The 72,089-nt window shown below is 45.2% G+C and overlaps 1 long non-coding RNA gene across 1 annotated transcript; it reads right to left on the bottom strand.

Moving 5' to 3' along the window:
• Positions 1–16,044: 16,044 nt before the first annotated feature.
• On the bottom strand, positions 16,045–41,236 carry LOC142564518 (uncharacterized). Its single transcript, XR_012824583.1, has 4 exons — positions 41,148–41,236; positions 35,827–35,968; positions 22,085–22,260; positions 16,045–16,624 (listed from the first exon to the last, which is right to left on the bottom strand). It is a non-coding gene; the product is annotated as an uncharacterized LOC142564518 (long non-coding RNA).
• Between the last annotated feature and the right edge of the window lie 30,853 nt (positions 41,237–72,089).

Raw genomic sequence — 72,089 nt, 5'->3', positions numbered from 1 at the left:
CGGGTGGCGGTACTGTGCCTATCATCGGCATGCGTACGGCACGTGTCAGCATCGCCGGCCGCCAGACTCCTGTTTTCTTCACCCTAATTGCTCATTGGCCCCACGGCCTCATTCTCGGCCTCGATTTTCTCTCCGCTAATTCTGCTCTTATTGACTGCTCTTCCAGTACCCTTCGCCTTGAGTTGCCGATGCTCGCAGAACCTCCTGATGCACCCCACTGCCGCTTACACTCCACCGGCTTTCTTCGTCTGCCGTCAAAGTCCATAGCGTACATTGAACTGTTGTCTTTCCCACCATTTCCTGATGGCGAGTACCGCATTACTCATTTGCCCGGGATCCCAATACAGTATGACGTCACCGTGCCTCACAGTATACTTACTATTACAGCGAACTACACTCGCATGCCTGCCTGCAACTTTGGATTGGCAAAGCAAATTCTACCGCAAGGTATTTGCCTTGCCACCATTGATTGTCTCGGCGACCAATACGTGGCAGCTTTATCGACCGTTGGTTCTCGGGAGCTTAGCATGCCTCTCGCGCCAGCCTCGGGCATTGATCCCAACATAAAGAAAATAGTGGCGACGGACCTGTCCTCTATGCAGGCTGAAGACCTTTGCGAAGTATTATCGTCCTACCGCGATATTTTCGAGTTCGACGATCGCCCTTTAGGCCACACGCTCGCGGTCAAGCATCGGATTTTTACTGGCGATGCTGCGCCTATTCACCGACGACCGTATCCAGTTTTGGAGTCGGAACGCCGAGTAATTCAAGATGAAGTGAACAAAATGCTTGAAAAAAACATAATTGAGCCTTCATCGAGTCCCCGGGTGTCTCCTGTGGTGTTGGTTAAGAAGAAGGACGGCACGTGGCACTTCTGTGTAGACTAGCGTCATCTGAACAGCATTACAAAAAAGGACGTCTACCCGCTCCCACGTATAGACGACGCCCTTGACTGCCTGCACGGTTTCAGCTATTTCTCGTCCATTGATCTTCGTTCGGGATATTGGCAGATTGCTGTTGACGATATGGACAGAGAAATAACCGCGTTCATCACACCTGATGACCTATAGCAATTTAAAGTAATGCCGTTTGATTTATGCATTGCCTCTGCCACCTTTCAGCGCTTGATGGACTCCTTGCTCCAAGGTTTCAAATGGTCCACATTCCTCTGCTTCCTCGACGACGTCATCGTCTTATCACCAACGTTCGACACTCACCTTGAGCGTCTCACAACTATACTTGATATATTTTGAAAGGCGAAGCTGCAACTCATCCAAATGTTGATTTGGCCACCGACAAATTACTTTTCTGGGCCATCTCGTTGACGCTTCCGGAGTACAGCTTGATCACGACAAAACTCGCGCTGTCCGAGAGTTCCGATTCGTAAGAGAGCCGCAGACGTTCGAAGTTTTGTAGGGCTGTGCTCGTACGTTCGTCGTTTTGTTCGAGATTTTGCGACAATTGCTAGTTCCCTAACTAATCTTTTGAAGAAAGGCGTACAATTCTCGTGGGGTGCTGCAGAAGCCGCCGCCTTTTCTCGTCTCGTCACACTTCTAACCTCACCTCCCATTCTCGCCCACTTCGACCCTGATGCCCCTACAGAATTACGTACAGATGCTAGTGGTCATGGCGTAGGTGCCGTGTTATCCCAGCGTCAGCGTGGCAAGGATCGCGTTATTGCTTACGCGAGCCGCCTCCTAGCACCATCGGAGCGCAACTATTCCATTACGGAACGCGAATGCCTTGCTGTTGTCTGGGCGGTTGCGAAGTTCAATCCTTGCCTTTACGGTCGCCCTTTTTCCGCAGTCACTGACCATCAGGCTCTCTGCTCGCTCTCATCGCTAAAGGATCGTATAGGCCGGCATGGTCGATGGGCTTTGAGGCTACAGGAATTTTCATATTCCGAGGTGTACAAGTCTGGCCGCCTGCATCACGACGCTGATAGTTTGTCGCGTTACCCTGTTGACGACTCTGACTCCTCGAATACTGCCAGTGCTTTTTGCGTATTCTCTGTATCTCAGCTGCTTCATTTCGCCGACGAGCAACCCCGTGACGCCTTCCTCAGAGCACTCATCTACCGTTTTGAACACTCTCCGGCCGATGCTGCTCTACGCCTCTTCATCCTCCGCGACGTGCTCTGTACCGTCGTAACCTTCATCCGGACGGCTCTGAGCTCCTGCTTGTAATACCTAAACACCTCCGCTGCACCGTTCTAGAAGAGCTTCACAACGCACCAACGGCAGCACACCTCGGCGTATCTCGAACCTATGAGCGTCTACGTCGCTGTTTTTTTCTGGCCGGGCCTTGCCCGTTCCGTACGACGTTACGTCACTGCTTGTGAACTTTGCCAACGACTCAAGAAGCCTTTCCAGCTCCCCACTGATTACCTGCAGCCACTCGACATCCCTGCCGAGCCCTTCCATCGTGTTGGCTTGGAACTTCTCGGCCAATTTCCGGAATTCACATCAGGAAACAAGTGGGTTGCAGTCGCGGCGGACTATGGGACCCGCTACGCGATAACCCGTTCTCTTCCGAGCAGTTGCGCAACTGATATCCGGACTTCCTCCTACATGATATCATTTTGATGCATGGCGCTCCACGTCAATTGCTTACAGACCGCGGCAGCAACTTTTTGGCCGAAGTTATTGACGACACCATGCGTGCCTGCTCAATACAGCATAAATTTACCACCTCCTACCACCCCCAAACGAACGCCTCACTGAGCATTTGAACCGCGCCCTTATAGACATGCTACCCAAATACGTTTCAGACGACCACCGTGACTGGGATCTAGCTCTACCTTGCATTACCTTTGCATAAAACAGTTCGTCTCGAAACTGCTGGCTTTTCTCCGTTTTACCTCTTGTATGGCCGCGAACCGACGCTACCACTGGACACTGTGCTTCCGTCCGCCACAGCTTCAACTAGCGCTTATGCCCGTGATGCAATCGCCCATGCAGACCATGCTCGCCAATTTGCGCGTGCTCGTCTACAAGTGTCTCAAGACAAGCAGAAACAACGCTACGATCTCCGTCACCGTGATGTTCCTTTTGTGCCGGGCGCCCTCGTGTTGCTTCGGTCACCATCGCGTAAAGTCGGCGTTTGAGAAAAACTGCTTTGCTGTTAAGCAAGCCCATATCGCGTGATACGCAAAGTGACCGATGTCGCCTACGAAATCGTTCTACCCACGCCCACCACGTCCTCCGCTACGACAACCAGTGACATTGTCCACGTTGCCTGACTCAAGCCCTACAACTCTCCGTGCACCTTGGATATTTAACAGTACCGTGACGGTGCTTTTGCCGCCGGGGGCTAATATTACGGTATCATGGAGCGATGCCCAAGAGACGAGCCGCCGCGAGAATGACGAAGAAGTTGTTCGGTGCCCTTGGCACGAGCGAGTGTCAGCCTGGCTGTCTGGCTCCAGTGTAAATAACCTCTTTCGTCTGTGTCTTTCCCCACGTAACAATATTATTGGTCTGCCCCTACAAACCTTATTTAAAATACGCCTTTTTACTGGCGATTCCGTTTGATATCATGCAAGATCTCCTACTGATCATCTCGTCCTTAGCAATTATTTTGCTGACTTCTGCACCTGAACCAAAGCATGGCAAATGAATATCAACTTTTCAAAAATGTCTGCATGTCCTTTACACGACGCTCATCGCTTACCGTCTTTGCCCATGCCTTTAACAATAATAAATTAAATAGGGTCTTTCAATTCAAATATTTATGTATCCTACTAACGCACAATTTCTCATGGTCGAAACACATTGATGTCCCCTGTAACAAGACCCTTAAATGACTAGGTTACTTAAATCTTAAGCTTCCGTCTTCCGCCTCAAGAAACTAAACTTATTACACATACAAACCTAATTTGCCCCATCCCTGAATATGGCTGCGTTGCATAGAAACCATACAACCACGGACGTCAAAAAACCGGAATCAATGCAAAAAAAGGCAGTGCGTTCTGTTTGTAGGAGATATGACAAGGAATTTTCGATGTCTAACTCTCTTCCTCTACTTGGTGTCACTCTTCATTCAGAGCATCGCAAACTTGAATGCCTAAAGTTTCTTCACGCGTTAATCAATCCTCCTCGCCTCTCCTCTTTATATAACTACTTGACTTTTTCCAAACTCTCATGTATGAGTCACTATGCTCAAATTATCTCAACCTTTTTTGTCCACACTGATTCCTTTAAACATACTTTTGTCCAACAACATTTGGAATCTGGAATTCATTACCGGGCAACATTAGTTCACTTCCACTGAAACAATTCACGCAAGCTTGTTTATAAATGTTGTATGTTATTTTTCATTCCATTCCTGCAATAGTCTCATTGAGGCTGAAGTATGTATAAATAAAACAAAAGAAATATATAAGCTATTGAACGACTTGAAAGATATCTAACTACAGTTCTAACAGGTTTTTTGTTCCTAGTGCGTCACGGTCAATATGCCGTTATCATGCTGTAGGTAACACTCCGGGCGAACGGGACACACTGGGGGATCAAAATTAACCTTTAGTCAATTTTTAAGATTACAATGATAAGAAAAGTTCAAACACGAGCTATGCTGTCAAGATACAGGCGCGATCGTAGCTGTCTTGCATGAGTAGTGCATACGGAATGAAAATTCGCTCTCGGATATCTCGGAACCCGGACATACGAGAAGAACTGCAATAAGTATGATTGTGCGTAAATAAAACTGCCCCGTAGTCTGCAATACAAACATGCCCTCTTTCTGCAATAACTAAAAATGTTTACTGTTTCATTTTAGTAGTTCAGGTGTTTGGAGGCCTTCTCATTTGTGCCATCATGGCCCCATAACTTATGCAGGCTTGGGTAGATTTTACGTACTCCTCAGCTCCAAACTTTAAAAACATCGGGGAAATTAGGTTTTCATCATCTGACACAGAAGTGACAGTGGTGGCCTCACCTTTTTTGTGTAGAGTGAGAATAACTGCACGCCTATTCTTGACTAGTGAAGTGCCATTGAAAGAGCACGATATAAGCTAACACGCCATTTCACGCAGTTCACCTTCAAAATTAGGCAGACTGGTGAGGGAGCGCCATTTTGAGATGATTCCAGGACCTAGATGACTTGCGGAAGAACTCAATATAGGCAAACATACAGACACATCCAAGTCTCTCAAAATAAGCAGTTATAAGATACTTCCCCGTGTTGTCGTGTTACGTTTGCGCTCGTCTTTTTAGCAACATTCTGGATGAAGTTTCGATCCACGTTTGCTATTTATTTCAAACTGTTTTCATGCTAGCCTTTACTTTTACACTATGAAATTTTGTTCAATGGCAGGTTTTGCTTTCCTAATGTTCTATGTTTTCTTTGGTACATTCAGTTATCCTGACGAAACGTACTGACTATATGCTTATTTTTGAAAATACAGTTAGGCTGTCCTTAAATAAAAATATATGCAGTTAAAATTTTACTGCAGGTTTCTCTGTCAGTTTTCGAGTCCACTCAGCCAACTCGGATAGGCAATCCAACTTATGTGTTCGAAACGTGCTACTACCCCTTACGGACGCTTCTTTCATTGTGAGGTTATAGAATGCGACAATATTATATTGCATAGTATTGTTTACTTTAGAAAAAAGACGCTTCTGGAACTACTTTTAGTTAGAGATCTTTAGTATCGCTCAGCATGGCTAAATTATGTTACTTTCGAAGTTTCTGTAAATGTTTGCCTAAATATTTATCTCTTCTTAAGATCCGATAGCATTTAAATGCGCGTTCGTGAAATATCAGTAACAATGCTATGGATGCGTATTTTTTCCGCAAGTAGCCAACACCGGGCGGCCACAAGAAATAATTCGGTAGAGAGAACGATAATGACTGAGGGTCAAACCGCAAGAAAAATTTATGAAATGCTGAATCTCGCTGCTAAGCGCACGCCATAATTAGGGTTACTTGAATACCTAGTGGAAGCTTCGTGCACATGAGTGGACCTAAATAACTAACCAGCATTACCATTTAATGACAGAAGGAAAAAGCAAATTAATGATTTTACCCCTGGATAGGGGTTTGAAATTCTGATCTTGATGTTCGTGATCCTGTCGTAGGCCCTGTTTGTTTTGTCACAAGCTCGACCATCATCACAAGGTAGTAGTCGAGGAAGAATCAGGCAGAGAAATAAGGCCATCCAAATCTCTATCAAGGTGGCAAACTAGGGCTTATTCGTCAAAATATGTGTAAACTGGGTGCGTTGGTATTCAATACTCATGAAAATAGGCCAAAAGAAGAAAATTAATAACGAAAACGAAGCCTTCATCCAGTCCTGCCTTTTTCATTCTTTGTTGCATTGGCCTGTTTTCAGAAAGATTAATTGTTCGTCAGCCTATTCCTAAAGTTTATGTACTATGTGACGCCCTTCGTCAGACTGATGTTCCACAGTCAGTGCCATGCTGATGACTGCTACTGGCTAACGCTCCTCTGACTGTAACTCGTACCCATAAACAGATATCCTGTTATGTAAATGTGTCAACAGCTGTCGCCCCAGCTCAATTATTCGAGCAGCGCATGCGTTGTGCAGAGTGTGGGTTTAACCGCCATCAGCGGGTGAATTGCATTTTTGTCCTGTTTTAATTACTTTGGTCTTATCGTTTGTATATTTCAATTATAAAACATGCTATCAATATGCTTTCTTTGATATCAGTAGCGTTTGGCTTCGTACGATCGCAATCAGAAGGAAGCCCCAGGGGAATTTTCGCCGTCACCGTGATGCTACTTGTAAAGTCTACGTGTGAAAGGGCTCTATCCAGCCCAGCATGCCGTATACGGTGGGTGCGAGGTAAAGCTGAGCTAGGAAGTCTGAGCTAGGAAGGCTGATGTCTTGATGGACGTCATCTTCCCGCGCAAGTATTTTTGGAGGTCATGTGACCAAGCTTGTACCGGGTGAGAGGGTGCAAGGGGGAGGTGAGGGCGCGGTATAGATTTCAAGCTCGAAATGGGTGAGAGGAGAAAGTGTAAGCGCCACGTGTTTCTTCCTCTAGCACGGCCGATGCTGCCCGTGGCTTTCCTTGTGGCTGAGAGCATGCGTTTTTGACGCGCCATATTTGGGAAGTAATCTCAACGAGCTGCAAATAATGGTTGAGCCGATATGCCTCTTGGGTCAAGATCACGGTCCCCATGCACGCTTAGCGCTAGAGATTGCGTATTTTCAAGTTCAGGAGTCACGAATCTAGTTCTTCAATTCGTCATTTACGCTTACCGGTTTCGCCACGGGTAAGCGTAAGCCGCTACCTGTTTCTCCCCCTTCTATCTTCTTTATGGCCGTCATCCTTCTCATACAATCGATACCATTCTGCCCTAAAACCCAGATCCATCAGAATGCCGGTCAATCTTGGACAAGGCAAGATGAGCAAAAGAATGTCGTCTGTTGGCCCGCCAGTACATTTTGGATGATCAGAATCGCCAAAAATCAAAACACGATGCTTGCAACTCGACTCCAATTTTTCTACCAGCAACCCTCATTTGGCTGTCCGTGCCACACCGCACACCAGGGCTCGCTTCAAAATTTCTTCCTAAATGCGGCGTACCATACCGCGTTCTGCAGCTAGCTTATCCCTTGAACTACCTCATAAAGCCACTCGCACGGCCGTTTGACATGCGTCGTCGTAACCGCGAAGTCGTCCACGTCCAGCGGTTGCAGCTGTATCATGATTCTGCGGCCCAATCTTCTGACGAAGTCGCCAAGATGGCTCCTTTTTCTGATTGAGGATTGTAATGAAGAATAACTCCTGGATGTAGGCAGCCCGATTGCCAAGAGCATGGCGTGCCACAGATGCTCGAGCTTAGAAACTGTTTGGTGAAGCGCTCTACCCGTCATCGGCCCGTCGTGTCATACTTCATGTATAATATATATATATATATATATATATATATATATATATATATATATATACATATATAATATGGCACAGCAAGTATAAAAGGAAGCGCAATAGAGCAACAGGGGCGCTGTACGCGCCTCATCATGACGCGTTTCGGCGATAGCAATAATTCAGGGAAAGGTGTGTCGACGTTCATGGCATTATTGTGGTCAGCAACCCTGTGCTCGTGCTCGCGTAATATGTGACGTTCCTTTTGCAGAGCTACCCTGCTTGAACTAAAAAGAAGGAGGTCGTTACTGTTCAGCTGAAGTTTCTTAACGTGCGACGGGTATAAGATGCATGGGCATAGAAGTCGAAAATTTTCTGAATAATATCCCTTTCGCACATGCGCCTATCCTACAAGAAAGCTCACTGCATTTTTATCGCTGATTTCGTGAATGAATATAGCGAAAGTGGATCTTAACTTGTAATTTCCGCAAGATATCCGCGATTTCGTGAATTCATTGTTTCCTTTGTAAAAATAATTATGTTCGTTATGCTAAGAACGCGTGTGTGCGTCTTTGTGTGTTTCTTTTTTTACAGAAATGTGGTGGAGATCTTAAATGCCCTGTCCACTGCCATGGCTGTAGCGATACAATAATTTATGTTAAAAGGGATTCCTATTGTTACTAATGAACATTGATACTGCCATGCTTGGACTAAAATAAAGTTCATTGAAACAGTTTCATTGTGGTTGTTCCTATCAGTTTGCTACCACGTATTTGGAAAGCAATAGCTTGTAATATGCCATGTTACAAAGTTATATACATCTGAAAATGTTAATAGAAAAGTGCGCGCTGCGATACCACTTGTGGTCGCTAACTTACCTTTTCAGCCCTCTGCTATGGCCAAACGCGTACCTTGAGTTTCTTGACTTGAGGCTTGTAATTTACAAAACTGGTGAAATTAAAACACACTGAAATTGAAAAATGGGCTGGAATCTCTAAAGCGAAATTCGTGGTTTATTTTTGGTGGATTAACGCGTTTTTTAAACAGTACAATGTGTCTAACGGGCAAACGAGATTAGCAACTTTCACAGTTAAAATGAAGGAACGTCACGTAATCACTAGCAAATCAGAAAATTCTCGCTTATTGAGAGCACAATTCTCTGAAAACTTTGCTATATAAGGTTGCAAAATGTGCATACTCCAACCGTGGATTGAGGCATAGAGCGCTGCAGACACCTCTTTTTTGAAAGCATTTAGCCATTCGAGGTTGTAAACGTAGACTGCAAGTAACACAACAAAAAGTTAAAGAATTCCTGAACAATGAGAAATGACATATCTCGAAATGCTACACAAGCAAATAAATATATGACATCTTCCACATAGCTCCCCCCAGGGGGAGAACACTTCTTTTTTTATTATTCATTGGAAATGCCTTAAACAAGGCACAAGCATGCAGTTTAGGATGTTCGGTCGCTTGACTGAAGTTAGTGAATAGAAAAGTGTCGTTTACTGTTACCAACCTCACTGTCTTGGACAGTTAAATGTACTACTCTCTGCCATATTCCCCTTTTCATCTCAATTTCAATTCAATTTCAATTCACTTTATTTTCAACACCACAATGTTGAGGACCGCGAACAAAAAGCCTTTTATGGCTTGACAAGGTCCGCAGCCCCTTTTAACAAGCAGAGACAGAGCATAGGGTTAGGTATTACATATTAAGCTAGAATCACCTAAGTCCCAATAACACGAGTGTCAGGCATAATGCATATGTATAATATGTACATACATATATGTGTAAAATGAATTCAAGTGAAACAGAATGTATATGCAGTACATATAGCACTCACGTACAATTGAAACCAAAAGAATTAACGTTAATTACTAATGCAGATTATACATATATGAAATCAACAAATGTGTCACACAATACATACTGCAATGCAAAATTCGGCAAATACACTGTTACAAAAACAATTTATTCCATTTTTGCGGAAACAAAGAAAAAAAAGCATAATATTGAAACTTATACAGTGTTGATTTTATTTAGACAAGATGGTAATGTAAAGCGCAACATTTGGTATGTGTAATTAGTCCTTGCCCGTGGCATCTCCCAGAGTTCGCAACTGCGCGTATTTAGCTTCACATCTCTACGTTTTAAGTTCGATATAGTATTTAACGTGTTATTATTTCTTTTAATACCTGTCTTATATCGGTGAATTAGTGTTTGCTCATAAATATCAGGCATAGGAAGTAAATTCAGTTTTTTGAAAAGTGGGCGCGTGTGTGCGTCGTGGGGAACGTCCAGAATACTACGGACGGCCTTTTTTGTATTCTGTGTAAAGTGGTGATATTAGAAAGTGTCGTAGTACCCGAAACAAGATGGCAATAATGAATTTGGCTGAGAAGCAAGGATTTGTATAGGAGAAGTTTGATGCTTTTAGGGAGAAAATATCTTAACCTGCGTAAAATTCCACTCACACGGGATATTTTCGCAGCGACTAAATCCACATGCAAATTCCACGACATATGTTGTTCGAATACAACCCCAAGGCATTTAACAGTAGGCACAATCGGAATAATAGAATTATTAAGTTGCAATGTTAGGTCTGTAGCGACATTACGATTTCTCGGTCTGAACAGAACAGCTGTTGTTTTCTTAGTACTTATACAACGTGAATTTGCGGTAGACCACGAGGACACTTTTGTTAGTGCTTCATTTGCGATACCAATAGCCTCTGTCGAATTGGGTGCGGTAACCAGAATAGTTGTGTCGTCCGCGTACATAATAAATTTCACATTATTATCTATAGTAACTAAGTCATTGATATAAATACAAAAAAGCAGGGGCCCCAGAATACTTCCTTGTGGCACTCACGCGTGAACTGGCTTTAAATTCGACACATATCGTTCTATGATCACTTGTTGCATACGGTGTTCCAGATACGACTCTATTAATTCATGAAATACGCCACGAAATCCATAATGTTCAAGTTTGTTGAGTAGTGTGGAATGATTTATACAATCAAACGCTTTCGAATAATCAACAAAGATGCCCAGAGTACATAATTGCTGCTCAAACGACTGCAATATAATTTCCTTTTGAGTAAGTAAGGCAGTTTCTGTCGACTGCCCTTTCACAAAGCCATACTGCCTACTTGTTATAAGGTCGTGTTTGATCAGAAACGATGTCATGCGGGCATGTACTAGTTTTTCTATACCTTTAGAAAAAATGGGCAACACAGATATTGGACGGTAGTTTGTCAGCTCGTTTTTATCACCACCTTTGTACAAAACTACTACCTTCGCAACCTGAAGTCTTTTGGGGAACGAGCCCCTGGAAAATATCAAGTTGATTATGCGTACTAATGCAGGTAGAATCAAGTAAAGGGCATGCTTAATTGGCATGATCGAGAATCCTTCGACGTCACAACATGTGCTGTTTTTGATAGACATAAAAGTAGTAAATACCTAATTTTCCGTATTAGGCGCTAAAAATGCTGATTGTTTAGTTCTGCAGCGAAGATAACTCAAAGAATTAGGATCATGAGTACTGTTTACTAAGGTTGTGAAATAGTTATTAAATGTATTTGCAAGCGTCTCATTTGATAAAACTTTATCACCGAGGGTAATTTCTGTTATAGTCGTGTTCTTATCTCCTCGCCAAAGAAAACCATTAATACGCTTCCAGATAACATGAGATTTCTTTATTACGTCATTATTGAACAAATTATTCAAATACTGTCTCTTCTCTCTACGAAAAAGACTATTTGCTTTGTTCCTTTGCACCTTAAATTCATGCAAAGCTTTTTCATTCCGGGTCTCAATAAAAGTCTTATAGAGCCGGTTTTTGGCACAAATTTCACGGATACAGTTTTTATTTATCCATGGTTTTTTGGCTTTACGTGCTGGTTTAACTACTTTGTATTTGAAGCATTTATCATAGGTATCCTTAAACCTAGCGCAAAAGTATTCATAAGCAGTTTCTGGATCACTGGCACGCATCAGTTCTGACCAATCTATTAGCGATATTGCCTCACGAAAATACTTCAGGCTTTGCACATTGACATCACGAAGCATTTGTGAACGGTGTTTGGATGTTGAAGGTGAACACTGGGTCATCAAAAGAAATATTGGAAGGTGATCACTTATATGAGCACTCACAACATCAGATAAAATGTTAGAATGGTGGATGCTGGTTATGAAGACGTCAATTAATGTCGATGTGTCTGTTGAAATACGAGTCGGACTATTTATAACATTTTCAAAACCATTTGATTCGATTGTCTTACTAAGTTCTTCTCGAGAAGTAGAAGCCTTTAAGAAATCAATGTTTAGGTCCCCTGCCAGAATGAACTTGTAACCATTATGAGTCACCCAGCAGAAGCATTTTTCCATAAAAGAAAGAAAGTTCTGCGTGCTCGATCCTGGTGGTCGATATAGGACGCAGAAAACATTATCATTGCACTGAACAGTAAGCGCTTCATAATCCAACGTAACAAGAGAAAAAGATGCAACAATGTTGCAACGGAGTGTGCTTTTTGCCATTAACAGAACGCCACCTCCTCTTCGACATGATCGATTCATAAAAAATGTTGTGTAGCCGGGTAACTTAATAACTTCCGATTCACATTGATACCATGCTTCTGTCACCATTAATATGTCAGGAGCAAAGCCAAACGCAGCGATAAGTGCAAGAATCTGCTCCTCTTTATTTCGGGCAGACTGCGCATTAAGATGGATAAAAGATAGGCAGTTCTTATTTTCGGCATACAGGCTGCCAACTTCATGCGGCGCAAAATATGCGTGCGCAGCGCTTCCAGATATGACGTCATCATTAGTAGCCATGAAACCTTGGTTAGTCAATTTTTTCTAGATCAGAGACATGCATTATTTGCAGTGATCGGGAGGATTCACTTTTCCTAGCGAAAATCTTGCCGTCCCGCTTCCAAGCGAAACACCAATTCTTTTCCCTTCTTCGCGCGATCGTCATGCCCAAAAGTTTTTTTTAAAATCAGAGCACAGGTGTTCATTGACAAACACAGTACAAGACTGTGTGTAGCCAAGATCAGTGGCTGATAGTCGTTTCTTTCGAGTTTTGTTGAGGACAGCGTCGCGTTTTGATCGGCTGCGGAACTGTACCACAATGGTAGACTGCCCAGAATTCCTTGTTGGAACTCTGTGACAGATCTCAACATCATTTTCACTAATAGGCTCACCTACAACTTCTCCGACTTTTTTCAGAATGGAAGAAAGGTTCTCGCCCTGTGAAGTTGGAACACCTTTGATTTCCAGATTCTTATATCTGGAATAACCGGACAGGCCGCCATTGGAATATGAACCTGGCAACGTTTAACGCTAGAACGTTATCTAGTGAGGCGAGTCTAGCAGTGCTAATGGAGGAATTAGAGGGCAGTAAATGGGATATAATAGGGCTCAGTGAAGTTAGGAAGCCAAAAGAAGCATATACAGTGCTAAATAGCGGGCACGTCCTGTGCTACCGGGGCTTAGCGGATAGAAGAGAACTAGGAGTCGGATTCCAGGTTATTAAGAATATAGCTGGTAACATACAGGAATTCTATAGCATTAACGAGAGGGTGGCAGGTCTTGTTGTGAAACTTAATAAGAGGTACAAAATGAAGGTTGTACAGGTCTACGCCCCTACATCCAGTCATGATGACCAGGAAGTCGAAAGCTTCTATGAAGACGTGGAATCGGCGGTGGGTAGAGTGAAAACTAAATACACTACACTAATGGGCGATTTTAATGCCAAGGTAGGCAAGAAGCAGGCTGGAGACAAGGCAGTGGGGGAATATGTCATAGGCACTAGGAATAGCAGGGGAGAGCTATTAGTAGAGTTTGCGGAACAGAATAATATGAGGATAATGAATACCTTCTTCCGCAAGCGGGATAGCCGAAAGTGGACACGGAGGAGCCCGAACGGCGAGACTAGAAATGAAATAGACTTCATACTCTGCGCTAACCCTGGCATCATACGAGATGTGGACGTGCTCGGCAAGGTGCGCTGCAGTGACCACAGGATGGTAAGAACTCGAATTAGCCTAGACCTGAGGAGGGAACGGAAGAAACTGGTACATAAGAAGCCGATCAATGAGTTAGCGGTAAGAGGGAAAATAGAGGAATTCCAGATCAAGTTACAGAACAGGTATTCAGCTATAACTCAGGAAGAGGACCTTAGTGTTGAAGCAATGAACGACAATCTTGTGGGCATCATTAAGGAGTGTGCAATGGAAGTCGGTGGTAACTCCGCTAGGCAGGATACCAGCAAACTATCGCAGGAGACGAAAGATCTGATCAAGAAACGCCAATGTATGACAGCATCTAACCCTACAGCTAGAATAGAACTGGCAGAACTTTCGAAGTTAATCAACAAGCTCAAGACAGCTGACACAAGGAAGTATAATGTGGATAGAATTGAAAATGCTCTCAGGAGCGGAGGAAGCCTAAAAACAGTGAAGAAGAAACTAGGAATTGGCAAGAATCAGATGTATGCGTTAAGAGACAAAGCCGGCAATATCATTACTAATATGGATGAGATAGTTCAAGTGGCTGAGGAGTTCTATAGAGATTTATACAGTACCAGTGGCACCCACGACGATAATGGAAGAGAAAATAGTCTAGAGGAATTCGAAATCCCGAAGGTAACGCCGGAAGAAGTAAAGAAAGCCTTAGGAGATATGCAAAGGGGGAAGGCAGCTGGGGAGGATCAGGTAACAGCAGATTTGTTGAAGGATGGTGGACAGATTGTTCTAGAGAAACTGGCTACCCTGTATACGCAATGCCTCATGACCTCGAGCGTACCGGAATCTTGGAAGAACGGTAACATAATCCTAATCCATAAGAAAGGGGACGCCAAAGACTTGAAAAATTATAGACCCATCAGCTTACTGTCCGTTGCCTACAAAGTATTTACTAAGGTAATTGCAAATAGAATCAGGAACACCTTAGAATTCTGTCAACCAAAGGACCAGGCAGGATTCCGTAAAGGCTACTCAACGATAGACCATATTCACACTATCAATCAAGTGATAGAGAAATGTGCAGAATATAACCAACCCTTATATATAGCTTTCATTGATTACGAGAAAGCGTTTGATTCAGTCGAAACCTCAGCAGTCATGGAGGCATTACGGAATCAGGGTGTAGATGAGCCATATGTAAAAATACTGGAAGATATCTATAGCGGCTCCACAGCCACCGTAGTCCTCCATAAAGCAAGCAACAAAATCCATATAAAGAAAGGCGTCAGGCAGGGAGATACGATATCTCCAATGCTATTCACAGCGTGTTTACAGGAGGTATTCAGAGACCTGGATTGGGAAGAATTGGGGATAAAAGTTAATGGAGAATTCCTTAGTAACTTGCGGTTCGCTGATGATATTGCCTTGCTTAGTAACTCAGGGGACCAATTGCAATGCATGCTCACTGACCTGGAGAGGCAAAGCAGAAGACTGGGTCTAAAAATTAATATGCAGAAAACTAAAGTAATGCTCAACAGTCTCGGGAGAGAACAGCAAGTTACAATAGGCAGCGAGGCACTGGAAGTCGTAAGGGAATACATCTACTTAGGGCAGGTAGTGACGGCGGATCCGGATCATGAGACGGAAATAATCAGAAGAATAAGATTGGGCTGGAGTGCGTTTGGCAGGCAGTCCCAAATCATGAACAGCAGGTTGCCGTTATCCCTCAAGAGAAAAGTATATAATAGCTGTGTCTTACCAGTACTCACCTACGGGGCAGAAACCTGGAGGCTTACGAAAAGGGTTCTGCTGAAATTGAGGACGGCGCAACGAGCTATGGAAAGAAGAATGATGGGTGTGACGTTAAGGGATAAGAAAAGAGCAGATTGGGTGAGGGAACAAACGCGATTTAATGACATCTTAGTTGAAATCAAGAAAAAGAAATGGGCATGGGCAGGACATGTAATGAGGAGGGAAGATAACAGATGGTCATTAAGGGTTACGGACTGGATCCCAAGGGAAGGGAAGCGTAGCAGGGGGCGGCAGAAAGTTAGGTGGGCGGATGAGATTAAGAAGTTTGCAGGGACGGCATGGCCACAATTAGTACATGACCGGGGTTGTTGGAGAAGTATGGGAGAGGTCTTTGCCCTGCAGTGGGCGTAACCAGGCTGATGATGATGATGATGATGATGATGATGATGATGATATCTGGAATATTGGTCTATTTGTACAATTCTGAGCTCAGCTTCCAGTACGCGCTTCTTCAGTAGTGTGCACTCTGAAGTGAGGCAAGCGTTCGCAGCCTTAATTTCAGCGTTTTCTTTCTGAATATCTTTCATGGTGGTACACATTTCCTCAAAACATTTGTTCATATTATCCAGGCTATTCTTAATCTCTCTATTTTCCTTCGTAAATTCTCTCTCCAGAGATGCGCGCATATCACGAATTTCTTGTTTCAAATCTTTCAACATTTTTTGTGCCTCAGGGGACATTGCAGCAAAATCGGACACAGTAAAAAATGACTTTGGCAGTAGCAACAGCAGTAAAAAAGCAACGTGAATAATTCAGTCGCACGTAGTGCCTAACCTGCGAGGCATAGAAGAAGAGACACAGCGTAAGCCGTGCTGTACCGCTGCTGCCGCGCTGCCAAGTGAAGCGTCCCAGTGCTTGCGTCGGCTTTATGTAGAGCTGGCACTGCGGTATGGTGATGACGTAGATCGTGACGTAAAAGCGGGCTCGTGGCTTGTCACGGGATGATCATAGGCGGCCCCATCGATACATCGATGGGGCCGGCTGACGATAGACAATCTGCGAGGCATAGAAGAAGAGACACAGCGTAAGCCGTGCTGTCCCGTTGCTGCTGCCGCTGCCAAGTCCCTTGCACTTTCCCTTGCGCTCGAATAAAAAGAAGTACGCATGAAAAACAGCCTTTTCTTACCGGAAACCTTAGCCAGCCAGTTGAGCCTAATTTTGCCTGAAACGCAGATCCTTTGGTTTCGCCTAAAATCCAGAGCCAATCTTCGCCCTTGCTTGTGAATGAATGGTCATGAAGGTGCCTTTCTTTTCCGATGCATGAAAGCGCAGGCAATTTTGAGGAAACAAGGGCGCCTTCTTAATTACGCGGGCCACATGAGCACACGCATAGGGCCACATGGGATTTTTCTCTCTCTTAGTTGTGGCACGAGCCTGAAATAAAAGCCCTTTCAAGCTAAGCGACCATATGCGTACGGTATAAAGAGATATTTAACAAAGAATGCTAATGTTGCTGGGCTGCAAGCGCAGAAAGCCAAATATGCAGAAGAATATAATTATTCAATGGGGTGATTCTATCGGAATGTTTTCAAAGATCAGCCTTGTTCTTACTGGTTTTATGCGTTATAAATTTCCTGCAAGGCAGTTGCCTTTTCTAATTACGTCATGTCGTAGCTCGAACGGAGCTTGGCGATAGTTAGCATGATTCGATCGGAACTAATGTATTGCACACATAGGATTACATAGTCGGCAGCTATAAGGCAAGGTATAGGTCTCTGGCGTGCCCAATAAGAGGCAGTGAAATAGTACCTTGCGGAACCACGCTGTGTTACGAATTACTTCATGCCACACTGTTTGAAGTTTTCCCATTTGTGAGTAATCAAAAAGGCAATGGTTTAGCAGAAATAGTAAAAACGGTTTAGGATACACGTCAAAGCATAATTTGTGAAAAAGTATAAAATAATTTACTCAATCCAATGATTTCAACCTCTAAGTAAGGCCAAATAATATTTTGTTTCAGTCCATAACAGAGAGTAGTGCTGGCAAACCAGTGCAAGCTAAGAAACTGTACTGATAGTTGCCTGCAGTAAACGACCGTAGCTACGTAATTATCTGCTGGAGAGTGCTCTGGTTGAACTCTGCAATGAGATTTCCAGTATATGCACAGTTTAATGTTTTTCAAACGTGATGGACACATTTGTAGCATGATTATTACACCATGACTAGAGTAAGATCATGAAGCAGCAGTGAAGACAATCAAACGACCACGATGACATTGCTATGTCTGCGTGACAACGACGGCATGAAGGCTGTGTGACGGCGATGGTGTTAAGAGTACGACTGTCGGATGACGAAGCTAAAATGACGGCAACACAACAACCACGTCGTTGCGTTGCCAACGACGTTGTATTGGCTTCGGTCGCAAGCCAATAGGCTGTGGCCCAAGCTATTAGGCACTGTTGAAGCTTGAGCAAGTTGGTGTGGCATTCTTTTACAAAAGCGCACCACGACAGGCTTCTCGGAAAACAAATCGATGATAGCGTGGCTCGTGTTTTTAGATTTGTTAATGATTGTCTTTAGTTTTTAGGACATGTGCAGCCATGGACACAGAGGCCTCGTTCTCGAAAAATTTATCAATTTTTACACTAGTCTTGATCCGCTTGTCTTGACGCATGGAATACCTTCGAAAGGAAATATACCTTTTTTAGACCTTTCCATACGCCTCGGCTATAGCCATCTCTGCTAGATATACGAGGGAAGATGCCAAAGCCCTCACGCCTTTCGCTTCTGCACATTCCAAGCTTGTCACGCGAGGTGTTGTAAAGTTATGTATTCGAAACACCCTAGTAAAATTGTGCCATCATTTGATGCAAGACAGTTATGAAAATCAGGTGGAGCGTCTCCAGGAAGAAGGCTACCCAACCGATCTCCTCATTGCTGTACCAGACAACCTGTTAAGCGACATCATAAGTTCAGGCCGCAGTGAAGCCACTAAAAGGCCAAGGAAGAAAAAAACGCTGCGGTTATCTCTTACCTGCATCGCATTTCAGGTTACCTCAAACGGGTGGGTTCTCGTGCTAATGTGAATGTTGTTTTTTCCGCTCCCGATAAACTATGAAAATTCTGCCACATTGTAACCTCCAGCAACACAAGGAAGGAGGGATGTGCCAAAAAGCACCAAAAACATTTGGCACCGTATAGCAGCAATATTGTGTACAGGTTTCCGCTAACTTGTGTAAAGTACTACACGGGGCAAACAGGTCGATGCCTTAACGACCGGCTACGGGAACATAACAACAGCGTGAGCAACACCACATCCGGCCATCTGAGCACTCATTGCGGAGAGTGCACGGAAGAAAGAAAAAAGACTAAGGAACCACCTTTTCATCGCATTTTAAATCAGTGCAGCGTGTTGTCAGATAATCGCACAAAAATTACTAGAGAGATTATTTAATCCCACGAAATATTCAAATTCAAAGACAAATGCATAAGCGCAGCCTCAATGGCTCTGTCAGAAAAAGAAATGCGTTTTATTGAAGATAAATAGGAAAGACCTGCACAGCTCTTCGTGTGTCACTGTAGCCCTGTGCTCTGGTACTGTCATTCCCGCAAATGTTGTGTGCCTTCGTGTATTTGCATTTCAGATTGGTTGCCACCATATTTAAGCAGTGCAAATGGCCTCAATAAAACCAGTTGTAAGTTCAGCGCTGTGTATATGCACTCGTCCCGTCCTTATCCTTTGCACTACTGTAAAAGGAAGCAATTAGACAACTTGAGTAACTGGGCCGAGACATGAGCGCCAACGACAATGACATCACGAAAGTAAAGCACCATGAAACTTGAATGACGAGAAGGGAACGCCCAGGACTACATCAGAACCAGGAGCACATATGCAGTGGCTAAATTGGCTAAACAGCTTGTGCCACTGGGTAGGCGTAAGGTGTTTGACAGTAGATAGATGGATAGATGTCTAGATAGACAGATACCTTCAATGCAGGTCAAGTAACCAAAGAATGCTATTCGCGGTAATAATTAGACAGCTATAGGAGGTAGCGATAGTTGTTCTATAGGCCGTATAGGCTTGTAAAAATTCGCTTACTAAGTAAATTACCAACAAGGTATCACGGGCGCACAGATAAGCATAAGCGCATCTCACTGGACGACTACGGACACTTGCTATCAGAACGCTGGCGTACAACAAATGGGCAGCAGTAGTGCGTGAATTGACCTCTGTGCTGCGTCTCGCTTTGAACTGCGAACTAAGCATTTCGTAGTTCGCTTCGCTGCGAACCAAGCAGCGGCAAGGCAGCGCACACGGAGTATCGGGCCTCGTTGCACCTAGACTCTGCGTCCATCGCAGATCGCTTTCGAGATGGGGTCCACGCAGCCGCACTCAGCCGCGACATATACAGCCGCCATCGTTGTTATCGTGCTATCGTCATACATTCGTAGTCATGCATTCGTTTTCACATCACCATCGGGGTGCCGTCGTGGTATTTATATCATCGAAATTTCAGCAGCGTCATCTGACTATCGTAATGTTGTCGTCTTCAAGCCTTCTACACTGAACTGGGCCGCTGTATGGTTATCGTTGCGGTGACAGGTAGGGTCCTGGTGACGGCGAATGGGGCGGTCGTCCATAACTTCACTGATTAGCGGCGAGGTAGTCGGCGATGTCACGACGACGCTCACCAAGCTGTGGACGCAGCGCGTTGACGGCGAACCCTCGACGTGCCATCTCGCTGTAAGGACATCCGCGGTACATGTGGCCGGCTTCTCCGCAGTGATCGCAGAGCTGACAGTAGTCAGGGGCTCGCCAAACGCCAGTCTTCCTTGGAATGCTGCGCGGTGCGATGGGTCGGCGTGCTGGTGGCGGCAGTGGTGGACGACGGAACGGGAGCGTTACCGGGCCCTGGCACAGGCGCGGAGGGGGAACGTGACGGCGGGCTACGGCGGCGTACTTCATCGGTTCCGGCTAATGCTGAGGTGATTGAGGTACTTCGAGTAATTGTTGGAGCTCCTCGTTTACGACGTCGGCAATCGAAGCCACTTGGGGCTGTGATGAAGGGAACAGCTTCTGAAGCTCCTCCCGCACGACCGCTCTGGTAGTCTGGCGCAGCTCTTCGGTGGCCAGTGATCGAACTCTGGCGTTGTCTGCTGAGCTCGTGCGGCGGCTGATTTGGCGGGTCCGCATTTTCAGTATCTTCTTGACGCTGGTGGCCTCGCGAAGAAACTCGTCGACGGTCGTCGGTGGGCTTCGTATCATTCCGGCGAAACGTTCCTCCTTCACACCAGGCAGGAGTAGGCCGACTTTCTTCTCATCGAATATTTAGGGTCGGCGTAGCGGAATAAACGGCTCATCTCCTCCTTGAAGATGGCGATGGTCTTATTAGGTAGATGCACTGGGGTTTCTACTAGACCTTGGGCTCGCGCTCTGCTTATGAGCCTTGTGAATGTCTGCAGGCGGCCGCTTCGGAACAGGTACCGCGTCGTTAAAGTGGCTTCTCGGTTCTCGAACCACGTGCTGGCGACGTCTTCAAAAGCGGAAACGACATGTCGCAGGTTGTTATCCCTTTTTAAGCTTGCAAATGTAGCGACTTTTAAACGTCTCATGCAAGCTTTCCGGGTCCTCGGTTTTTGAATCGCGGAATATCGGCGGCTCCCTGGGCTGCTGCAGCACGATCGGTGTTAGTGACACTGGGTCTGTCATTGCAGCAACTGTCGTGACCGTGCATCTCCTGGTATTCTCAAGCAAATGTCTGCGCTCCGGAAGCAGTCCTTGCAGCCTGCGTCCAGATCTCTGGTTCTTGGCGACGCTGGTGCTGTCTTTGTGGCTGGAGGTTGGCCCATGGCTTTGCGGCGGTGTCCGGTACATGACCGCACTAGCACATCCACCAGATATCACGCAGTAGTGATGGTGAATTATACAGCGGCAAATCTGCAATTGACGAAACTGACTTTTATTGCGCGAACTTGTTCCCACAAAAGCAACTTACACTCAAAGCACAACGGTAGCGTTGAACATGGTCGGAGATCGTCAACATCTGATGTGCCGGTCAAGTGCGTCGGCTTTTATGCGTGAGCCAATAAAGGTTCCGAGTAGTCGCTGATGCCCCCGTGTATTTCAGGAAGTTGTACACAATTTGCGTTGCACATACAATCAGATTACACAAGCTTCGGTGACAAGAGGCAGCAGGAAGAATCAGTTGTAACATTCGAGGAATTTACGGCATATACGAGCGCGTCCCGCGCTGAGCCACAGAGAAAGAAATTGAACCAAAGGGGACACTTGGTGAAAACTAGCAATAGGAAACACGTTATGCCTAGTGTCAACCTCATTCGTTAGTTGACGCGAGTAATAGAAAAAAAAGAATGCGAAATCAGCTTACAGACAATGTTTCATTTTTTTAATTCCCTCTAAAACAAAAAAAAGGTTTTGCTTAATAATGAACTTGTACTTCGCGACTTATTCTTCTTCCATCACCTAGCAACAAGCTAGCGGCACGGCAGACTCACCATATGCATGCATCAGTCACCACACATGCCACCGAAGAGAGCGAGGCCGTCTGCGCATGTGAAGCTCGCCTGCTCGCTGACCGGCCTCTTTTGGATGTAGGCCGTTTTTTGGGGGGGCTCCCGGTGTTTTCTTGCGTTCCATGTGCATTTTGAGGCGGCACAGCTGCAGTACCGGACTACAGGAAGGTGAGAAATTTTGTTTGACACTCTGCGAAGCACTTCAAGCACATTTAGGCTTACTGCACAAAACGAAACCTATCTAGTGACGCAGTTATCGAAAAACAGCCATGCCACCCAGGCCTAGTTAATATCAGTTAGTTGATATCAGTATTGGGAGGTGTTTGCGACGCTTTACATGAGCTTATTTCGGTAGTTTTTGGGTCCGCTCGGCGCCCCCGCTTTTTGACGAAAAGCACCGCGGCCGTGTGACGCAGTTTCACGTGTACGGAATCTTACCCGGACAATTTTGGCAATTTCTCAGACCCCGGAAGTTATTGTAACTAATTTTGTTACTTTTTGTGGTACTTTTCAAGTACAGTGGCCGCGGTCGGCGTAGTAGCGCAGTTAGTGAAAAGCAGCCTGGCTGTGTACCGCAGTTAGTTTCGCGTGTGTTGAATCTTACTGGGACAAGCTTGTGACGCATTCTCTGAGCCGAAACATTATTGTAATTAGTTTCGTTACTTCTTGGAATACTTTCTAGGCATGCTCGCCGAGCTTTGGGTTGTGATGCTGTTAGCAAAAAAGCAAGCCGGCCGTGGTGACAGTTAGTTTTGCGCGCTCTAAATTTTAATGGGAGAAGTTTGTGACGCCTTTTATGGCTCTGCAAATACATATACCTTCCTTCGGTACTCACACTTGTCGAAAGCACGACGAGCGATTGCCAAGACTGATAACATGGGAGCGTGTTGCTTGCGCCGGCAGGACGTGTAATAGTTAACGCCGAGGAGCACAAGACCTTCACAATTCTGTCTTATGAGCGATTGAAAACAGGCTTCGGACCCACGAATTTGTCTTGAGTGCGACTAGAAGGCATTCTGCGAACGCGTATGGTCTGGCTCAGAGCCTGTGCTGTGGCCTGCTTTGTGTACTTGGCGTACCATGGCGTCGACTGAGGCCAAGTTGTTTTGGAAACGTGCCGTCACCCATGTATTTGTGCTCTTAAAGTGCAGCAGATAATACCCAGCAAGGGAGGGATGGTTGAAAATTTGATGTTTTCTTCATATTTGATGGCATTGTTTGGTAGAAGTCTATTCGCTACAAAATATATGTAAAAGTGAATTTATCTGTACTGGCGCTCATTCATCTCTTACGCACGTTTCGCTACTACACGCAATATTCCTGTTAGGTCAATATACCAAAATGATATATGCTTGTAATTTACTTTTTTCAGCTGATGGCATCCAATGGAGCTTCGTACGGCAACGACTGCTGCTAACCTAGTGCCACAACTTTGCATGAATGCACAACAAGTCCGGAACGAGCATTTCTACAGAGCGAAATAAACATTTCCCCATTTCACAGGACGTCTTGCGTTTATTACGAAATTTCACGTGACACAGATTCGGTGGAGCCTTGTAACGATCGTTCACAGTCATTTTTACTGAATAATAAGATGGTTCCACGCCAAGGCTGCTCCTGGTTCAGCAGTAGAAGCGAAAAAAAAAAAAATAAATACCGCGCCCATCAGCTGAACCGGTGTGGCGTGTACCAGCTGGCGTTCAAAACGTGCGCGCTCGAAAGCGAAACCGGAAGGGGTTAATCCCTTCCGCTTGGGGGCTACAGTAAATCAGCCGCTGGGCTTTATGGAAGTGTCCGGTCTTGTTGAATCTCTTTCTATATTGCTGAGGTATAACATTTGCTAGATGGTGAAAAGCGGTCACCCGAAATAGATAAACAAGTACACGTGTCAATATCGTAGTCGCTGCACTACCGTCAGACAGACCCTATTATACATTTGATGTCATTTTGTAGTTGTCACGCTTTCGTCATCGCACGTGATCCCTCATTCCAGCTTCTCTTCCGTGTGTTGTAAACCGCCATCGTCACTAACTCGTCATCATACCCTCATTGTCATCAAAATTGTCTTGTAAGCGTCGCTCCCTGTCGTCCTCATACCATCGTCACCATTTAGGCCGCTCATTGCCATGCCGCCATGCTCATGGGCGACGTTGGTAAGGAGTGCCATAGGAACACGGGAAGAAACTGGATTATACCCCATATAGCCGAAGCAAGACAAGTCACAGAATTTAAACTACCAGTGGTAAATAAACTCGACTTCAGAACTCGCATTAACATCGACCATCATCGTGAGATGAGTTCTGGGGAGTCTGTTGTGATATTTGCGATACCTATTACAAATGCAGGATATCACCTGTCTCTCTGTAGCCTAATCTCAGGTTCTTCTTACGTGGCGCCAAATTCACTCTTTCGAGGGGACTGTCCTGCTAGCCCGTCGGATACCATTGCTTTTCCTGCGAGCCGCGGGAAAGGGTACACGTGTCACGAGAGCGAAGGAGAACGGGAGGGTGCGTAGTGATAAGTGACATGATACGATGCTAACTATTATTATTATTATTATTATTATTATTATTGGCCTTCCCCTTGAAGCGGGACGATGACAAACAGTCACCTAGCCGTCTGATTTTTTCAGTTAGGCTATACATGTATTACAGCGCAGCTCTGAATAGCGAGCGTCGGTGGAGTAGGTGGCGGCGTAACCGAGCCAGCGAGCACAAGTACAAGCGATGAAATATTGAACGCGGAGCGGCAGATGAAAGACGCGAGCAGCGAACGACGGACGCAAATGAGTGCGGTCCCTTGAAGGACGTGCGCACGGAAAACTGGTTTCAGGCAGACCCACCTAATCGCTTGCTTCGAACCATCGTCTGCTCGGGTATGGTTTGTTTTGTTTGGTCTCGTTCGCACTTGTTGCGAATGTCCTGGTTGGCGATTGCTGGGTAATCTCATAGTATGAGCAAATCAAATCGTGTAGTACTTTCTGGGAGACAAGTGACACAAGCAAATACACTGAAACATTCGACGACTCACGTATGAAAGCCTACGCGCTTGGCGCGAAGACCGTACTTTCTACGATTGCCGACTCTGCCACATGTAACTTTCAAATTCTTTATCTCAATATACAAATTTCGCATTACGGAGTATCGTAATCGCCGGTGAAGTTTTTTTGTATTTTTGTACACCTTTTTTCTTCGCCAAACCTATATCTACTTTGTAACTCTACTCATGACGCTTTTACATGGCTACCACCTGGAGTGATAATATGCAACTGCAATACGAAGTCTGCAAGTATCGACGCTACGCGGCACGTATCGCATATTGCAAGACAAGTGGCATGATGAGATGCTAATAAAGAAGGATATTGCTACGAAACAGCCACCACAGTGTGGCTGCACTGAAGAGGAGGAAAATGACGTGGACCCGCTTGATATAGCGTCGCCATTGCGCTCTTCCGTTAGCGTCCTCTGAAAAAATGTATATAGCATTGGGCTACAGGTACACGTAACATTATTTTGGTGGAGGTGGACGTTCCCCGTACCCGTCATGGAGCTTCGCAGCGGTCGCAACGGCGACAGTGCAACTTCGGCGCCTGCTGGCGGCACTTCATCTACACAACCGTCTTCGCCTGCAGCCCCGACCTACGCCGCCGTTTCCCCCCTCGGGATCCTGGTGTTTTCAACGGAGTCGGCAGTCCTGATGTTGACCACTGGCTCCACTTATACGAACGTGTCAGCACCAGTCACAGGTGGGATCCGACTATTATGCTTGTGAACGTTCTTTTCCACCTCGACGGAGCTCCACTTGCATGGTTCCAGACTCGCGAAGAGGAGATCTCGAGCTGGGATCTCTTCAAAGAGAAGCTCCGCGACCTCTTTGGCCATCCGTTCGGTCGCCAAGTCAATGCCAAAAAAGCCCTTGCCACACGTGTACAGACGTCGACCGAGTCATACGTGTCGTACATTCGCGACGTCTTGGCCCTTTGTGGCAAGGCCGACCCGACCATGTCTGAGGACGAGAAGGTTAATCACGACCTCAAAGGCATTGCCGACGCCTTCAATTTACTGGTGTTTACGAACGTCACCAGCATCGATACGATCGTCAAGTAGTGCCGCCGTCTCAAGCAGGCTAAAAGCCGCCGGGTATACCAGCCAGCGCATCACGTGACTTCCCAACACAGCTGCTACGTCATCCTGTGACGACCTCTTCCACCAGCCGTCGTGATGTGGCAACTTGACCCGAATCATTGGTCGTGAGGTGGAAGCGGCACAGCCGGCGGCCCCTTCGTTCCCATCACCTGGTCATTCTCCGGTGACAATCTCCTTGATACAGCCCGTCGTCCGTCAAGAGTTGTCCAACGTCCGCCTGCAATCCATTCACTCCGTACGCTCAGAACCTCTCTCCACGCACGTCCCCACCGCGCTCTTCTTACTCTTATGGACCGCGCAGCCCCTCCGAATGGCGAACCGTGGACGACAAGCCCATCTGTTTTTCTGCCGACGCATTGGACATGTCGCTCGCCATTGCCGCAGCCGCTGGACTTCTCCGACGCTCTATTCTTCTGATTACCACCCTCGCCCCTCTAGCGCATCCTTTTCCTTCGCCCCTTCTATGCCCGCTGCATCATCTGACCCTGCGACACCTTTGACACGACCCCGCTACTCCCGCTCACCTTCTCCCTCCCGTCGTCTATCCCGTTCGCCCCCGTCACGCCGTGCTCCTTCTCCGACCTACTCGCCGCGCCCCCGACCGGAAAACTAGACAGTGCAGCTTCAGGACGTGAAGCTGCAATGACAACATTGGCACGAAATCCTCGCTTCACATTATCCACGAACAAGAATCTTTTTTTGGACGTTCTCGTCGACAATTTTCCTGTGTGCGCGTTGATTGACACCGGGGCGCAGGTGTCCATTATGAGTGCTGCTCTTCGCCGTCGGCTCGTGAAAGTTCTGACGCCCGCCCCGAACCGAGTTGTACAAGTCGCCGACGGAGGGACTGTCGCTATTGTTGGCAAGTGCTCTGCCTGATTCACCATTGCTGAGAGACACACCGTCGTTCTCTTCACCGTCATCGAGCATTGCCCTCACGAACTCATTCTCGGTCTGGATTTCCTTGCCAATCATTCTGCCCTCATTGACTGTTCGGACGGTTCACTGCTCCTTGACTTGCCTCTTCTTGCCGACCCTGTGGACCCACCTCCAAGCCGTTTGAGGTGCACGGATTTTATTCGCCTACCGCCCCACTCTGTGACACACGTCGACTTGTTGTCCTCACCAGCTGTACCTGACGGTAATTGTGTGGTCGCACCAATTCCGGCAGTTACACTTACACGTGGTGTTACCGTGCCGCACACTGTGCTGACAATTACTGGCAACCGCACCTGCCTTCCCCTTGTCAATTTCGCGCTAACCGCGCAAGTTCTGCCTCAGGGCATTTCATTGGCTATAATTAGCGCTTTGCAGGATGATGAGATCGAGCAATTCACAGTGGAAGATCGGCACAGCTCAGCCCATACCGTGACGTCATCGCACGGTACTGACGTCGACATCGAGAAGATGGTTTCCTCTGACCTTACAGCTGCTCCAACTGAAGCTCTTTGCCGCGTTCTTGAAGGCTATCGCGACATTTTTCACTTCGACAATCGACCTTAGGTCAAACGTCCATCGTGACCCATCGCATAAATACTGGCGATGCCAACCCTATTCACCGATGTCCATATCGTGTTTCTCCATCCGGACGAGCTATTATCCAACAGGAAGTCAAAAAGATGCTTGTAAAGGACACTATCGAGCCTTCCTGTAGTCCCTGGGCATCTCCCGTCGTACTTGTCAAAACGAAGGATGGAACGTGGCGCTTTTGTGTAGATTATCGCCACCTGAACAAAACAAAAAAAAGGACGTGTACCCTTTGCCACGTAATGATGACGCTCTAGACTGCCTGTACGCTGCCACCTATTTTTCTTCTATCAACTTACGGTCCGGCTACTGGCAGATATCCGTCGACGACATGGACTAAGAGAAGACTGCATTTGTTACCCCTGACGGCCTTTATCAGTTAAAGGTGATGCCTTTCGGTCTCTGTAACGCGCCCGCCACCTTCGAACGAATGATGGACTCTTTGCTTCAGGGGTTCAAGTGGTCCACCTGTTTGTGCTATCTGGACGACGTCATCGTTTATTCGCCCACTTTTGACATGATCTAGACCGTCTTTCAGCGATTCTTGACGTGTTCCGCCGGGCCGGTCGCCAGCGGAACTCGTCAAAATGTCATTTCGCTCGCCGCCAAATCACCGTCCTTGGACACCTCGTGGACGCCCGAGGTGTGAGACCTGATCCGGACATCATTCGCGCCGTTACGAACTTTCCTGCTTCGAAGCCTACCAAGGACGTTCGCAGTTTCGCAGGACTGTGCTCTCTTGTTTCCGACGCTTTGTGAAGGATTTTGCGACCATCGCCCGTCCCCTTACCGACCTCTTGAAGAAAGACGCGCCATTTTCTTGGGGACTTCACCATGCCGCATCTTTTTCGCAGCTCACTACTCTCCTTACCACGACTCCAATTTTGGCCCACTTTGACCCGTCTGCCTCAACGAAGTTGGAAGTAATGCCAGTGGCCACGGCATAGGAGCAGTGTTAGCACAACGCCAGCGTGGACATCATCGTGTTAAAGCCTATGCCAGCCCACTTCTATCACCTGCCGAGCGCAATTATTCAATCACAGAGCGTGAGTGTGTCGCTCTTGTGTGGGCTCTTGCGAAGTTTCGTCCATACTTGTACGGACGCCCCTTCTGTGTCATCACTGATCCCCACGCGCTCTGCTGGCTATCCTCGCTTAAGGACCCCACGGGACGGCTAGCTCGCTGGGCATTACGCCTGCAAGAATATACCTTCTCCGTAGTTATAAGGTGGGACGCTTGCACCAGGATGCCGATTTTTTGTGCCGCTACCCCGTCGTTGACCCGGCTTATGCGGACGCCATCGCTTGCGTTTTCTCTGTGTCCCAGTTGCTTGAAATCTGCAACGAGCAATGCCGCGATCCCTCATTACGAGCCCTCATCGACCCTCTGGAGTCAACGCCTGGCGACGCCTCTGTCCGGATGCTTCTCCTTAAGGAGGGGACATTATACCGCCGCAATCTCCATCCACACGGCCTTGACCTTCTGCTCGTAATTCCATCGCACCTGCGTTCGAGTGTCCTCCAACAACTTCAGGACGCTCCCTTTGCTGGACACTTGGGCGTCTCGCGCACATACGGCCGTGTACGACGTCGATTCTTTTGGCCGGGTCTCGCCTGCTCCGTGCGGCGCTACGTTGCCGCTTGTGAGCCCTGCGAGCGCCGGAAGAAGCCCTCCACACCTCCAGCTGGATGTCTCCAGCCCATCGACTTCCCACCGGAACCTTTTTTCTGTGTTGCTCTAGACCTGCTTGAACCGTTTCCTCTCTCGGGCTCCGAAAATAAATGGGTCGCCGTCGCTACTGATTATGCTACGCGGTACGCGATTTCACCAGAGCCCTTCCGACAAGTTGTGCTGCTGACTTTCTGCTCTATGACATCATTTTAGTGCACGGTGCTCCGCTCCAATTACTCACTGACCATGGCTGCAGCTTTCTGTCGGCAGTCATCGACGACATCCTCCGCTCCTGCTCGACAAACCACAAGTTCAGCACGTCCTAGCACCCACAGACCAACGGCCTGACGGAGCGCCTCAACCGGACCATCACCGACATGGTTTCGACGTTCGTTGCGACCGACCACCACGACTGGGATCTTCACTTACCATATGTGACGTTCGCGTATAATTCATCGCGTCATGACACCGCCGACTATTCACCATTCTACCTCCTATATGGCCGAGAACCCGCGTTGCCCTCAGACACTTTGTTGCCCTCGGCTACACGTTCAGCCACTGAATACGCCCGCGACGCGATCGCACACGCCGACCACGCGCGCCAGCTCGCCCGCACCCGTCTCGAGGCCTCACAGGAGCAACAGAGACGTCTCTATGATTGCCACCATCGCGACGTGCACTTTACTCCGGGTTCTCTGGTGCTTCTCTGGTCACCAATTCAACGTGTGGGCCTTTCTGAAAAGCTGCTGTCGCGCTACACTGGCCTATACCGTGTGGTGCGACAAGTGACCGATGTCACTTATGAAGTCGTCCCCGCTGACCCCTCAGCGTCATCGTCGGCTGCAAGTGAGTGACATCGTTCACGTGGCGAGACTAAAGCCATACCATACACCTTTCACCGCGGATGTGTAGATTAAGCCCCGCGACGGTGCTTCTACTGCCGGGGGTGATGCTACGAAACAGCCACCACAGTGTGGCTGCACTGAAGAGGAGGAAGAGGACCTGGACCCGCTTGATATAGCGTCGCCATTGCGGCCTTCCGTTAGCTTCCTCTGAATAAACGTATATAGCATTGGGCTACAGCTACACGTAACATTATTATTATTATTATTATTATTATTATCGTTAGGATTTATTGACATCCTTTTTGAAACGGGGGGGGGGGGGGTGAAAAGCGGCCACCTAGCCAGACTGATTTAATCAGGTATGCCATACATGTTTTACATCGGCAGTGGTAACGTATTGTTTGACGGATTTTTTTATGTGCCCGTCCGTGGTCAAAAATTAGGGCCGATCCCGGAGGTAGTGCAACACCGCGCCGAATCAAGCCGGAGGTTTAGCAGGAATCAACCGCTCAGCAAAGTCAAGCGAAAAGTGCGTAATTTCTTTTGAGTCACGCATAGAACATAAAGAGCAGCATTCTTTTCAAAAAATAAGAAACAATCGAACCGCGTGTTTCAGGACTAGTGCACTATAAATCCATACGGCGTTGTATGCTGTCTCTCCATGCAGCGCCACACCTCCGTTTCCTTTTTGTGACGACAAACTTTGCTCAACAACTACCGTTATGGGGCTTCCTAAAGGAACTTGTCGACACTATTTCATTCTTAACAGCCATATTCACCCTTGAATATTTGTTTACCGTTAATCACACGTCGCTAAATGTAGCACTTATAGATAACCTTTTCCCTGAACCTCTGTACCGTAAGCCGTATCTGTCTCTATTTGGTCAAGATGTTCTTTGCCGTGTCCGTAGAATGTGCATCGCGCCAGCAGCGAAAATGTTTTTCTTTAAGGTCCACACCTCCACACTGCCAGTTAAAACGTGGCTTCAGGAAAAAGGACAGTATGTACCCTGGAATAGAACTTGTAGTCGTTGCAATCAACCGGAGACAATAGAACATTGCTTTGTTCTTTGTCGTGACGCATTTCATTTTTGGGACATTTAACAAAGAACTATCAAAAAATACTTTCCTCTCACGAAAAATTCGTCCGTGGAGAAATGGTTTCAATATCTCGCCCGTGTACTAGAGGTCCTGTGTTCGAATCCTCCCGTCGAAAATATTCTTTTTATTTTTACGCACTACTTCGTTGAAAATGACAAGCTCACGAAAGTAACGAAGCCACTTTAACCCTTAAGGGAGATGTTTAGGGGAAATCTATGTATTACCCATAAATACCATGCCGGCTAAACCTCCTCGATTACACCTCCTGTCGGCAGTCTCGTTGCAGCAAGGTTGTGGGCTGTGGGTAAATCCACCCATGATAACCAGTGGTTATCATGGGTGGATCTAGTGTTCAAGTTGCGAAACCGGACACTAAGGACTGGTTCCTGCCGTTTGTCAGGGGCAACTTTGGACTCGTACAATACAACTACCCGAATCAACCAAGCATACGGCTGATATCGTGTTTGGATTTCTGGATTTGGTCTTTGCCATGAATGTAGCAAAAATTGTCGCATAACCCATAACATCCTACCACAGTGACCACAAAGTGATTATCACTGCCATTACTCTAAACTGTTAAAAGATTTCATACCCCCATCAGCAGGTGCAGTGGTTTAGTAACAGCTCCGTTAACATCCACTTTCGCAGGGCCGGAATGGCGAGTCAATTTTTTTTGTATAGCAATGTTAATACATTTGCAGAATGTTCTTTTTTCTTTGTCATGCCTTCTCCATCTACCTCGTACCGCTACGTATGATGATGATCATGATATGGTGTCCCCCTTTTTATCGGATGGGCTCAACTTTTGCACCCTAACCTGTACGTACAAAATGAAATGAACGCAAAGAAAACTGCAGGGCGAAGAAATTGGGGTGAAGAGAAATGACATGCGGCATGCTCTTGACACGAATCACTGAGCGCCCTGTGAGTCAATGACACTGGGGACTGCACTCTCATCTTTTGCGCTTCCGCGGCTGGGTCAGCGACCACCACTGGCACAGTCTCTGTTTGGCTGGGGCCACTACCATGGACTTCACGATGTTGTCGTGGTTCACGAAGCCCAACGCTTCTGAAAGTGTGGTGCCGTGAATTTGTCTTGGCGACGCCCCAGCACAATGGGCTATGATATGTATCGCGCATTCTTGAGTCTCCCTACATGCTCGGCAGATGACACTTAGAACCGTTGGGGATGCGTCGAAGCGCTGCCGCTACAGGGGAGCTCGGATGGTTCCCGCGCGCTCTTCAAAAACTAGGACACTCTCTGTGTCGTTGTCGCAGACGTTCACCGTACTTGGGGCGGCCTTATGGGAGCGGTAGAGTTCGAGGGTCGATTCGCGAACATAGCAGGGCACCATTGCTCTGTATCGACTTCACCTACGCGTTCTCGCGGCTCAGCTTCCGAGTTCTTAACGCCCGTAGCCGCAGAGCAAGGAAACCGAACCTGCTGCTCAGCGTGCGCACCCGAAAGGTACACAGTGTCTGGGCGCCCCTGAAGTATATGAGACAGCTCGCCCATCTCTGGTCTTCCATTCGGCGAAGTCGGCCGTCAAAGGCCTCCTTGGTGGTCGTTTATGGCGCCTGGAATGACGATCACACCAGGTCGCCTTGTATGGCCTCAGCGACCACGCTTCTGTGGCAGCCGAGAGCCACGCGTCCCACTTCGCTCTGCCCGCGCTCCAGCCACGCTCGGGTAGCGGCACAAATGCACACCACCACGTTGGCAAAGGTTAGCACTGGGATGTGGACAGCCTTCTAAAGTTCACGAACGAGTATTCAGGGTGTTTTTTTCTGCACCAAATTCTTAAAATGAGAAAAAATACCAATCACGGTCACGTTATCTTTACCATTCGAGTATACCAATGAGCAGCCTCTAGGTATAGGGCAATTTCTGCCATTACGTGCCTTTTACCGAAGTTGCGGTGATACACTTTGTAATTATAATAATATTTGGGGTTTTACGTGCCAAAACCACTTTCTGATTATGAGGCACGCCGTAGTGGAAGACTCCGGAAATTTCGACCACCTGGGGTTCTTTAACGTCACTTTCTAATTATCAACAATAGGTGGTCACAGCAAATGAGTGCTTTGGGGCGCGTGCTCGACACTACCTATCCATCGATCAAATTTCAATAGCGGAGTTCGTGTGGGAGCTATGCGGGCAATTAATTCCCCTTGACACGCTTCTTAAAACCAAAACTGGCTCGCAAAACAGCACCTGCTTCGCCGATGTCGCCGCCTGCCCACTTTTCATCTGGTTTCCGAGGTAACCGCCTGCCGGCCCCGCTAGCAGCTTGCGTTATCTGCTTGCTGTCTGCGGCGTCGGCCTAGCGCTTCATGCCGGCGAGCCACCAAATTTACTTTGTCATTGCGCTGGGCACTACGTTGGCTCCGTAGCGCCAACCACTGCAGGCGCGGCATCATATCAGTCTGTAGCGCCGACCATACGGCATTCTTTTTCTTTCTTCCCTCGGTGACTTATGTTCCTATCTGTTTTAGTTTACACGTTTTTATTCACACAGCTCGCACGCGCCAGTTTGAGACAGCTTTCCTGGAGAAAGCGAATTTTGACTAAACGTTGTTGTCTTAAACATCATTTCGTCGGTGGAAGTGGACACGTGATGCCCGACGGAATGACGAAGCAAATTTGGCAGCCCGCCGGCATGAAGCGGACACGCATACAGCAAGGAGGTAACGCAAGCTGCTAGCGGAGCGGCGGTGACCTCGGAGACGTGATGAAAGGTGGGCGGGCAGCGACATCGACGAGGCAGACGCTCTTTTGCCGGCCACTTTCGGTTTCAAGGGGCCTTCCAAGGACAACTAATTCTTCGGGTAACTTCCGCATGAACTCCCCTATTCATAATTTGATCGTTGGGATAGGTAGTGTGGAGGAAGGGCCCCAGCGTACTCATTCGCTGCAGCCACCTATTGTTGATAATTAGAAAGTTCATTAGCGTAACTTCGCTAATCACGCACGTAATTGCGAAAATTGCTCTATATGTAGAGGCTGTTAATTCGTACACTCGTATAGTAAACATAAAGTTACCGTCATTTATATTTCCGTAATATGAAAAATTTGGTACAGCTAAAAGAAAGCACCCTGTATATCGGCTACAACCCATCCCCTCACCCCCCCCCCTTTCATCGCCGGCGCAGCACGGCACTGGCTCTCCTGTATGCTTCCCAAGTGTTCGGCGTGTGCCCCAAGCAGATCCCCTGATGGAGGGCAACACCAAGATAACGGTACTCAGTGGCCCATGGGATGGTGTCATTATCCGGTAAGAGCGCCACGTTCACTTCTGGTTGGCAGAAAACATTAGAACAGCGGATTTCGTTGGGTTTAAGGAGGTTGCCTTTGGTGAAAGCGCTAGCTACACAGTTGCTGAAAATTACGACGGCACAGCTTATTGTTATTTGTGAATATCGAGTTTTTGTGAGTATCGAGTGTACCGTATAGGACCCTCCTACGTGTACCGACCAAGATAAACTTGAGAGAGTTCATAATATAGCAGCACGGTACGTAATCGGCAACTATGACAGAAACCTTAGTATTACTAGCGCAAAACAAACATTAAAATGGGACACCTTAGAAAAGAGATGGCAGGCACTACGCTTGAAACTTTTTCACAACATATTTTATGGCCAAATTGGAATAGACCGTAATAAGTATATTCTTCAGCCACATTATATATCCAGACGAACAGATCACGAGCTCAAGGTTAGAGAACACACTTGTGGAACTAAACTTTTCAAAAGCACCTCTTTCCCCAAAACCATTTTAGAATGGAATCGACTGCCTGTTGCCGTAGTTAGTATACTTAATAATGAACATTTTGCAAATGCTCTTTAAAATTTTCTTCTTTATTTTACAATATACAGTAATTGCAGAGTTTGCTATCATTATATAGTGCTTTATTACTTAATTGTATGATGACGTTTCCTGCGTGCTGTACATTGATATCCTGATGTACCATTTTTGTCATGTCATTGTTGCGGTTTTTTTCTCTTTTTTTCTTTCATTGTATTGTATAGTTAAATGCTGTTTATTCGATGCCGTAAGCTGTTTACATTGATGTATGTAATCCTCCCACTGTAATGCCTAAATGGAGTTGTGGATATGAGAGTAAATAAATAAATAACCTGGGTTAGCTATAGCACTAAAGCTTTAACAAAGTAATGAAAATATATTTCACAGATATAAGCAGTTATGTAGAGTTCAGCAAAGGCAAAAATGTTACAGCGAAGCTGTTTATGGCTAGGCATACGAACATTCTTGTTCGACGTCAGCAAAAACCAATCTTATCCGCAATCGCTCATAGTCCATAAGCAAGCAAAACAAGCAATAGCTCATCCCCATAGCAAAAGAAAGGCTTTATATATATATATATATATATATATATATATATATATATATATATATATAAACGTGCGTACATACCTGCGGTCTCGACGTGCAGCCATCCAGACAATAAATATGTTCGTGCCTTTTGCACCAATTCCACTTTGTGGGGGTCATCCACCTTCCCAAAGGGCAATCGCTGTTGCTTTTGTACTTTCTGTATTGCCACGTCTTTATTTTACTGTGAAATATGGTTTGATGCTTCGTTATGATTTTGTTACGAGATAACCTAATATATTAGTTTTGAAGCGTATTTGGCACATTCTTGGTAATTATGTAGCCAGAAGAAAAAAACAGTCATTCTTTTGTAACTTCATTTTCAATTCTTACAGACTGATGCAATTTTGTGCTAGCGACAAGTGTTCTGTACAAATAATTGGCGCCACTAAGGCGCACAACTAGAAGGCTTTGTGCATATGCCGGTGCCATAGCAACTCTGAAAATATTTAGGAAGAACACAGTACAATGTGGAATTGTTGGTGCTACACCTATATGCAATTGCTGTCTAAATTCTGTAGTTTCTAAGAAACTAAGTACAACACACTGAGCAAAATAAATCCATTGCAAAAGAAAAAGATGTTACAAGCGTCACATGGAAAATTTTGGTCGTCATCTAAAATGATAGGTGATCCTTTTTTCCCATTCGCGAGCCATTTTTTGCCCTGAGACGGTTTACTGGCTTTTCAACAATATTTCTGTTCGTGATGCCAGCTTACTACACATTTAAACAGCTATGCTATGCAAACCAAACAAATAAAATTACAAAGGGCTTACGTCATGAGAAAGTTATGGATGCGAGTAGACTTGAGGATAGGCTATCCGTTGAGTGTAGGCTATAGCGTATCCAAGCACAATCCTGCACCCGAATGCAGGACTTCTTCATTGCCACAGCGTGCAGAGTTTTGTACGCGAAGTGAAACACAGTCAGCGCAAATATACCTGCGCTATAACGACTCATGACCAGCACACAAGTGCACACCACACAGCCACAAATTTGAACATGCAGACGTTGATGCCTAGATTAAAGCAGCGTAAGCCTTCACGCTCTGTTGTTCGCTCAGAATGTATCAATCTCATTTTCTCGGGGCTTTGATCCACTGTTGAGTACAAATGAAGACCTATCTACGGCAAACGAATAAATTTTGCGATAGAAAGCGATAAAATCCGGCTGACTGCACGTATACAGCTTTCACAATCGCTCGTTATATACTTGAAGATAGGAAGCGCAGCGCGCGGTGCCAGCTTTACGGCACTATATGAGACCCAAGAACAAAGCAAAATCACTTTCTATTCTATAATTTTGCCATAGTTGTAGGAATAAAAATATAATTGCCCCACAAATAAATAACTCTGAAAGAGGCCAAAGCTTTCTCTATCACAAGGACGTAAACTTCACAGAAAAAGAAATAAAAACCAAGGAGAAGAAAAGCAGGGAGGTCAATCAATTGAGCGTCCGGTATGCTACGGGGGATAGCAAACCTCAGTGCTTGAATGCAGTGCATTGCAGGGAGTTAATAAGCTCTATTATCGTGCTAATTTCTGCTTGTTTGTGCATGCAATGAATGCGTACATAATCACTTGTGTTACAACTTTTCCTCATGGGTACATTTATTGCCTGAGCGTATCTCATGGAATAAATGGTGTTGAATGTTGGGTCATAAAGAAAGAAAGGTATGAAATCATTACGCCAACTGGGAACTGGGAGTTTTTGTCTTCTTAACCTAATTTAAAATCAGCATTGTCCAGCATGAATGTTATGCTGGGCATGATGTAAAATTGGCAGGATATGGTGGGTATTATGGATTTTACCGTGGCCATATTGGGTGGATGTTGTGCAGTGGTAGATAGTGGGATGTATTGGTAGGATTCATACTGAGTGAATTGTCTCAATGGCGGGCATGCCGGCTGAATGGTGGGTGCACTGGGCGGATGGTGGGGTACATACTGGGTGCCCTGTGTAAACGGTGGGTGAATGCTGGGCCTGCTGGGAGGATGGTGGGTACATACTTGGTGACCTGTGCGAATGGTGGGGGAATGATGGTTGTGCTGTGTGAATGGTGGGTGTACGCACTGGGTGACATATCATTGAGGGTGAATGGTGTGCGTGCTAGGTGGATGGTGGGCGTACTCGGTGGATCGTTGGACACATAGTGGAAGCAAAATGAGCGAATATATGTGACAGCGAGAACATAACAGGTGGTTCAATGATAGTAATACATGCAGTGATGATAGCAGGTGCGTAATGTGTACATGGTTGTTTGATTTGCCAAATGGTGTCACTGTATTTAGTGCCATTTTTACTGCATGCATATAGACTTTTCTATTATAAAATTTATCCTAACATTTTAGCATATTATTTCATGATGCATGCCTAATTATTAACTATTGTACCCTGCTAAATTTGTGTCCAGTTTTTACCATGCTGTTTTCATTAATATAACGATTTTAGTTTAAAGTGATATTGCGTTTAATTCAAGTTTTACAATGATGGTGATGGTAAACAATGATAGATATGTCTTTGCTAATATACGTACTGGCTATGGTAAATTGCGTATACCCGTCAGCATAGTGAAAATCACTTTTTCTCAGTGAGTGTTAGGAGACCAATAGCAAGCTTGGAATGGTGATGGCAACTTGAAATTTTCTTCCTATATAATTTATGTGTAATGGGCACAAATGACAATTATACGTGGCACATAAAACATGCGATATTGAAGTTTACAGAGTGGTAACATATGATTCCCAACATAAATTATAAAATTGCTGAAGAGAAATGTTCTTTAATGCAGCCTCTATTGTAAAAACTGTGTTGTCAAATCTTTCTGCAGGCTGTAGATCAGCAAGGTTGATAAATTAGGTTGTTTACAATGTGTTTTTTTTTCATTGGGCTGTCTGGGCCTCTACAGGGGTAGTTTCAAGGTGCCAAAAGAACAAAGTGCTAGCAAGATTGTTTATCTTCGGACATATAATGTCGAGTATTGAAGCTCTTAAGCGCTTTATTTTGTGCAGTAATGAGCTTTTCCTTTGAAGCAGGAATGATACTGTGAATCAACAAGCTATACAGTATACAATATAGAACAAAGTATTATGCTCCAATTCTTATGAATTAAGGCATTCTTTTCAGAGATCAGCCGTATTCTATTCAACTAAGCACTACATTGCAATGTAGTTGTATTGGATTGCTCTAGTTAGGAACGAAAAACAGAACCTACCAGAAAAAAATATACGAAGGTACACACTAAAGCAAATCCAGCACTTTGTTTTGTACAATATGGCAAATATGAAACAAGACTTTTTGCAAGAACGTGTCATGTTAAATAGGCCTTGTAGAGTGAGCTTAGCGTATATCCTATGGCATTTTGTCAAATGTATGCCATTAATTTTAAGTGAAGATGAGTAGAAATATCTTTAAAATAAAATGCATAGTTTTCGTAAAGCCTAATTGGCAATAACAAATAGCTCTATATTCAGTACAGAATATTATTAATTCTTATACTGCGGCGCACTTAAGGAATATAGAATTACCTTTAGATTTTTTCGCGGCTATAGAATACTGTATTTCATTTCTTTATTGCTTTTCTGTTATTAAAATTGCTAGACATATCATAATGTATTTTCTAACAAAGCACAAAATAGTTTAGGAACTTTTGTTATTATTTTTATATACGTCTTGATTAGGCAGAGCCCACCATGGTGCATAGAGACCCCTGCAACGTGTGATTAATTTCATGCATAAACGAAACCTACCCATTCACCACTAATTTTCTTATATCACAATTTTATAACGCCACTCTGTGCAATGCTGTCACCTTTGACTGCATTTTCATCTTTTTGAAAACCAAATTCTGTTATTGCAATAAACCACAAATAGTCTGTCTTAGATATTGTATGGCACGCCTATTTCCTATACTGCAATAGGTCGCCAGTTGTCCTACACGTTGAATGATGTGCCCCGCGGTCAAGCTAATTCTGCAGGGCTGCACTATTGCAAAATTGCCCTTTTGAAAGGCAAAGTGCCTGCTGAAAGGCAAACCTTGCTACTTGGTGGCCAAGACTCTAGGACTGTACACACGTAGCGAGCGACATCCTAAATTGAATTTTGTAGTCATTGAATGGGGGCGAGAGATATAAAGAATTACACTTGGTGCATTTGTTGAAAGGCTAGTTTTCAATGGTAACTGCCACCTAAACACTGAGTGATTGCATAGCTGCGCATATGATGTGCCACACTTTCTGTAGCAGAAAATGTAGTATTCATCTTGTGGTATTAGATATTTTATTGCAATTGCATGAGATGTTTCATAAAAGATATATCCTATCAGATAATGCAGCCCTGATGAAAGCACCAATAAAAGAAAATGAAACACCTTTTCTACTACAATGAAGTTATGGAAAGTGATTACATTCCACAACTCAAAACAGGGCATGTATATGTAACTGGTAACAAGGCAGCAACTGAAAAAGAAAGGCAAGGGAGAACACAAATGTGGGCACCACAGTTTTTCTTACGTTGCCCAAACCAAAATACGTGCCAAAGAGGACCAACCGAATACAAAACACAATATCTTGCTCAAAACATCCAGCAATCACATACAAAGTGGTGGAAATTACCAAAAGTACCTTAGAGAAAATATTGAAGTAAGTGACACAGAAAGAACATGAGGCAGTAATGCATTCCAAAGTTCTACAGTATGGAAAAAAGTAATATCTAGAAGTCTCGGTGCAGTGATGAGGAGGAGACACATTCAGACAGGATGGTCTTACGTTCATGTTGGTCTAGAGGTGTGCTGAAGCTCGTGAGTAAATGAAATTGTGGAGACGTGCACAGCATGGAAAAACTTCAAAGTCAATGTGGCGACAGTAAGAGAGAGTGGCAAGCTGAATATTTCAAAGGAAAGAGATATTTCAAAGGAAAAAAATTCCGTGAGAACTGCGCCTGCAACTTATGACAGAAAAAAATGAATAAGTTTTTCTGTCGCAACAGAGAGTACTGCTCACGTGCAACGTCGGGTCAAGAGGGCTTTCTCCGGATTTTTCAAATAATGTTTTCCTGACGTGGTTTTCATGCAAAACTCTGTCTTCCTATTGAATCGGTTACTTTAGCCAGCTCGCGTACGCTACATGCGCCGCTGGCGTCCATAATTTCTCGATATGCAGATCCTGGCAATCGCAGTTTCAATGGCTTGTCATTTTTCGAATGCCAGTAGAACTAATATCTCGAATCTCAATGTAAGTGGCTCTCCTGCCCTCTCATGGGTGATGCTATCTCCAGAGATGAAGGGCTGTTGCTGCCGCTTCGGGTATTTCTGTCTCCATTAGGCAATACGCTGAGCAAGGTATGCACCAAAAAAGTTACTCACTTTAGAGCATTTTTACAATCTAATTTTTGAATGGCAACCCTTTTCGTTGCTTCATTTGCAGCTACGAGCAGGAACGTGCCCTGCACACAGTACATGAAAAGTACAATGGAGGACCACTAAGCGACGTGTCTTGCGTTGAGAAAGAAGCTACCGTAAACAAGTTATAGTTGTCGCGAAAACACGGCGTTGTCAGAGCGTAAGCGTTAGCGTTTTCTAAAGTCGGGTCACCTTCTTTTGTGATACGCAACAATAGGAAAAACGGAGTGCCAAAACATATCAGAGCCAAGGGTTAAAGTTCTTACATTATTTCAATAGCTTTGTGCAGCACTTGCATAGAACAAAAATGAGCAGCTGCTTCACAAAGCCCCAGTACGAAGTCAGCAGATGAAAATTTTAAAGGTTTTGAAACCATGCAAAACACTTCGCTTCGCTGCTGGAAGTCAGTAGCAACAGCCGCCTCATGACAAAATACCTGTTTGCGCATTTGTATTTAAGTTGTCATAGTTCATAGAGAATATGTGAAGGCTAGCATTGTCAATTTTCGTGAATTCTCATGTTAGCCGTCAACAAACAAGTTTCTTGGGAAGTTGAGATGACGCTACAGTTAGTGTAGTGGTTTCTATTTCTATGAGTGCTTCTGCAAAGAGCCTGATGGTGACTTAGCATGTATAGTACATAATTATTACAATTCCCTGGGTTATGAATAATCAATTGCACATCTGTGGAAACAATGAAGCTGGGGTTCTGAAGGACTTGAACAAAAGGTTCCACCTCGCTATGTAATAAAAATAAAGATTGGAACTTTAAATTATGAGGAAAATGCAAATCGCATCATGCACAACTGTACCAAAAGCGGTTACCTAGATCAGATTACATGCAAGCAAATAGGTGACAAAAAATGAAAAAAAAATAAAAGCCATAAACAATATCCTGTCTAAATAGTGGGATAATCAGAACGATATCGACCTTACGCAGGTGTAAAATGTTAAGTACAACGACATAATACTTGTTTACAAGCGCACAACAATATAGACGTAGAGATGTAAATTTAGATGATGGTAACACTGACAAGTATGCAGTTGGGATTTCTGTAACCCATTTGTACCAATCATAATAAATCTTACGTTGGCTAAATTCGTATGACATCATGCGTGTTAACGAGCCCAGCTTAAGGGTTAAGCCGGAATGGTTCAAAACAGATGACTTTGTTTTTCAAAATACCTATGTTCCGAATCCGCATGTACTTCACGCAGACATATCATGGAAGTTTTTGTCGCTTGACAACCGAGACAATGCCATGATCAGTCTAGGGGCGGGAGGGTATTTCTAAGGGGTGGGAAGTGTAAATGACAGTACAAGAAAGTATTTAACGCCAATAAAATTTCCATTTGCATTGCATTTCCATCGTTTTGTTTCGCAATACTGCGGAGCTTTGACACCTATTGGCTAGACTACTGCGGTAACTAAAACACGAAAGTTTGTCTTCTTAGCTAAGATTTCTAAAGAATATTGTTTTGTTAGGTGCGCTAATATATCAAACTGCCGCAAATGCTTAAATGTAATTTTTGCTCTGTTGATTCTTGAAACCGCAATGCTTGCTCATACCTGAACAGCTTTTTAAGCGACCTATATATTGTGGTGCCATCGCGGTTTTTGCAAAGGAGATTATCTTGTAATTTCAAGTCGTCGGGAAAGAAATTTCTCCCGAAGTGGGGTCTGCTAGGTGTTTCACCGGCTTTTCCTACGCAGCAGTATACTAACTATTCATAAAACGTAAGTCTGAATTTGATTGCATGAGCTCCGTATTCGGCCAATTTTTCTATTACACTGTCAATGAATCAGGTAAATTTTAATTACGCCGTTTCCAAGGTAAATAAGTCTTTTTTTGTTAGCGTTAGTAGAAGCGGCGCACTTTAGACTGTATTAAACCAACCCAAAGGCACAATACGCCAGGACACAGCTAGGGAACAAAGGCTTCGCTTTTGAATAGTAGCTTACGTGGACTTGTTTGCACCCCTGGTATTGTTCCTAACGCTGTAAAAGCGACACTTGAGTTGTGCAACTTAACGTCCTTATTCGATTAGGCAGCAGCAGCCGTGGTGAGCAAACTGAAACACAGAAGGTTATAGAAATGAACAACCGATAGTTGGATTGAGCCTCAAATAGTCAGAGTTGAAGTCAGATGTCCGATTCTGCCGCAGGGGTCCCCACGGTCCTCTTTGAGGGATTTCTGTGTACGTGATATCGCATATCACGTCTGAGATAATGTGTGCAACGCCTATTTATGCAAAATAGGCAAGCATGAAACGAGGCTATAATTGCTGATCTAAATATTGCATTTTGTGTTATGCTTTTCTCTGCGTGCACTTCTTCTCAATGATACTTACTCGGTAAAGAAGTAACATCACATTTGTGCTCATAAGGTTGCGGAATTAACGTACTAGTGCTTGCACTCCAATAACCTGCTATTTTTAGTTCGGCATAGATTAGGAACATTGCTGTACATACACTTAAGCAATGGATAATTTCAAACGCCTGCAATTCATAGATAGCCTGGGAATATATATGGGTTGCATGACAGTAGGGACAATCGTACGCTTCGTATTTAGTTTTCTAGTATTTAATTAACCTCTTCACGAAAGCTTAACGACAAATACTGTGGAGTAAGAGCATCTTAAGTGCCTTATTTTTAGCATATATTCAACCAACTTATCAAATTCCGCCTTCTTGTCATTTTCTGCGTCTCTGGAGCCCCCAAGCCCGGTTTACAGGCAAAGCTTCGAACCAAACGACAACACGAGGTTAGCCTGCCAAATTGATCTGGAGTGAAAAAAAAATAGGCCGCTGTATTCGGAGGAGCGTAATTACGATCATGTTGGCAATATTAACGAACCAATTGAGAAATTCTACGAATTTATGCCTGACTTCATAATAATGCAAGCAAATAATTCAGCCTGGAAGTTTTAAACCCATTATAAAGTTTGCAGAAATATTGCGCACAGCTCTCTAGAAAACATGTTTCCCTTCTGTGTTTCTGCAGGATCGTTGATGGCATGTTTTAGAAAGCCAAAGTGTATCGTAAATTTAAAAGTCGGCTGCTTCACCGATCTCTTCATACTGCACAAAGAAATCTTAATACGTAATAAATACGTAAAAAAATCTCCCTGTCAAAACCAAGTCATTAAATATTTATCATTCCTCGAATTCATTGACATACTAGATTTCTGAACAGGCATTCTACTATCAGTATAATTACGGAAAGATAACGAACTGAAAGGCTGCCCACAAACCATAAAAATATGCTTTTCGAAATTTGCAATTCAGGATGTTCGTGCAACCATTATGAACCCCAAAATACTAGTCCTCCTGTTGTGGGCAACATATGTGAAACTGAGTAATCTTGATATTGTAGTTTCAGAACATTTGCTTTTCGATGTTTTGCCGGGTTTGGGCTTAAAAGCAACTGAGACTATCCAGCGGGAAACTGAAGCAGTCGTTGAAGATTGCCTTAAGAAAGGTTATTGAAAGTGGTGTTTCAATCACTCGAGACGGAGTATTTGTGTACCATTTAAAAATTTTATAACACCTAAATTGGATTTCAGGGTGGAACTCAGTCATAGGTGGCGGGTAAAATGCCGTCTTTTTTTCAATTCAATTTATGTTTTCGTTATGGTTGAGGACAAGAATTCAAAAAATAATTTACCTAAATTCCTTACACGTACAACGAGTTTATTGTTATTTACATAGACGAAAGTCTCTGTTGTGTATGTCCATTTGAAGCGAGCATAACACCACTTCTATGAAGCCTTTTTAGTGCCTGCGAGACTGCTCTTCACCAAGCGATGGTTGTAGCTCATGGAGCTTGGTACTTATATTGTTTTGCCATTTTATCTGCCAGTGTTCCTTCAGTGCTAGTAGAAAATTTCATGTGTAGTCCTTTGTTGGCACCTAAGTTTTTTCACCAGGATAATTTATGCCATAGCTGCATATTTAGTTCCCCTTTCAATTCATTGTATTCTGATCTGGCTTGGAACCCAACAAAATATTGCAGCCCTCTTATTCTTTGTTGCTTCTGCTTGTGCAATAAAAATCAGTAGCTCTCCCAACATTTGTGCCGGGTACATTCTGGATACTAAAGACTGAAGTGCGTTATCCTGACTGCATTATGCATGTAACCTTCTCTTGTTTTGTTATCAGTTGCGGCTACTACAGAGTTCAGTAGGGCAGATTTATGAGTCATTAGGTAAAAGCACACCTTTTTCCCAGCTTCTATAAATGTCTGCAGCTTATGTGTTCCTGTGTGTTAATGCATCTTGGAATAAATCTGTGAAATGCCGGTTATTTCTTTGCACTGTGTAAATCTATTAGATCAAATGTTAGCGTGGGGTTTAGATCTTTAATTTTGTACAGATGAAATCAGACGTTGCATGCAGAGTATATCATGATGGTATGAGAACCTTGGATCAAACGGAGATGGTCTAACAGACCTCGTCATTCCAGTTGCTCCTTTCAATTGGGAGTAAAGGGTTCTTTAATAAAGGGTGGCTACTCCTGGTCCACATTAGCTTAACATGGATGGCCAGTTCGAGCATCCTTAAGAGTTGAGATCCGAACTGCCATCCTTGGTTGGTTGTACCGCAATCAAGGGTGCCGAAACGGGATATCCAGCCAGCGAAGAATGTGGATGCGACGTCTTCAGCGGTGATCCTTTCTAGGGGCCGCAGTTCAGGTCATGGAGTGAAATGATTGAAGAGGTGAATGAGCAGGTGAGTGAGAGTGTAACGACGAGGTCAGGCTGTAGAAAAGATCCAAATATGTCTACGTCGACCTGTTGGAAGCGCCATGAAGGCTGAGGAAATGATATGGATGGCAAAATAATGCGGCGAGTGATTTTCGTTCATTAACGAACACAGGGGCAGATGCGGTTATGTACTGAGATACGGCGGTCACCCTGTATGAAGGCCAAAACGCAGTGGCAACCCACGGGGTACGCTGAAGCGCGGATGCCGGAATTCCTGAGGTTTTGCAGCTGGTTGAACAGCGCACGGCGATGTGATGAGGGCCCGAAAGGTCTCGCTTCTCCGCTTGACACCTCAAAGTAGACAGTCAAGTGTAGACAGGTCTTCATTCGACCTACATTTAGTAGGTCGAGTGAAGAGCTACCCAGTAGCAGAGGTTCCAGATTGGCGTCAGTTGTTCGCAACTTGAGTAGGACTTCCTTGGTCACGGGTGACGAACTTATGGGGGTGTCGGGACGCGGGAGAGTATCTAATTGGTAAACTAGGCAATAAATTACATGTTCTTCTTCCACATCGGCGAAAGTTAGTCGCGCTTTAAAAGAAGGCGTAGGAGAGAGGTTTTCGGTCTTATTAGATAGAGGAGTACTGAGCTTCGAGGTTCTAATGCATCGTTATTACCAGAGCTGTGCTACAAAGTAGTAACGCTGAAGTGCCATGCAAATGGCGAGAGTTCTCTGTAGTAGGCCGGTCAATTTGCCTGCTCAGAACTCACACTTGTGTCAGCAGAACTAGTTTCTTGGGCAAGAACACCAGGGGGCTGTAGAATTATTTCATGCTTTGTCTGAGGGCTGCTCCCACAACAGTGCGGAATACACTGGTGAAAAGTTCGAAGGGAACGTCGTTGTGCACAATGAGACAGGACTGTGGCACCAAAGAAGGGGCTTTGCAGTATTTGAAGGCTTGCTTGAAAGTTGGCGTCAAGGTGACGGATTCCTTACCTCGCAGATTTAGGCAAAACAAAAAAGGACGCATGTACATTTCATGAATACCCAAGATCCTTGGCGAAGTTAGGCGGCGGATAATCATCTAGGGCGCCTTTTGATCACGCAGAGGACGAGTCCCTTTTGTGGAGATTTGGTAGACCAGAATGTCACGCCGGGCGCACCAGCCATGGTCTTATGTACCTGTATGAGTAAGCCGTGGCGAGCGATGCATCTGAGAAGTGGACAAAACGCTTGTTAGGGTCCTCAGCATTCCGAGACTTATATACACGAACTGTAATACGATAGCTAGCTGGGCTAGTCAGTACATCTGCAACATCATTAATTACAGCCTTACTAATAACAAGGATGAATAAGAAAGACGAGACACGAGCGACTTACTCACGAGTGAAAGGTCTTCTTCTTCCTTGTTATTAGTGCGCGCTGTAAGTAATAATAATGTGTATAAACGAAACAGTATTTGGGCCCGCGGATTATTTCATTAACAAGGCACTAGATGATTTGTATCGTGTTTTGAAAACCGAAACTTATCAATGGAAACTCGAAAATGAGTTTACATTGACCTGACCATCGCTGTCTTTAACACTTCATCGACAGATTGCAAGAAATTTGATTACAGGCATCTACATGTAGTCCTTGGCATGAACAAGCACGAAGGAGGCGGGGCACCCATAGGTGCGGTGGGCACTATCGTGCGTGTGTCCCTTCGGTAATGGTGTGGACGTTGAGAACAAGATAATCTCCGCAAAGCCTGCAGCTGCAACAAACATGATTTTGTTCGAAGATCAAGGAAATGTCAAGAAACTGAATTATGCGTCCCTGAGGAAATTCCTTGGTCAACTTTAATCCTCCCCCATAAAGTTTAAATTGCTCACTTACTGAGGTGGCAGCGGAACCGAATTCTTCCCTATTGCAGAAAATCAGGTAATCATCAACGTAACGAAATATCTTGATAACGCTATCACCTAAGGCTTTCTCTAAGCAGTTGTCAACCTTACTCAGGTAAATGTTGCTAAGAATAGGGGCAACCTTTGAGCCAATACAAATGCCTGATTTCTGCAGAAAAACTCCATCTCTCCACCCAGTCAGCGTCGACTTCAAGTACACTGAAAGAATTTCTAGAAAGCTCCCGTGGAAACACCGCATCTGTCAATAAAATCCGACTCTTGCACTTTTTCTTTAATGCACTCATTTACGGAATTTAGCAACCTGTCATGCGGCAAATAATAATACAGGTCTTCGATATCCATACTAAAAGCTGTACAATCACCAGGATTTTCCTCTCTCAAATTCTGAACTATGGCCTGAGAATTACGTAGGCAAAAGGGGTCTGAAAAAACTAGTGAAGCTATGCAGTTCTGTAGGTAACTAGCGACACAGGCCTGCCACGTTCCTTTCTCTGACACTATAGCACGAAAAGGAATTTCTTGTTTATGGGTCTTCGCCGAGAAAAACAGTTTTAAGGTGAGGGATTTAGCTTTCTTGACATTACAGACAAGCCTATCAAGATTATGCTTTGACAAGAGGTCAACCGCACGTTGCTTAAGTACCGAAGGCTAGAGTTTTACTGGCTGCAAATTCTTTTCTATGGCTGAAATCGCTTTTTCTGAAAACATGTCATCTGGCATAATTACGAAATAACCTTCCTTGTCGGATATTACTGGTCTAAGTTTATGCTCCACAAGGTAATAAACTAACGTTCCGACATGGTCAGGCGTCTTAGAATGAGAATTTGATTGTTTAATGCTAGCAATGCAATCCAAAATACAGCGTGAGCGTTATTCTTCTGGGACGAACCTGGTTATGCAGCGCGGTATGCTTATAACGTCAACGGGTTTTATGTTAGGCTTAAAACAGTGCTTAGGACCCAAAGCAAGGGTTCTTCTATGGTTACCACTTACGATGGCGTCTCCAAGAACCTTTACGTTATTTGACGGGGAAGCAGCGAGGGCTTCTTTTTTCGCCTCAGTGCTCCCTTCAGTTGATAGTCGGCGTTCATGTTGTCCACTTCTCTACCCTTGTGTCTTGTCTGCACGCCTCACTTATATTTTGCATAATGATTGAAGGAGGTGTCCTGTGTCCGCTCGAATGTGTGCGGTGACCCGTTGACGGGCCGAAGGGAGAGATATGATAATGAACAACATATTCACGATGTGGTCGGCGATCTCGGCATGCTGGTCGAGATGTAGCGCATACTTAATTTATAAAATAGTATAGACATGCGGTTATAGTTCTTGAAGCCACAGTGTTAGGAGGAAGTGGTCCTATATGCGTGTTAACGGCATGACTGAGCTTGTGACTGAGGAACTGCGATGGTTTGCGGTCACCATGTTCCTTCAGGGGGAAGGAGCAGCTGACGCACCTTCAAGTCTTCCGAAAGTGATAGACGACGTATGAATTCAGTCTTGAGGAGCCGGTGAAGGTCAGTCGCTGATGAGTTGCAGCAGATTGGCCGGAAATCGTTGGCGTAGATGATGTCCTAGTAGGCGATGAGGTAGCCGTATCACGTCCGGCCCGATGTGATATGTACAATGAAGAACTGCACCTCAACCAGCGCCAATCACATTTCAGGCGAGTGTGCCCGACATGGCGCTTGATGGCGACAAGGCCGAGAGCCAGGTCTAATTAACACGGAGCAACACCCGGAAGGCTGCTTTCGTCTGGTACGAGTAGATGTTGTTGGCTCTGGATTTCATGTTGCTGGGCCTGCAACTGCTTCTGGAATTGTCACACTTGCTGTTCAAGAGCGGCGAGGGCTTGCTGGTCTGTCATGGCGGTGCGATTAATCTATTCTCCGGGTAGCCAGATTATAAGTTGTGAAGTGATGTATCCCAAATCGGAGTACTAACGTCGAGAACCATATTTCGGTTTATAACTTCTGTTAATAACAACTTGAAAGATATATAAACAGCTTTATAAGGCTGTGGCAGCCACAGAATCCACAGTAACGACTCGGAGGTCCGCGCTGCAAGAATGATGCTAGTTACTTGCCCTGACACGCTTATATTCGCCTTGATGCCTGGAAAGACCTCTCAAATCATTCCTACAACGTGCTCCTCAGCTGCTGATGTTGATGCCGAACAGGAGTGGCGCGCCGCTGTGGAAGCACCGCCTCACTTGGCGAAGTGGCGTCTTGGTTGACACTGTTTGACAGTAGTTTATTACCACTTGCAGTTTTTTTTAATTAATTGTTAGTTTCAGCCTTCCATACGTTTTCTTTTCTCTTTCATGTGCAACTGCAATTAGTGCCTGTTATTACTTTGGGTTTAGGCAGCCTGGGAACAAGGGGTCGCGCGGCAGTTTTTATGCTGTGGGGAACTACTTTCTTATAATATTTTTATTATCAAAGAATAAAGATGACTGAATAATTAATAAAGTAGGAATCTTTTAAGCAGTATTTTTCCTTAGAGATTTTCAAACTGGGAAGCACGAGCTAGAATGTGGACGCTTTCAGGGTGCCATTACAGTGCTTTCAAAGAGTTACTGCAACCGAGGATATCATAGGGTGCCGATGGGTTGGGAACTTATTGCGATAACTAATGGTTACGGGGGTAAATTTGATGACATTATTGCCATAGAAATTATTGTCCCTCCAATATTGTCAACTTCGACACTGTATATGCCTACTTTGCCACTATTGTATTCGTGAGATAAATCGTATGAAATAAAATGCACCATTCTAAAGTGTGGTTATCCGAACAATTCGATACTACTAGAAGAGGTTTTAAAGGTTGACTATTGCGCTGTGTAAACATGTCTGGTATACCGAACGTTCTGGCCAAGCATGCTGAAAATTCTGATATAAAGAGCACTTAAGATAAAAACGCGATTTATTAGAAACCACATTATCGACGTCCAAATGAAAACATGTTTTGTATTGCGTGGCATAGACTGGGAGACATGAGAACGCTTCAACTGCTGACGCTTCGTGCGCGCGTTTTTGTGCACTCCTAAATTGCCCAGTTTAGGTCACGCAAAGAATAACGGGGAAACTTTCTCGAGCTGCAGCTCGTAGATGGAGAGCATTACCTGCGATCTGAAAACTAATACGATATAACGTTTTTAATACCAACAACCTTTACGTTGTCACTAAGAACGCAAGTGCACTAAATAAAGAACATAAATGTCTTGTTGAGCTAATTAGCAGAAGCATTCGAAACGACATCGTATTTGCTTAGTCCATCATTTATAAAATTTTATTTTTAAAAAAATTTGCATTGGTCCTCTTGAGTGCTCGGTTTTCATAAATTGTGTTAGCCTTACATTATTGCAGGGCAGTTCTCAATGTTTTTCATCGATTCGCTAGACTGTTTGCCTGCACTTGCCTCTTTAGAATTTATCCTTCTTTGGTTTGCTTTAATGATATGATTTTCTAAGAGAACCCAAACAATGCTTTCTTCCATTACCTCATATGATGCATTTATTACCTCTTTAATTGTCCAGCTTTGCTTGTACTTCTCTGCCTTGTACATTGCACTACGCCGTTCCGCAGTTTTTGAGACGAATACAAAGCTACATAATTTTTACTTCAATAATTCAGTTTCAGAAACGCTTCATTCACCAGCGAGCACGTACGGAGAGATTACCAATATGAACTGCTTGCCAGCGTATGTGCTTATAGTAGCCCTCTGCGCTATGAGGTAAGAAGCAGTTTGCATTAATAGACGGCTATTGCTTTTCAGATCTGCGAAAAATGGGCAGCGCAATCTATTCATTACCTCAAGAATGCAATTTTTCACAAAATTTAGTAAGTTTCCCTGACATTCGTTTCATCAACACAATTACTGCCGCTGCAATCATCCGGCCTAGATATTGGGTCTAAAAGCACTACAATCTAGTGCACATTTGTCCAACGAGGATAAGCAGGCTACGCAGCGACAGCGTAGACCATGCAGACATGACGAAAATAACGGCAAAACAGCGACGATAAAATTGTAACCTGAATTGTTGACTAAGGCGGCTACACATTTACCATGTAACAGTCATGGAACGTATGCTTCGGCAGCGGCTCTCGCAGTATGAACGCCAGACCACCATGACTGCTGCATGCTCTCTCGTACCTGCAAATGATGACAGGGAGTCACTTACCGAGCTAATACGACAAATTGTTCGAGAAGAACTGCAAAAGTCCTATGCATCGGCTTCGACACCTCCTAGTGCCGCGGTTCTTACGGATGTCATTCGAGAAGAAATCGGCAAAGTGGTTCATCCCTCGCCACCAACACGACCCGAACCTCCCACGTTCTCGTACGCGGATGCTCTTCGGGCTTGCGCGCCGTCGACGGGCCGTTTTTCGCAGCCGCCTGCTGGGATTTCTCGACGCTCCCAAAGTCCAATCCACCGCACGAATCCGCCAGCACCCTTTCATCCTGGTCCGCGCAAATCTACAGTATGGCGCACCCCCGACAACAGTCCGTTGTGCTATCACTGCGGGGAGGCTGGTCACAGGTATCGCGATTGCCAGTACCGACGGATTGGTCTGCGGGGATACCATCCGGACGCCCGTTGCCCGCGCTATGGCGAACGCCCGCCCGAAATCGAGAAATACTTAGAAAGTAACCGGCTTCCTCCTGCCCAACAGCGAAGACAGTCACGGTCGCCTTCACCTCGTCGGTACGCGTCACCGAACCGTGCTCGACCCACCTTTGATTCCGCTGGAGTCAACGGTGGAAGCCCGCGCCGGGGAAACTGAAAACGGCGACCTCCGGGGGTGAGGCCGCTGTCATGCGAACCGTCAAATATCCTCCGCCGACGCCATCCCCTCGCGACGTACCACTGACGCCTTCATTCGCAACTGCAAAAAAAACTTCTGCTGCTATTACTGCTTCAATCGATGGTTATCCAGTAACTGCACTTGTAGATACGGGAGCTGACTACTCGGTTATGAGTGCCTCACTGGCGACTCGGCTACGCAAGGTGCTGACAGCGTGGGACGGCCCACATCTGATTACGGCCGGAGGACACCTCGTGTCACCCATTGGACGATGCACCGCCAGACTTGCAATTTCTACTTCGACTTTCGTAGCGTCTTTCCTTGTGCTGCCCAAGTGTTCTCGGCTAGTTATACTGGGCATGGATTTTCTCCAGGAATATGGGGCGATCATTAACCTTCGGGACTTGTTCGTGACTTTTTCTAACTATGTTTCTTCGGATTCCAATGTGGCGGATGAACATCACCGCGCGGCTTTACGCGTGGTCGATGACTGCGTGACGTTACCGCCTCGAAGTAGCATCTTCGTCCTCGTTGAATGCCCTCAAGAACAACTAGGAATAGGCATCGCCGAAGGTAACCTCACCATATTGCTGGATCGCGACGTCGGCGTCGCCCGAGGTCTCGTAGAGCTCCAACATAGGCAAACCACGATTCTAGTTACGAACTTCAGTGGCGAATACAAACACTTTGCGAGGCATACCACCATGGCCTACTTTGAAACGGTGGCCGAGTCCAACGCCTGTGCTTCGGTAACGACAATCTCGATTCCGGAACCCAGCGATGTGGACTTCACCAGTCACATCAACGTCAACCCACAGCTCGACCAAGACGAGAAGGAGAGGCTCCTTACTCTACTATCGTCATTTAGCGACTGTTTCGCCTCCACGTCGAAGGTCAAACAGACTTCTTTAATCAAACACAGAATCATCACTGAACCGACCGTCCAACCTGTTCGCCAACACGCTTATCGCATGTCGCAAAGAGAACAGGATGCTATTCGTCATCAAGTGAAACAAATGCTCGACCTCTAGCGTAACTATATACAGCAGTAGCAGGTAAAGGAACACCACGTTTCATTCTGGCTAAGAAAGCTGCGCTCGAAGCGTTACTGCAAAGGACGGCTTCATTGTACGCATCCGATGATGCAAGGCTATTGTTTGCCACCACCACTGAGGCATGAGTTTCGCTCTCTGTAGGCGACGGGTAATGTCTTACTCTTTGCATAGCGAAACACGTGCATGCTTCTAAGCTAGAACGCGAATGCAAGGCTGACGCGCCGCGCTGGAACCTGTTTCGGTTAAGTCTTCATGGCCGCGACGTCCAAGGTGTATATTGTGGGTACATTAGTTACAAATTTTCCAATAACTGGGAAAGACGAGGCAGTGTTAAAACTAAGGCAGGTCATAAACGGAGCTCACAACGCACACTCTGTACACCGTTACATGCTCCTGTACACGGTTATACAGGGTGAACAGTTTTAAGTGCTATGAAATTGTTCGAAATTGCCTGTGGCAGATACCAAAATTCTTGTCCTTGACATGGGTTAGAAGCGGCCAATACTAGCATGAGAAATTGAAGTACATATTCAGTAAATAAAAACAACACAAAATCTTGCTCAATTTCTTATAGCACATATTGAAATTTACGAATTGCAGCGGGTGAGAACGCAAGACCTACCACTTTAAATGATTGTCCCGGATGACGCGTTTAGATTATATTTCCCAAGGAGTGGAACAAAATACACTGGATTTCCAGTTAAGTTTGCGCTTAAATGCGTAAAAGAGCCTTTTTTAAAGAAGTAAGTGGAACAACTGTGCATTTCTATAGCAAGTTTGATGGCGCATTACTCCAAACTGGCCTCATTCTGGCAATTTATTCCGAATAAGTACGCTTTACAGAGCCACAGGGTACAATTCGTCAATTGCAGTATGTGCCGTATAGTAAATAAATCAAAAGATAATTAGCTGATTTTTATAATCAGGTAATCATATGTCTCAATCTCTCGGGAAAGCAACGTCGGCTTTTCAAAAATTCCATAAAACATAAGAATAATCACCATCTATATCAATAAGGACTAAAAAAGCTTTTGATTCCATCATACGTCTTTGAAGATGCTCTAATGTACACTGTGTTAGAAGGCTCTGAAACGCACAAACTACTGTCGAGTAGTTTATGCGTAAACAAGTACGTTACAGTATTGTAGTAGTGATAGACCAGAATAGGTTCTGCAACGCCAAATACAGGTTTCATATGCACATTGGAAAATAAAACAAGATGAATGTGCCATTAATTCTTTGGAACGTGATGCTGAGACAGTTTCAGTTTTTTTCGATCGTGTACTCTAACGTAGGTCTTCGTGCGCACGAGAGTGAGTCTGCTTCCTTTGATCAAGGCCCTTAGTTAAGAACGTCACGAACAAATTCAAGCATTCCTTATGAGTTTTGAATGCGAAAGCACAGATGTCCAATTGAACGCTGCTGAGCGTTCCTTCCAGTTAGGAACTCCTCGCGATAAAGTGATTTGCTTGAGACGCTTGGCGCGCTATGATTTGGCCTTACCGGAGCGCACTTAGAATGCAGGCGCAGAGAATGCAAGAGAGAGTTTGTGCGTACGAGAAACTAGCTGATAACACACGCTTTCGAGATGGAGGGTAACGTGGCAGCGCGGGGAAGCCCTCTCCCCTCATGCAACACCTGGGGCGTGCCAGCTACAGCAGGTGTTTACTTTTGACCTGTGTCGACCACGTCGAGGCGCGATCGTGACATGGCGTCTTAGCCAATGGGAATATACCTGCCGTTACGCTGCTTCATGTGACAGAGGCCGGCTTTTTTGCTCAATGGGCCATTTGGCACTTTGGCATCATAAATACGTGCTTCAAGTGGCGCCTAAATACGGAAAAATATCTTCGCAGTTTTTCGCAGTCTACACGCAAAGAAATATTAATGCTTAAGTCACAGTGAAGTTCTAAAGAAGAACAATAGTAAGTGTAAAGGTGAAGGCTGAAAGCAAAGCAAAACAAGAAGTTTTTGAGACAGCGTAATCTGGTTACTGATATCTGTGGAATGATCGAGTAGAAGCTACTCATTATTTTCTTTAAAAAATAATCAAAGGGAGGTCCACAATGCCATCCGCACTTTTTTTCTCAGCGAGACAAGTAAGCGTGTGTACTACATATTATAGATAACTATGGAACAGCCTGTGCGCAAGAAAGAATTTTGGTGCACAGGAAGACTACATGCTGCACTTTGCATTAACATCAATGCAACGGGGTACCTCGACACCGCAGCATCAAACTCAGGACCATCTTAGATTAACAGCAATAGTGTGAACGTGCTAAGGCCACGTGCTCGCCCAAAGAATTTGCTCTTCTATGTACCTGGATCAGGAAACGCAACCATTTTTACGGTGACAATATCTCGCGATTGCGAAGGCAATTCACGTCAGCGGCGCATTACATAAGTTTGCTTGCACCCTGTGTGCACAGTGATATATCGACTGGCTTCTACGTGTTTGTATACAAACAGGTCTCCGAAATATGTTATTCTAAAGGTGCTACTGCTTTCTGTCACGTGTAGGAAAGTCGCTACGACCGCGTAATACAGAAAGCGGCATAAGGACCCTCTATTCGATAAGAGTCCGCTTGCTACGGGCAGCCAAATCAGGGCTAGTAACGAAACGTTTTCCTTACGCGTTGTGATGTGGTGGTAACAAACTACGATGACCGTCATTTCGAAACTGACTGAATAGATTACAATAAACCGTCTGCTTTAACAGGGATACTAGCAACTACTCAAACACTGCGTATTTAACGAGCCCAGAAAGCACCATCCAATATTGCAGAAAATGTGTACAGAGAGAGATTTTACCCTTGATTGGGAGAGAAAACATTTATTTGGACCATCGAGGTCGTTGCTCTTGAGGTGGAGTGGGTTGTGTCCTCATTCCAGGACAGAAAATTCTAACTGAAGAACGCCGATAAGAAAGTTGTCTGGTGAGGAGACACAGTCATTTCAGTTATAATCACTACATATTTAGATGATGTAAATAAGTTGTAATAGTATGAAGTAGGTGCAACCATCAACAGAGAAATCTCGGAGTTGTATGGGTCTAAATGATATTTTGTTTTGTTTTACTAACGCTAAATATGACTTGCAACAACCTATGCAGTAAATAAAATGAAAATGTGAAATATTAGGTTGCAGAATTATTGCCCTAATCACCATGGTAACGTTCCGTTGACTTGCAAGAGAAAGAGTTCCTAATTCGCGGTCGGCCCCTTTATGCTGTCCAGTAGTAAAGCTGTCTGGGACCAGGACACTTACATCAAGATAAAATTTCCAGACAAATAGTAATGTGTTGGGGCGGGTATTTGGGTATTTGAATGTATTGACCAGCAAGATGACAACTGTGTTATGCTGTTAGAACGAGCACATGCAAGGACAACATCGAGGTTTCCCAGAAAACTTGAGGCGATATTCATCATGCAATGAGGGGCAGAACGAGAATTGTTAGGTGTGGCCTTAAGAGACAGCAAGAAAGATATAGTAACAAAAACTCAAATGAAGAGCAGAGGGTGTGGCTGTTGTATTTGGATTCAATACCACGAAATTAAAAACGGCAAGGCAGATAAGATAACCAACCTCCTGTTATTGTGTCACGATTGCTTCCGTGTGAAACCTTATGCTGTCCGAGGAGGGCTCAAAATATAGTCCTTAATTGAAATTTAGAAATTTGAAGGCATAGAATGTATCCGTCAGACGCGTCCCAGTGGCGGATGGATACCGCTGGGAAAGTTCACCGCTTTAGAATGGACCTAAAATAATTTGAGTTTGTGATGATAATCAGCGGGCAAATGCGATTTCTTGAATTTTAGCACGAAACACGCGTGAATTCATACATAGGCATATTATCAAATATATATGGTAAAACAAGAATGATGAAGAAGCATGAGAGAAGGCTAGAAATTAGGAGGAAAGCAGGCACGATAAAAAAAATTTTGCAGAAAACATCGAAAATGATTATCAGTGCAAGCGAATAGCATGAGCCACCGAACGAGAAAACAAGGGAGAAAGTGAAGCAGTAAGTGAGCGAACGAACGACATAAACGAACAAACGAGCAAGAGAGTAAACGAGCTACAATTCCCCCCTCCTTTCCAGCCGTCACCGCAGCGCCGTTACACTGTAGCACACAAGTTACAGATAATAAGGAGCAACAGGCAACTTCTATGAAATAGTAAATACAACTGTGAAACACGTCTATGACTCATGTCATATTTTTCTGTGTTTTAAGCTCTGATTCGCGGACTGCGGATAAAGTTGTAAAAGCAGCAGTAGAAGAACGAGTCTTGTATTCTACGAGAAGTTGCCATCAAGAGGTGAGTGCAAAGTCTAATTTCGTAAAGCCATGAATCCTGTCTACCGAAGCATGTTGTGGACTTGATACGGCAAATTGAACTACTGTTTGTGAGGAAGATTTGTAATAAAACAAAGCATGCAGTGTAACCAAACTAAGAATTCCTGTTCATTGTCAAAACGTCGCGCATATCCATCATTAGCTCTAGAAGAAAAAAAAACAATGTGAAGAAAACAGGCTACATGCGCGAGTACGTGGATGCAAGCAAGTGATATGTTGAATATATCTATAAACTTCTCTCAGGCTTTTGTTATCTCTTCACAACAAAAGGGTCAATATTATAACCCCACTAGTTTGTCATATATCAGAGGCAAAACGGGCCACTGATGCTGCCGGCTGGCTCCGTCGATCCAGCAGTGCCCCTTGCGAACAATATTAATCATGGCTCGATCTCCCGAGCCACTTTTTTCTTCACTTCGAGACCGAGCTACAAGTTTGTCGCCATCGCGACTGACATGCCACACGATAGACAATAGACCCGCCTGCCGAAATGAACGATGTTGCCGGCTTTCTAACTTAACCTTTAGCGTCGCTTGGTTTCTCCGCGGAGACGCCCTGTGCTTACTTCTTAATGTTCAAGACAGCCCCAATTCCCGTTGTATCAGAAATAAGCTCATGATCGTTCATTGACCAATTCATTTACCGAGTTCCTAAATTGAAATCTCATCGAGATGTTCTCAATGCACCTTTCAGCAAGCGGACTACGAAAAATGAAAGAATTCATCAGAAATACCTTACTTATAGCTACAAATAGTTCCGGCCCGACAACGCTACAATTTGTGGTTTTTGCTTCAGTTTGCCCTTGTCCACACGCTGTTGTGAATGTTCGTGGGCCGAGGAGCTCAGCACACACTAAGGGACGCATGGGGGATGGACATAGCCTTTATCTCTAGATCGTTCTGGTCACATATGCCACATAGACGCATAAGAAGCAAGGTCACAGTACACTTAGGCGCATAAAAGAGGAGGCTGCGGTACAGTATCCTCGCCTTCCGCACCTGACATAGTTCGATATTCTACATGTCTGACTTCACCTGACATCGACTAGTTTCTCACCCAGTCTCGCGGCGCTACACTCATGCTTGCGATGCGTTGCACCAGCATGAAGAGCTGTTCCGCGCCCTGGCCGTAGGTAGGCATTATGGCCATCTGGTAGCTCGAAACGCATGACAGGCCAATTGCCGAAAGAAGCCGCCGGCTCTGCCAGCGTACTTGTGCCGACGGTACTACTGTCTGCCACGCGAACCACGCGGACCTAGTCGTTCTCAGAAGAGATCGAAGCCACTGGCGGTCGGGTGATCCGTCAGTCTCCCGAAGTTGTTCCCTGGTCCCGAGGAGTCCTAGAGGCAGGTGCCCGAGTGGAACGGTTGCCGCCTTGGTCGCCACCCTGACATGTCACTGCGGATCATTACCGATGCGCCCGTTCTGCGGCCCCATCAGAATAAGATGACCAACCCGTGCTCTCCTCATGTTCCACGGTGCCGCGCACCACCACCTAGATTTCTAGCTCTGTCGACTCTGTCGGGTCGCGCTCACTTGTGCTCACTTGTCCACCACATTTGCATTTACTGTCGTCACACTTGCCGTTTCATATTTTCATTTATACCACTCTAACTTGTCCGCTCCGCATGTTGGTGATAACAAAGCTCGAGCCGAACCCACCCACCGGAGTATTCGAGAGGGCTCACAATTTTCCAGGCGTGCCGAGAGCTCTGCATTGTTTCCTGCACAAGGTCGCCTGTTACCAATTATAGTTTCTCGCGCTTTTTCGACTCCACATTAAGGACTCTCCAATTAGATCGTGCACCGCTACGATGTGAGAGACCCCACGAATGGGTGTTCTTGGTCGGAGGATGTCATAGTTGATGAAATAAAGGAGTTGTGCCGGAACATTGTAAACGTACGGATTAACGTAACTACTACCTCATCAATAAATGTGTATCTATGACACTGTCACAATAACGTTGAAGTCTATTATCGATTTGAATATTACCGTGTTGTAGTGACTGTGAAGAACGCAGTATCAAAGCTGTGTTTTCTTCTTGGGGGAGGGGGCAAAGTTCTCGCTGCTTAGTTTGCACTGAAGTGATCGGCAGCACGAAAGTCACTTCACTCGCTGCTGTAGCCCTTCCTCCCGCCAGCCTTCTGACAGCATGTCTGTGGTCATCGAGTGGATGAGTGTCCGTGTGCCCTCGCGCGCGTCACACCGGGTCTGTTAATTTGGTTAGTCAGCGAATGTTTACAAGTTTATACGGCAGACAAAACTTCTATTCTTACTCCGTATAACTATATCATAATTTGCTATTGCAATTCCGTCGCCCACCACCACCGCCGCCAGCTCGCCCATATGTCGCCGAGTGCCACTGCCTAAGGAAGACAGACGTATCGTGCGTTCCCGACCACCGCCTGCTGTGCTATCACGCCAGAGAAGAGCGACACGTCTACCGACGATGCCCATACTAGGAGGTGGAAATGCGAGGGTTGGGCGTGAATGCGCCGCGTCAACAGCTTTGTGAGCGGCCACGTGACATCGCCGACTACATCGCTGCAACGCAGAGAAGACCCCGATGACCGTCGTGTTCACGTCTGCCAGGACACTACTAGTCGCTGCAGCGCCGAACACACTGGCCCAACTCGAGTCTGGCCCGTAAGCCTCTAACCGGAAAGCTCACAAGACCTACCGATGGAGGTTGGTGTTGGTGTACGCCGAGTTGATGAAGATCCTCCGCCGCCGACTATGACGCTTCAAGATCTATTTCGACAATGTAGCAATGACACGCCGCCCTCCCAACGAAGCCTGGAAGCCAAGACTGTGACGGCGAAAGGCCGTCTGACGACGCGACCTACCAGTCACAGGTCAGCGCGACGCAGCCGTGATCCGACGCCAAGACCTAAATGCAAAGGGAGGCAAATGTCCAGAGACCTCAAGGTGCTTCTCGACAGCTACGAAGTCACCGCGCTTCTAGACAATGAAGCCGACTACTCCGTCATCAATTGATTATTCGCCATCAAGTCGAAGAAAGTCAAGGCTGCATGGGAAGGCCCTCAAATTCGGACAGCTGGAAACACCTCATAACACCTACTGGGATTTTGCACATCAATAATTACAGTTGATTACCGGACCTATGCTTCGACGTTCATTGACCTCCAACAATGTTCGCGAGGCGTAATTCTGAGCATGGACATTCTGAACCAACACAGCGTAATCATCAATCGGAGGTCGAAGTCTATAAGCCGTCCACAGACCAAAAGATAAAGACGGAGAGGCCCTCGAGTTGACATGGCTTGATCGTACTTGAGCACCAAGTAAGCAACCCGCCTCGCTCCTGCGTTGTCATTTCCGTCGGCAGCAAAACAACCGCAGACCTAGAAGTCGTCATCGAGGGCGATCAACCTCTACTGCTCGAACGTCTGTTTTGCGTCACGAGAGAGATCGCTTGACTACACGGAGGGAAAGTGAAAGTGATGCTGACAAGCTTTAACCAGGAGTTGAAGCACATCAACAAGGGCAAGACGATTACATACATCGAGAAAACAATGCAAACCACTGCATAAATGCGCTTGTCCTCATGGATTCTGTTGCATCTAGCCCGATGACCGTGGTTCCCGAGCCGCACTTCGAGGTAAATTCAAGTCTCCACACTGACAAGCAACAACAGCTCAGATGCCTCCTACGACGATACAAAGACTGCTTTTCGAGTGATCGGGGATTCTACAAAAACAAGTTGCAAAGCATCACATAATAACTGAAGTGTGCGCTCGGCTACTACGCCGGAGCGCCTACCGCGTTTCGACATGAGAACGTGAAACTAGAAGGCAACAAGTTGACAAAATGTTGCCCGACGACATCATCCAAACGTGGAAAAGGCTGTGGGCATCTCCTGCACTCTTGGTGAAGAAAAAGGACGGAATCCTGCGTTTTTGCGTCTATTATCGTCGACTTAACAAGATCACGAAGGATGTATACCCACCCCACCGGATGAACAACGCAGAGGATCAGCTCTGCAATGCTAAATACTTCTCGTCGATGGATATTATGACTGGCTACTGGCAAATAGAAGTCAACGAGAGGTTTCGCGAAAAGACCGCTTTAATAACGTCAGACGGTCTCATTCAGTTCAAGATCCCGCCATTGTGGCTGTGCTCGGCGCGTGAAACGTTCCAGCGCGTGAAGGTCACGGTGTTAGCAGGATTGAAATGTCAGACCTGTCTTGTTTACTTAGGTACGTCGTCTTCTTCACCGGATATTTCGACAATCCTATTAGGCGGCTTGCGACAATACTAGGGGCCATGAAATCATCAGGGCTGGCACCAAAACTTGCTTCTTCACTTACGGTGAGCTTCTGTTCCTGGGTCACGCCGTCAGCAAATCTGCAGTTCACCCCGACCCGCAGAAGGTAGTGTGTAGATTCCTTGGCATGGGTGCCGCATGCAGTCGCCACCGGTACTTGTGCAATTCGACGAGGATGGCAATACAGAAATCCCCACTGACGCCAGTAGCCTATGCCTCGGCGCCGTTCTACTCCAGACGAAAGACGGACTTGAACGGGTGATAGCTTACGTTAGCCTGTCGCCGTCAAAAGCGGAAGGCAGTTATTCTGGAGTCAAAAAGGAATGCCTCGCCATCATTTCAGCTACAGCAAAATTTCACCCTTACCTATATGACAGGCCGTTCAAAGTCGTAAGTGACCATCACGCGTTGTGTTAGCTATAAAATAAAGGACCCTGCAGGAGGCATGGTACGGCGCAACCTTTTGAAGGACTCTGCATGAAGCCTGGCATGGCAGAACCTAAGAATGGGAGAACAAGACGTCATTTTTACCTACAAGTCCGGACGAAAACGCTCTGAGGACGATTGCCTGTTTTGCCCTCTCGTGGACACGGCGCCCCAAGATGACCAAGACGAGCCCGCCTTTCTAGGTAAAACACGTGCAGACGACTTTGCCGAGCAGTAGCGAGCGGACCCAGAGCTCAGAAGCCTTGTTGAGTACATGCAAGACAACATCAACATTGCCCCGAGTGTGTTTAGGCGCGGGTTGTCTTCCTTTTTCTTACGAAACTACGTCCTGGTGAATAATTTTTTCGCCATTGCGTGCAAACTACCTTCAGGTTGTGCCCACAGCTCTCCGGTCAGAAATGCGGCACGCCCGGCACGATGATAAGACAGCCGGGCACCTCGGGATTTCCCGCACAAGCTCATGACTGCAAGTACTACAGGCCGCGCTAGACCGCCGACGTCACCAGCTACGGTAAGACATCCCGTGACTGCCAGCGACGCAAGACACCACCGAGAAGGCCAGGATGTTTATACAGCCGATCAAGCCTCCTTGGCGACAGTTTCAGCAGATCGTGAAGGATTTGTTGGGATCCTTTCTGACGTGGATAGCATTGACCGCTACGCCGAAACTAGAGTGCTGGCCAAAGGTAGCCTGTCGGAAGTGGCGAAATTTTTCGTCGAGAACATCCTGCTACGACATGTGTGCAAGAAGTCTTCATTGCTGACAGAGGAACGAATTTCACAGCGGAGCTTACGCAAGTCATACTGTAGGATAGTCTCACGATTCGCCGGACTACTGCCAACCTCCCGAAGATGAATGGCCTAGCGGAATGACTGAACAAGGCGCTCAGCGACATGATAGCGATGCACGTCGATGTATAACACGAGGCGTGGGATGAGTCCTTCAGTATGTCACCTTTGCTTACGACACGTCAGTGCAAGAAACAACACATATCACGCCGTTGAATCTGATTTGGGCAAGGAACCGGACGACGACTCTCGACGTCTTGCGGCCGTACGTGACCGACGAATAAAATGTAGACATTGTATCCTATCTCAAACTCGCTGAAGAAGCTTGGCAGCTTACCCTCCTGCACATCAAGATCCAGCAGTGGACTGACAGCCGGTACTCCAAACTTCAACGACGGTGCGTGGAATATTAGCCCGGCGACCGCGTTTGGGTTTGGGCCCTGATACGTCGACGAGTGCCCGGCCAGAATCTTTTACCACGCTATTCCGGACCCACAAGATCATGCGTCGTGTAGGCGCACTGGAATATGAGGTCGTGCCAGACAGCATTCCGCAATCACAGCGGTGGCGCTCGCGGCCTGAAATAGTCTGTGTTGTGCGTCTTAAGCCGTTCAGCCAGCGCTAACGCACTTTGGGACTTCGCTTCTGTGTTGCTTTGTTACTTTTTGTTTTGCTAAGTGTGGGTTTGTTTTTCGCTCTCTTCCTTGCATCATGGCGACGATGTTTTTTAAGAGGAAGGTATTGACCCCTACGCTTGTTTATCTTTAATGGATTACCGTGTTTCACCCTCTTAGAAACGTTATGGCTCAGCGCAGCACGTGCCTTTAGGTATGGGAAGTTTCGAATGTTATCTATGGATCTATCCGCTGTCTGTTGTCACTAAAAATTGTGTAAGCTGATAGCATATATGCGTGTCGTGAATCGTGCAGTACATTCTGGAAGACACGCGGGCACCAGCGATTAATCTGCAACCTTCTATGGTCCAAGTATAAGAGTTGATGATCATATTTCGACAATCGCCGACCGTGTTCGCTGCTACTGCTGCTTGCTTAACTTGCTTGCTTTTGTGGGCACAAGTCCGTCCAATAAAAAGTTAGTTTCGTCATTCACAGTTTTATAGCTGTATTATTCACCATCACTACTAGGGAATAAGTACAATTGACAATATCGGAAAATCTTATGTTCTGCCAGAAGCAAAATCATTCCAAGCTTTTGTGATTTGCCTCGTGTGTTTGTTGCTTCCAGACGTGCTCTCGGGGCAGCTGCCCCACCAGTGGGTGCAGATGTCCAGGACCGTTTTCAATGCTCTTTGGAAGAAGGAACTGTTACTGAGGTGGATACCCGCGTTGCCCCTATTTCATGATCAACTAAATAAAATTAATTTGCTGGCACTTTGTAGTGTTGTTTTATTTATTGCGTGAAAGAACCATTATGTGGCCTGCTCCAGGCCTTTAAGCTAAGGACATCACTTGTGTGAGCGTGAATTCAGTGCTCTACAGATTTATCTCCAGGAAGAAGATTCCCTTAATGTTAAGAGAACAATCGAAATATCGAAAAACAATCTTCGTTGTACTATGCGAAAGAACGCCGTCTAAAGGCGTGAATGATTCGCATGGTATGTTGTGGTTATCATTACCCAGCATCTTAAATGCATACTTTTTCTATAAAAAAAGAATAAGTAGCGACAACTCATATTCTTGGCTCCAGCACTTATTCTGTAAGAAAATTGGCCAGTACATTGAGATACATCTAGGAGCTTCTAGGCTGTAGGTTAAACAGCGTATCACACGCTGGCATCATACATAAACCTATTTCAAACTGATGTTATGCCACTTTTGAGCCGTCCTCAGACCACATGTGATTATCTACTAAAGATCTTGCAGGCAACCGAAGCAGAAAATGCCGAAAATTTTTTGTCTGACTAGATTTTTACTACCGTTCTTTTCTAAAAAATGCAAATTCATCAATTCCTAGCTTTATTATTGAGTCTCTAAACGGAAAGAAATCAGTGCCCGTGCTTATAAATCAGTACTTGTTGGCAACACTAGTCTAGATATAGGACGACAGAAACAGATTTAAAACAACGACAGCACATTTTGATTTTATTGATATGTTTAGTAGCATTTAAACATCTTTATTACGAACATTCATGTGATTCTTCTGAGGCATAGAGATATTATATTTCGCTGAGGTACCTGATAATATCTTTATCTTGTTTCTGCCTTAAAGCATTTTTATCTTTAAAACATACAAAGCATGAGTGCATTGGGTAATAACTCATAGTCAGTTTGAAGCAGCTTATCTTCTGGGCTGCTTTAACGAGCAGCTTTCACCAAGAATTGGCGCAAGCAGGATCCCTTGACACAGAAATCAAATGCTACTTAATTGCTGAACAGAAATAGTCACAAGAACTACGCGACTTTAGTAATAAATTCAACAAATTCGTGCCACAAAATTTGGTATAGCGGCAATTCTCCTCAAGCGCTGGGCAGTTAACCGTAACCTCGGTGGAGCACACGGCAGACGCACGGTCTATGGTGCCACGAACTTATACTCCCCCGTAATCGTGAGCTCAGTTGAAGTATGAAGCCTTCGCAACGCATGCACTAATGTGCCGAGAGAGCCACGTGGCCTCTTTGCCACCGCCACAGCTCTAGTGCTGCGTAGCGTTGGATGCCTATGGAACGCTGTAGCAAGGAATCGAAGACATCTTGGAAAGACGCAATGTTCAGCAGAAAAATCGTCCATATTAAGGGATTCGTGCTCATTCATACTAATTTAAGAACTATTATCGCCAAGAGCGTCTCTTACATGTTTAGCTTATACATAGTTTGTCCATATCTTTGAGGAGACGCCATACTCCAATATTTGAGTTTTCGTATTGTTGAGGCTATCTTCAAACTCGCCATAAAGTGCACAAATTTTTCAGAAGCAAGTTCGCATGTTTTTTTTACCAGTGTCTATCGTCTCCGAGATTCAAGTATTTCAACGTGCAGTGAGGTTGTTATAAAGAATAAACTTTCTTAAATTTTTACAATCAACCTACACTTACGTTCTTGTGTCCTAACGAAACACTGACTAGGTATCGTAGAGACATCACCTCTATCCCATTTGAGGGTATGGTGTGACCTACATGACGGAGAAACTAATAGTAGGGGCACATAAAAACTCGAGGAAACACGAGTAGGTTTAATGGGCTTAATGTATTGACGATGCAGTGTTAAAATAAAAGAGGTTCTCCTCGCACATATGTATACCCGTCACACAGTACCAACAGTATTTTATTTTCAAAAACATTCCTGTGGTTTGATAACGACGTCTGTGCAATCCTACTGCAAGGTCATTTGTTCATTTCGAGATTACTATGGTCACAAAAAGAAGCAAGCTCAGCAGACTTATTTGTTTGTTGCTGTATTTGAAAACAACTTAAGTACCCTGAGTCATATAAAGGCAATATTAGTGGTAGACGAAAGAATGTCACTGGAGTCACTGGTTTGACAAGCCACTACAGTTGCTCTCAATATTGCTCCTACAACAACCTTGAGAAATGGTTTTTCTAAATAGTTCGTACTTATCTACTGCACGCACGTTGCAATTAGTAAGCATTTTCGTAATAATTCGTAAATTTAGTTATCTTTCAAGAAATAAACAAAGGAACGAGGTAAATAAATTATGTATTTCAAAGAGAAATTCACAATAGCGTTTCTGCTTTTGTGACGCAAAGGTGCATGGGGTTGTGATAATATAGTTTTCTGTTCGTATCTGGATAGAGTGTGCTACAGTTTCTTTAACACGTTGTTTTCAGCGTAAAGAAATTTAATCAAAGAAAGAAAGAAGTACTCGCAGCTAGTGCGTAAAGAAACTGAAACACTATCGCAAAGATTGAGCCCCTTCCTAGCTTGTGGAAAATATTTAATAAAATTTATTAATTTAATAATTCGTATCGTCTGTTTCACAAAGGCAGGATCTCGATGCAATGAATGGAGGCAAATGCTTAAACGGCATATTTTCATTTGCGAGCGTAACATGAACTTCAAACGTACAGCTCGAAGTGCAGTGGAAGGCTTCACGTAAAGCCAGTACGGAATATGGTGAATTTAGTCTTATGATAAAGGAATTACTATAGTGGATATTAATACCATAAATAACCTTTTTGAAAGGTGGAGCCTTCTCGAACATATTCATTTACTCATTTGCAACTGTATTTGCAAGCCTTTACGATAAAAATACTTTGGAAGGGTCGCCCTATCTCCCTGTAGGACATGCACCAGAGCCATCACCTGCGTGAAAAAAAAAACTAGGTGTAGGAAAGTGTTTAACAAATTGGTTACTGAGTAAAAAGAACATAATAAAGAAATGGGGTTCAACGTCTAATTCTCCACCCAAAAACAAACGAACAATAGAAAAGAAACGTGTAATGACCACTTTTCCACATACTGTTGTTGTTAATTCACTGCCTAAATCTATATATAGCAAGTAATTTTATTCGTGTGCTTTTCTAACCGCATGAGACTCTGTAATCATTGCATGGTTTGTGCTGATTGCATGATTGCGTGGTTCCAGCCATAAATTTATGCATTTATTTATTCATGTATTTATCACTTTACCCACAACGAATGGCGGATAGGGTACAACGAAGGGCAAATTGAAAAAAATAGAGGTTAATTGGCATGTGCAGAAAACCTTCCAATAACACAGGGAAACAAACGCTGCACGAATGAACCACAATACTAAAAAGGAATAATTTGCTTATGTACTGATGGCCCAGGCCTAGCAGTGGCAAGAAAACATTCTTATATTATTTAAACTCATTATCTCGTAACTACATCCCCCACGTAAATGCACTGATGGAGCAAGGGAAAAAAAATTCTCGTAGTGGTGGTAGCGACCTATCGGGGCGGCTGGTTCGAATTCGAAATAGGGCGTGAACAAACAAACGATATATTGAATGTCACTATGTTCCTCTATTTATTTAGTCTTGTTGACATGGCCTCGCCGTAAAGAAATGCAATCAAGATGAAATGAGTAACTTTCACGGCATACGATATACGTCGTTGAGAATTAAAATGTTATGAGGGAATTCCAGTCTTGACATCTTCCTACGTTTCCCTAATAAAATCTAGCCAAGGTTCTCCTTAGCACGTGTTACACAAAACTGTCTCGTGTAATTTCCGTAAACATAGCGATACTCCTAAGTTATGGCCTCTTTCTATTCCCTGAATGCCGTTTTTCCACAGGTTATAAGCGTGATCAAGTGCGGACCGAACATAACTAATCTACAGGAGGTGCTTAATTTTGAAAGGAAAGTGCTTTCTTCGCTGTTACAGCCAGTGGCGTAGCAGTGGCAGGGAGAGCGGCAGGGGTGGCCGTGGGCACTGGGTGCCCGGTGGGAATGGGGGGGGGGGGTTGTCATCGGTCTGTAGACCCTGCCTCTTTTCGCCGGCGTGACTGGGCGTAAATAGTAAAGAAATTTCCGGTAACCAGCAGTACGAGCTCATGTACCAGATGTGTAGTGTAGTATAAATGTCGGCTGCAGCTTTATCGACATCCTACGTAATATTTGCACGAATGTGCGGGCCGGAAAATTTAATTCACCAAATTAATGATAAGCTACTCGCCTCAGCGGAACGCTTCATGTGGGGTGCACTCATGTCCCACCATGAATTGCGTGTCGTCAGTATGTAAACAGTGTCCCATTTATCAGTTTTGTATTGTTTGTATTTGTTTTGCATCAGTTTCTGGGTGTTGAATGAAACGACTGTCTCCTAATCATTGCTGTCTCTCTGTCACTTTGTTATTGTTGTCAAGGTGGCGTCCTACAGCGTGGGCGATTAAACTCTATTCTCTTTACCCTGTGGATGACCTAACTGAAATATTAACCGAGGCAATTCACCTATCAACGTACGCTGATGATATTTGAGTGATATGTGTACGGTGACTCGTATTGAAGTGCGTGACAGAATTCAGCGGGAAGCCAGCCAAACGTGTTTGTATCTCCGCAATCAAGGCCTTACCCCCGTATTCACAAATGCATCGTAAGTTGAAGCTCATGCTTGACTTGATGTAAATGACACCTGGTGCGAACGCGCCCAAGACACTCATTGCGTTTCTTTGGTGCCTTCACGGCAGGTGTCATTTAAATCAAGTCAAGCATGGTCTTCAAGTTAAGATGCATTTCTGAATACGGAGGTTAGTGTGTCCATCTAAAGATACACAGTATAATCGCGTTAACGCACAAACCCATGGCATAGTTCCCTGTTTCTCTCAATGGCTAGGTTAACAATTACCAGAAGTCTCACCGCTTCTTAGGTGTGATTATCTACAGGGACCTTTAATGGAGCTCCCACTGCATCTACTTGAAGCGGTGACTAATTTTGATTGTACATCAATCACGTTCCTCTGCGGAAAAACCTGGGGCACGTCAGTACGGTCCATGGTGCCGCCGTACAAAGCACAGCTTGTGGTCTTTTTGCGGTAATGCTTGCCGGTTTTGAACGCATGTAAAACAAAAATTCGTACCATCGAAAGTTTGCAAGGCCAGGATCTATGGACATGTCCTAGACTACCACAATGCGCATGGACTCACGCAACATTCATGATTGCAAGAGACTACTTGGATCCAGTATGTACAACGACTGGCAGTATTTGAGCACACATTCGATATCCGTGTCGCGTACCTAGTCACTATATTGCAGCTTTACGAGCACAAAGACCTCAAACTATATTTTCTAAACTTGTTGCGACACATCAAGTCTACCTTCCGTAGGGTTTTACAACAGCAGCAAGACCACTGTTAACACTCTGGTGCCTATGACAGCCACAAGTACACCTCATAGTTCCCGGAATCACGAACAAGACCCGCCGTACAGCAGTGGTTCTACGTCAGTTTCCACTATCATTAGTGAACGAGGCATATAAACAAAGAACGCATAGTTACACCGATGGATCTGTATCAGCCACCAGTTCCACAGGCGCTATTATCTTCCCGGCCTTACAAGTTACAATTACTTTCAAAGTGTTCCATACAACGACCTCTACTGCAACAGAACTTGTCGCCCTATTCGCCGCTGTTAATTACATCGCACAAGGTAAACCTCGAAAGTGGGTCGTCTTTTTGTGACTCCAAGGCAGCCCTTCGGGGTATGCAGTAAGCCTTACGACACAAGACCCATGATCAACTGGTGTTTGAGTCCAGAAAAGTTCCCCATCAAGCCCTCATAAATGGCATGCAATCATCTTCCAATGGCTTCTGGGGCACTGTGGTATCGTCGGAAATGACTTTGCTGATGAGGCCGCCCATTCAGCCAATAAAGAAACCCTGATACTTCCCATGCCCTTATCAAGGACAGATGCTGCGAGGGGTCTTCGTTTACTTGCTCAAACCAAAAATTAAGTTGTGTGAAACACCCCGATTTTCTCCAACTGCCGTCTCCACCGGTTGGATCCCTTGTCGAAGCTTCAGATTCCAACGAACGCCTTCCGCCATGATGAAACTTTATTGTGCAGCTTCTGGTTATGGGTGATAGCGAAGATTTTATACAAGGCATCAAAATCAGAGAGACTAAAGACCGTGTCCGAAAGACTTATTCGCAACTACCTGCCACTGCGCAACTCAAGTGATGAAGACTATCCACCCGACAAAGGCTCATCTTGCCCCGAGCTAGATAACCCCTTCAAGACATGCGAAGTAAGGGAAGCTCTCCCGAATCTAAATGGCAAGTCGGCCTCGGGTCCTGATTGCATCCCCAAGCAGGCCCTCAGAAACCTGGACGACTGCTCTATAGAATGGTTGACAGAGGAGATCAATGGTATATGGGAACGAGGGGTGTTCCCGGAGTCCTGGACAATGGCCTTGGTCATCCTCATTCCAAATCCTGGAAGACCACCGAGTCTCTCAAACCTCAGACCCATTTCCCTCACGTAATACATGGGGAAAGTGGCGGAACACGTCATACCTAATCGAATTTCGAAGCACATCGAGGAACAAGGATTGTTTCCGCATAACATGATCGGCTTTTGTCCGGCCCTGTCAACGCAAGACGTGATGAAGCTCGTCAAGTGGCAAATCATTGACAACACCACAAGAGATATAAGAGGCATCTGAGGCTAAGACCTGGAGAAGGCCGCTGACAATTTATCCCATGCTCGCATTCGGAATTCCCTCTCGGAGCTCAATTAGGGGGACGCCTTCCACAGATACATAAGCTCGTTTCTCAGGGATCGCAAGGCCACGCTCAAAATTCATCACCTAAAGTCCGACAATTTCGGTTTGGACCCCAGAGGCACGCGTCAAGGAGCGGTAGTCTCCCCACTACTTTTTAACATCACCATAAAGAAACTATCGCAAAGGCTCTCCCACATAGAAGGAATCAATCATACGCTCTACGCTGATGACGTCACAATCTGGTGCACCGGAGGAAGTGAAGGAGCTGTTGAATCAGGCTTACAGGAGGCTGTAGATCAAAAAGAGATCAACCTGCAAAATACAGGGCTTAGATGCTCCGACAGAAAATCTGAGCTCCTCTACAGGCCAGTCAGGGGAGGTTGCA

The sequence above is a fragment of the Dermacentor variabilis genome, chromosome 11 (assembly GCF_050947875.1).
Source record: "Dermacentor variabilis isolate Ectoservices chromosome 11, ASM5094787v1, whole genome shotgun sequence".
Classification (NCBI taxonomy): domain Eukaryota; kingdom Metazoa; phylum Arthropoda; class Arachnida; order Ixodida; family Ixodidae; genus Dermacentor; species Dermacentor variabilis.
The sequence above is the reverse complement of the archived record's forward strand: the minus strand, read 5'-3'. Positions and strand labels throughout refer to the sequence as shown.